Source organism: Syzygium oleosum, unplaced genomic scaffold (genome assembly GCF_021117445.2).
Source record: "Syzygium oleosum isolate NSW1041296 unplaced genomic scaffold, Sole_v2.1 Sole_v2.07, whole genome shotgun sequence".
NCBI classification, from domain to species: Eukaryota; Viridiplantae; Streptophyta; class Magnoliopsida; order Myrtales; family Myrtaceae; genus Syzygium; species Syzygium oleosum.
The window spans coordinates 3,135,237-3,205,090 of record NW_026607491.1 but is presented as its reverse complement, the minus strand read 5'-3'; the positions used below and the strand labels follow the sequence as shown (position 1 = coordinate 3,205,090).

The 69,854-nt window shown below is 39.1% G+C and overlaps 7 protein-coding genes across 9 annotated transcripts; 3 read left to right on the top strand and 4 right to left on the bottom strand.

The window, feature by feature from the left end:
- Positions 1-22,946: 22,946 nt before the first annotated feature.
- On the top strand, positions 22,947-25,404 carry LOC115690710 (uncharacterized). Its single transcript, XM_030617162.2, has 7 exons — positions 22,947-23,019; positions 23,128-23,491; positions 23,594-24,190; positions 24,310-24,366; positions 24,861-25,010; positions 25,101-25,234; positions 25,340-25,404. Exons 1-7 carry the CDS (start codon positions 22,947-22,949, stop codon positions 25,402-25,404), a joined length of 1,440 nt encoding a protein of 479 aa, XP_030473022.2.
- Positions 25,405-27,525: 2,121 nt separating this feature from the next.
- On the bottom strand, positions 27,526-28,969 carry LOC115690725 (chlorophyll a-b binding protein 6, chloroplastic). The gene is made up of 4 exons (XM_030617182.2): positions 28,685-28,969; positions 28,485-28,587; positions 27,944-28,232; positions 27,526-27,807 (listed from the first exon to the last, which is right to left on the bottom strand). The coding sequence occupies exons 1-4, from the start codon at positions 28,885-28,887 to the stop codon at positions 27,656-27,658; spliced, it is 747 nt and encodes a 248-aa protein (XP_030473042.1). The 5' UTR covers positions 28,888-28,969; the 3' UTR covers positions 27,526-27,655.
- A 7,816-nt stretch (positions 28,970-36,785) lies between these two features.
- On the top strand, positions 36,786-41,956 carry LOC115690724 (rhomboid-like protein 19). Its single transcript, XM_030617179.2, has 8 exons — positions 36,786-36,998; positions 37,169-37,299; positions 39,686-39,746; positions 39,853-40,019; positions 40,397-40,502; positions 40,601-40,803; positions 40,994-41,131; positions 41,621-41,956. Exons 1-8 carry the CDS (start codon positions 36,981-36,983, stop codon positions 41,721-41,723), a joined length of 927 nt encoding a protein of 308 aa, XP_030473039.2. The 5' UTR covers positions 36,786-36,980; the 3' UTR covers positions 41,724-41,956.
- A 377-nt stretch (positions 41,957-42,333) lies between these two features.
- On the bottom strand, positions 42,334-46,448 carry LOC115690726 (uncharacterized). Of its 3 annotated transcripts, none has more exons than XM_056312957.1 (7): positions 46,139-46,448; positions 45,996-46,023; positions 44,384-44,614; positions 43,505-43,568; positions 43,368-43,427; positions 43,054-43,117; positions 42,334-42,609 (listed from the first exon to the last, which is right to left on the bottom strand). In XM_056312957.1, the coding sequence occupies exons 1-6, from the start codon at positions 46,252-46,254 to the stop codon at positions 43,062-43,064; spliced, it is 555 nt and encodes a 184-aa protein (XP_056168932.1). In that variant the 5' UTR covers positions 46,255-46,448; the 3' UTR covers positions 42,334-42,609; positions 43,054-43,061. The 3 variants fall into 3 exon arrangements, with proteins under 3 accessions (XP_056168932.1, XP_056168930.1, XP_030473048.2); XM_056312955.1 differs by lacking the exon at positions 42,334-42,609 and adding an exon at positions 42,702-42,921; XM_030617188.2 differs by lacking the exon at positions 42,334-42,609 and having other exon boundaries at positions 42,702-43,117; positions 46,139-46,447.
- Positions 46,449-47,858: 1,410 nt separating this feature from the next.
- Positions 47,859-52,622, bottom strand: LOC115690723 (MLO-like protein 2). The gene is made up of 15 exons (XM_030617176.2): positions 52,325-52,622; positions 52,085-52,142; positions 51,735-51,964; positions 51,402-51,518; positions 51,246-51,306; positions 50,729-50,817; positions 50,272-50,346; positions 50,071-50,165; positions 49,936-49,985; positions 49,658-49,698; positions 49,363-49,536; positions 49,204-49,239; positions 49,002-49,069; positions 48,714-48,774; positions 47,859-48,450 (listed from the first exon to the last, which is right to left on the bottom strand). The coding sequence occupies exons 1-15, from the start codon at positions 52,448-52,450 to the stop codon at positions 48,082-48,084; spliced, it is 1,650 nt and encodes a 549-aa protein (XP_030473036.1). The 5' UTR covers positions 52,451-52,622; the 3' UTR covers positions 47,859-48,081.
- A 9,059-nt stretch (positions 52,623-61,681) lies between these two features.
- LOC115690719 (AP-1 complex subunit sigma-1-like) lies at positions 61,682-63,168 on the top strand. The gene is made up of 6 exons (XM_056313094.1): positions 61,682-61,741; positions 62,369-62,460; positions 62,540-62,648; positions 62,744-62,779; positions 62,869-62,955; positions 63,112-63,168. Exons 1-6 carry the CDS (start codon positions 61,682-61,684, stop codon positions 63,166-63,168), a joined length of 441 nt encoding a protein of 146 aa, XP_056169069.1.
- An 838-nt stretch (positions 63,169-64,006) lies between these two features.
- LOC115690718 (tetraspanin-6) lies at positions 64,007-66,581 on the bottom strand. Its single transcript, XM_030617170.2, has 3 exons — positions 65,961-66,581; positions 64,823-65,139; positions 64,007-64,298 (listed from the first exon to the last, which is right to left on the bottom strand). Exons 1-3 carry the CDS (start codon positions 66,450-66,452, stop codon positions 64,259-64,261), a joined length of 849 nt encoding a protein of 282 aa, XP_030473030.1. The 5' UTR covers positions 66,453-66,581; the 3' UTR covers positions 64,007-64,258.
- Positions 66,582-69,854: the final 3,273 nt, after the last annotated feature.

The window sequence follows — 69,854 nt, the reverse complement described above, 5'->3', positions numbered from 1 at the left end:
AATTGCAAGAATTTTATGCTTGAGCTTCACGCTTTGGCATGTAACAGCAAAACAGGCAAACGTTCGTCGATCCGCATGCATTCTGAAGAATCTTATTTTCCTGTTTCGTTTCTAAAGTAAGTTAAACTCTCTCTCTCTCTCTCTCTCTCTCTCTCTAATGATATATCACATGCACGCCCCTCTAAGAGAAAACCTTAAATTCCACTTGATTTACAAGATGGTACAGCAACCAAAGTTAGGGGGTGTAATGATGCCAAGTTGAGTTAATATGTGAAGATGACTGGTGAGCTCAACTTGAATTAGAAACTCCATGCTCACCATGTGAATCTGGCTTGGTGGTTAAAAAGCATAATATGCATGATTAGATTAGTCTAGACACATGTTCAGATATATTTTTCGAACTATTAAATGTATGTAATGCTATGTTTAGGTCCGTCATCTGGGGTTTGACTTGCATCTTCTATGAGATAAGTAAAGTATGTCGTGTATTTGGATTTCTTTACCCAGGTGGATTTCCTCATTAAAAAAGAAAAAACCAGAAGATGCTCGAAACATTGACATAAACTCAAACGAAGACAGACGAAAGTAAACTCCACTAGTCACCCACGTTGAAGTTGCAGTAAGAAATTTGACAAAATGGATGCCGCTCTTTCTCCAATTCAAATAGTAACATTGGAAACTAGATATCGATTTAATTGAACAAGACTCAAGGAAAATGGGAGAACTTCATCCAAAAGAGATAACATACGCACCAACTTTCAGACCATCGTGTTAAGAGGATTCTGCAGATCAAAAACTAGATCATGATTAACTTCGATTCACTAATAAGCTGTACCCTTTCCCAATTTCATCCATGAACATCCTTTTTTCCTCATAATCGAGTGCTCCAGTTCACACTATTAGTGCAACATAATCTCTTTAATGACATGTTACTTACTTCCTCAAAACCTCTCGACCCACGGCATTGCATATGAAGTAGAAAAGCATATGATATTCCATTCTAAGAAAGGACTATATAAAAGACCAATGTTAAAGCACTCTAAAAAGGTTTGCAAGTCACTCGTTTCTAACTCTATTGGGCTGAGTTCTACTTGAATAGCTTCTTGATCTACTCAAACTGCACTTCGTCCAGTGTTCCAAGGGAGTGAATAAAGAATTGGATGTCAAGTAGATTTTATGAGGACTTACTTGTTCACATCCTCAAAGACGTTCCCTCATATCCCCATAAAGGGCCGCAGTTCGAACTTCTCTCTTCAACAGAACTGGAGTGGATCGATCACTGTGGTTTGTTGACCGTATCACAATTACAAAATTGGGAGACGAAATGTATTTTGCAAACAAAGAAATATGTTTTGCAAAATAGATATGACTCAAAAATTACCTCTGTTTTTGTTTTCTCCGGCACGAAACCCTCATGTGGCCAGCCTTTTATTAAAAACCGTCGCCATTCTTAACTGCTTACACTTTTGTAAAAAATAGTTACGTGTACTTGTCATAAAGATTTTATTAGTATCTTAAATCATGAGCACAATTCTTCACAGAGTATTGATGTTGAAAAACTAGTCAGAACACTTACAAATGACATAAACATAATCTTTCCAAACTTCAAAAGGTTGTTTCCATTGTGCTTTAGTCGGAATGTGGTCCGCTCACTTAGTTGGGCTCTGAATCCTTTTCCTTCTTCGGATTCTCCTTTCACTCGTCCATGAGTTTTTCTTGTTTTATAATTATGATTATGAAATCATATATATTTTCTCACCCGCAACTTTCAATGCAAGTTCCCATAAGTCGAGCTCCGATTATCCTATTAGACTTTCATCTAACCCATGCAATATTCATTAATTTTCTCTGATATAGATAATCCTAAATTTAGAAAAAAACTGACTAATTATATAGATCAATAGTGATCGGTGCGGATCTTGAAAATTGCTTACATGGACTTAAAATAAATCCTTAAAAAGAACACGGGAAAGAGTACAGTACATATATAGGTACAACCTCAAAAACGAGAGAACATGGGGAGGACAACACTAGGACCCCGCCCCGCTCATGCCCCTACATCTTTACCTTTTTCACCTACAAGCTACCACCAAACCCTAATCAACCACGATGAGAATGTTCCCCGCGGACAATAATAGCTGGTGAAATTGAAGACAACAGAAAGTCCAAATTCATATCATCATTAGGTCTCCAATGTATGGTCCCTCCTTTTCATTTTGGCTGACCACGTGTCCTTTTTTGACCACCTTTGACCGGCTACATGTTCGTTTCTTTTTTCTTATTTTATTTCTGATAGTATAGATATTATAATAGGGGAAGATAAATGGGTGGTCCTTTCTTTCAGATTCAACTGTAGATATAGTAATGATAACCCTCCATATGCTTCCCAGCATTGCTTTCTTCAGAATTCGATACCCTAATGCCTTCATTTTTCTCTCTCATACCTCACCAGATATTGCATCTCTTGGAAACTATGCTTAACTTATCTAACCTATATACATATATATACATGCATATATGCAGTTCATTAATTACTCGAGCAATGCTAGATTTATTAATATTGGTTTCCAAAAATTAGTTTACTTAGCAACATGTCACAATGAGTGATAAACAACTGGATAATATCTAAGACCTAATAATAGCCTGACAAATCACTTAGTACACCAATTTTATAAACTAATCTAAGTATGTCTAGCATTTTTCTAATTACTTTTGTAGAGTAGATCTAGGAGTATGCGTTTCCAAATGATTATTTAGAAAATTTTGCCATTGAAGTGCATCGGTGACTACACATTTAATCTAAGACAAAAATGAGTTTCTCTCTCTGTATGTCTTTTGTGCGCATGCTATAACACAAGACTGTGGATGTGCTTTAGGTTCATTTGCTGTATCAGTGTTCAAAACCTTGGGGGCGCATCAGTTGCAGATATGCACTAAGGCTAAAATCATCTCTTTGTGGCTCCAACGCAAAAATTCAAGCTTTTGGATGAAATGGGGTTGTTCCGCTTTTGGTTCAGCCTACTTAAACAAAAGGTTAGCGGATAAAATGGGGTTGTTCTGCTTTCGGTTCAGCCATATAATCGGCTTAAATGGAGGCTTGCGTGTTCTCTTTTAGCATAGTAGAAAAGACACGCACTAAGTTTCCGTCATAGAGTTGTTTTACTGATGTTAATTGCTGATATAGCAAGTGATACTGCCTAGCTATGATGTCAGAAGAGCTTGCTTCAGCTTACTTAGCCCCAAAAACAAAAGACTTGTTCACTTTATGCCCAAATATCCTGACTAGAGAGTTTTAACCCACGAGATAAATCATGTGGCCGTACTATGATTCCATGAGACAGGCGTAAAACTAGGGGTGTTTCCTTGTAGGACGTTAAACACGTGAACAGCATGAAAGTTGTAATTTCTTGGTCGTCCGGATTTTAAGCGTTCTATTTTCTCGAAAGATTAGGTATGAACTTGAACCTATCTTTTTTTGTCGGACTTCCTGGATATTCCCTGGTTAACAGGATAATACTAGAAAGAAACAATTAATAATCTGTGAAACTATTGTTATTACATAGTAGAGTATGTGGCAAACATTTCTTGGGATCTTCAGTATAATCCACTTGTTTAAATATCCAGAAGAGTAGAGTATAATGCGTCTAGTTAATTTGTAAACTAACTCTGTAAACAGGCAGTTCCACCATTACATTATTTACATAAGAAATGGGTGTTAGTAACAAGAAGGGTTATTTTATGTCACTAGGATTGACTGGTTTCGCGGGAAATGAATAAGAGAAGACCAAACTTTCAATGTTAATCAAAACGTAAGTTAGCACCCTAAAAAAGAGAACTTTGTAATAGTTACAATCATGGTGCTCTGGTAGTAGGAAAACATAAGTTTTGAGTGTCAATTATTCTCGGCTCTCAGTTACTTAAGTGTTCAATTCTGCAAAGCTCAAAGGAGTGGTTATGGACAACTTGTTTTGTGATTGTGCTTCAGAAAGATGAAACTCTTATTAGAAGTCGACAAGCACAAAACTACAAATAGAGATCAGGAAGTACACCTATATACACCACATACCTTCAGAAATGGATGGAAATTAAGTGCTTATCTCAGAAATTTTTGCGGGCATGCCTCTGTCGAACTGTCTCGGACCATCACTAATGAAGCTAAAATTGAGCAAAGGAAAGCGTGTGGTGAGCTCAAAGAGACCTGAAAAAGCAGGGGAAACACCATAAAAGAACATGGGGGATATGCATGGCTCCTCATACGCCATACACACAGGCCATCGATTCTCCGGTGGGCTACGCAAATGGCATACAGGGAGCCAGGCACATACTTTATGCATATGCATGATATTATGTTCACTGTAAGAATCATCTCTTTTGGGATTCATTTGAATGCAAAATTGCTCGAAGCGCATGCATGTGCGTCTGAATTATATGGCAACAACATGACCATCTAACCAGGAAAAATGAAGACGAGATCCAAAGAAAGTGAAGGATTAAGCTGGAGCTTGAAGCTTGAATTAGGGGTTTAAAGAGACCAAAAAGGCAGATTGAGACTGAGAGTTTGTGTGAAGGCTCAAACACAGTCCCAAGCACAAGCACAGAATAGCGTTTCACACAGCAAGCACTCTCTTGAATTTGGCAGGAGAGGGAAGAGGAGGAGGAAGACGTGGGGTTGAATGAAACCCCAGCTTGACGCTAAATATAGGCACCCACATACACATCCCTAGAGAGAGAGAGAGAGAGAGAGAGTAGGGTAGAGTTTTGTTTGTATGTTTGGATCACTAACCACGCAATTTCCTAAGTGAGGAGTGAGGGGGCGTTATGGAGTTTGAAATCTCCTTTTCTGAGTCGCAAAAGCAGAGCTTGCTTTTCTCCGTCTGAAGCTTTTGCTTTGTCCTGGAGTGCTTGGATATACTTGGATTCCCCTCATCTCGTCTCCTCTCTCTCCCACCATTCTTCTTCAACTAAACTACATATGAATTCGTATAAAAAAACATAAAATGGGTAAAGGAAAAGAAAGAAAGAAAGAAAGAGGATTTTTATTATGTTTATACCAGTAGCAGGATTCTTGATTTCCACAAGCAATGTTCACATTGCAACAGATTGTATGTAACTGAAATTAATATTCGTGGAGACAATGCTCTCTTTCCCTAGATTTTATAAAGTGGTTATAAGAGTGCTTCGTATATAGAATAAAAATGCTAAAAAAAAACCCCTCATTGTTAGCGTTGGTGGTTGGGACGTTTATGGATTTTTAGCTCAAGAACTAGACCTTATTCAAATATCAATAACTGTTTGCAAGCTACTCTTGACTAGAGGCACCTGCACATAAGTCGAAGGCCTGAACTTAACCAGTTATTGAAATTTGCATGGTGTTCTATGGACCTTTAGATGATCCTGCCTCTCGTACCTAGGGATTGCAACAACAAAAAAACTGCACAGCAAAAGAATTGTGTTAATGTTATGTCCACACATTATACAATACATGAATTACACGAAACTAAGTGGATGGTTTAACAAATATGTACGCTTTAGCTTTGACAACTATTTCGCATACACGTCTCAAAAGATCTACCGACTTGTGTAATATAACTCTTTATAAACATTGTATGTCACATAAATGCTCAAAAGAAATACCATATTTTTATGAATTTGTTTAAGGTACATTGTTTGTGTAAAGTAATTTATACACAAGTAGTCATGAAATGAAAACTCTTACACAAAATAATAATAATTGTCAAGATTAGAACTGTATCCATGTCAGCGCCTAAACCCCGTTTGTGTAGTGGTTTTTTTACACCGCCAAAGTACCTTGTTGTGTCCTTGTCTTCTTTCCATAAATTTCCTCTGCTTATCTTGTCTTTTTGCCTTCTATATATTCCCCATCACTGAATTTTCTATTTTATCCTCAGCATAAAATATTACTGTTGATTTGGCGCTAATTATTACTATTCACTTACTTCACTCATAATAATATGCTCTCTATCAATCGTTCAACCTCTAGTGTCCTCTAATAATACCAAATAAAAAAAAAATTGGCTGGATGTAGATGTGAACTAAAACCCTAGCTGATAGGCTTACGTTTTTAGATCAAAAGGACCCAAACCTAACTAAAACCATCAAATCAGTGTCATAATTAGCAAAAGCTAAAGCTCAGTTTACTTGCAATTTAAGTGTTTGGATGAGCTCAAATAACATTCCTTTGCATAATTTTTCAAGTTTTCGGGTTACTTATATGGACTTAAACTCGCATGTTACTTGGACCCTAGGATTAGTTAAATATCTACCTAGGTGTGCTTCGTCCTCGTAAAAAAAAAGAAAAAAGAAAAAATGTATGTGAAATATTCAAGAAAATAAGAAGCAAACACAAAAAAATGGACTATGATAACAATTCGATTCAAGATGTAGAGAAATGTAGGGTTGGGCACTAGCTTCGGTTCAACCTAGGAAACGTACTTAACCGGCTTGAACCAATCGGCTTAAGGGAGAACCGATTCGACTCCCACTTCCGCAAACCTGAAACCAACCTAGGACAAGTTCTGCTCTTAGTTCAACCAGTCTGATTTTCGAGTTGAATAGGTTCTAAACAAGTTTTAAAGCCTTTTTTAGAAAAAAAAAAACGATTTACCTTTGCGCCCCAAAAATTGAATCATGGCCTTCAACATGGAAAAAACAACAACATAATCACTTAACCAGTGAAAATTGTTGTAGTGAAATTGTGCAACTTTTATATTTTATTATAAGAATTTGATTTTTCCACCCAAAACATAAAATGGGCCAGTTCTCAAGTATAACCGGGAACCGACAATTGCAAATTGGTTCGGTTCACAATTCCAATCTTTTGGGAAAAAAAGGGGTCGTAGGACTATTAAGAACCATAATCACTACTAAATCTGTTTGAAAGGTGCAATGCTCGATTAGTTGAACAGAGTCTTGTTAAGTTCTAATGAACATGCCTTTAACTTAATCTATATCGCCAAGAACAAGACTATCAATGAAAGTACGATTAGCTCATCGTCTGCACAATATCATTTCAGTGATGAACATTCGTATTTACAAACTACACTAATCATCTAAAATAACCTAACGCTATGTGAAGGTAAGATATAGACAAAACATAACCTTAGATAACCAAACATATATACCTTTCTAACAGCTCCAATGGAAAGATAAGATATAGACAATCTATGCATCGGCATAGGTAAGTTCATTGTGTTTTTATTGACCTGATAGAAACAATCAATCTCGTAATTTTTCATTACCTTGGTACGAATTTAAACAAAAAGAAAAGGATTAGAATTAAAAAAATATGATGAACCGTGTGGGATTAGCCTAGTGGTTGACGAACAAACAATTATATATTGATTAAGCGCATTACACAGGTTCAAATCTCTCACCAACAAGTGCAAAGAGTTTCATGCTTGGATCACTTAATTATGGTTACCATGTTACTTGATTTACGAGGTAAATGGGGTATGTAGCCTCAAGAATTGTCTACTTAAGATAGGTTTCCTCAAAATTTGAAAAAAAAAAAAAGAATAATGCTAAGGGGATGTGGTGGATTTTTATGTAGCTAGTTGATGAAGGCACTACTCGGCATATATGTACTCTAGCCTCTAATACTAGTCTTTATTCGGAAAATTTTTCACCTAAAAAATTTGAGCTTAATGTCAACAGCTTTGTAGAACTCTCAAGAAGGAGAATCGTCTTTCCCATCTACAAGATTAGGGGTGTAAGTGAGTCAAGTTACTCATGAGTAACTCGAGGTTCGTCTAGTGAATTACTTAAACTCAGCTCTATCCTTTGTCAAGGTTGTGTCGACTTCAAGTAGTTTGAGTACTTATTAATTAAGTTGAGCTAAAATTTAGGGAAAATTTCAATTTGGGGTCCAAAGTGGGGCCATTTTCCCAAAATAGGGTCCCAAGTGGACTTAGTGCCAAATTGGTACCCAAAGTCCCCAAAAAGTATCAAATAAGGGTCTGGATCGCCGGCCGGCCAAAATACCCGTCGGCCGGCGATCCCGCGACTGTTCCGGCGAACGGAACAGTGTTTTTATATTTTTTTTTTCCTTTTTTCTGTTTTTTTCTTTTCCTTTTCCTCTTTTTTTTTCTCCTTTCCCTCCGCCGGCCATTGCCGGGGCCGGCGGAGGTCGCTGGCCTCAGGGGAAGGTTGCCCTGGCCGGCGAGGGCGACCCTCGCCCGACCCTGGGTCGCCCTTGCCGGCGTCGGGTGAGGGCCGCCCTCACCTGGGCTGAGCAGGCGACGGCGACCGTCGCCAAATCCGGCAAGAGCATCCCTCGCCGGATCTAGCGAGGGTCGCCCACGCCCGCCCGGCCCAAGCGAGGCGGCCCTCGCCCGACACAGCGAGGGCGACCCGTGGTCGGGTGAGGGTCACCCCGCCGGGCTGAGGAGCTGGGCCGGGCGGGCTGGGCGACCCTCGCCGCATCCGACGAGGGATGCTCTCGCCGGATCTAGCGAGGGTCGCCTCGCCCGCCCACCCCAGTGCGAGGCGCGCCTTGCCCTCGCCGGCGAGGGCGACCTCGCCCGACCCCCGGGTCGCCCTCGCCGGCCGGCGGCGAGGCCGCCCTCGCCCGGGCCGGGTGGACAAGGGCGACCCTCGCGCATCCGGCGAAGGACTCGCCGGATCCGGCGAGGGTCGCCTCACCCGCCCACCCAGCGAGGCGGCCCGACGCCGGCGAGGGCGACCCTCGCCCGCCCTCGGGTCGCCCTCGCCGGCCAGGGCCGCCTCCGCCTGAGGCCAGCGACCTCCGCCGGCCCCGACAATGGCCGGCGGAGGGAAAGGAGAAAAAAAAAAAGAGGAAAAGGAAAAGAAAAAAACAGAAAAAAGGAAAAAAAAAATATAAAAATACTGTTCCGTTCGCCGGAACAGTCGCGGGATCGCTGGCCGGCGGATATTTTCTTACCTACGGCCGACCTGCACTTATTTGATACTTTTTGGGACTTTCAGCACAATTTCAAGACTGTTCACTTCGACCCATTTTGGGAAAATGGCCCCACTTTGGACCCCAAATTGGAATTTTCCCTATTTATTCGAGTTTATCTTGAGCTTGAAAATTCAAACTAAATCGAACTCAAGTCCAGTTTCAAGCCTTGAATATTGGAGCTCCGTTCACGCTCTAAGTATTGAACTCTGTCGACTGGACCCAACTCTATTACACCCCTATATAGGATTTTCACTTGTTTTAGCTTATGATTAGTCAAACGATATATTTGATTTTTTCCAATTCAAAGGAAAATATCATTTTATTAAGAAAATCAAAAAAGCTCTACAAAACTTAAGAAGTTCAAATTAGTTTAAACATGAATATATCAACATGACATTTTTTAAAATATTTAAAGTCAAGTTAATCAGACCTCAATTGTTAAAAGTAAAAAGAGGGTCAAGAGGTCGCAAACGAAAAAGTTCACAAAGCTCTTTTTTTCTAAGCGATATAAAATATTGAAATTAGAAAAATCGTTTCTTAATTTGTGATTTTATGTGAAACAAACGCATCAATTCATTCGTACAGAAATGTACCGTTGGGATCATTTCGGATGCATCGGCAAATCCCATCACGATATGTTTCTGGGAGGACACGACAATGATTTCGATCATCATATAGCACATTTCGGTGTAAAGGGCTCTCAAAAATTTGCACATGACCAGCTATATAGCCCCAATATACTACAATCATTCCCTCTAACGTTACATGATTTCCCACGAATAGTCAATGTCTCGGCGCGAATCTTTTAGCTGTCTGAAATGATAAAAGGCCACCGGTCGTTTTTTTTTTGAGTCAACATTAAAACAAACTCGTGTCAGATCAGATTCGTCTTGTATTTGTCTACCTCTCTCTCTCTCTCTCTCTCTCTCTCTCTCTCTCTCTCTCTCTCTCTCTCTTCTTTTTTCTCTTTGCTCTGCATATGAACATTGCCAAATTGATTTCGAACATCTCCAGTTGTGATCATCAGAGTAATTGCGAGGTCCTTTTTGCTGCAAACATGTACATGACAAGCTGAACATTCAACATGTGCAAGTGAATGTATATATGCGCTGGATTGTTATATGGTGATTTCACTTTTTGAGTTTTATATATCGCAGTTTATTATTTTAATGTAGTACAATGATCCACGACTGACTTTTTTCTCACCCCAAACTTGACATCCAAATATTCCTCTTCCAAATTGAGTGTATATGGGTGCCATGTGAGTTGAACGCGTATAGAAGTTGAATGCGCAACCATTTTTATTAAAGTTAAAATCGTGAAAGAACGACGGAAATTGTACTGCGGATTTTAACATGAGATTCAATTTTATAACGAGAAGAGGAGCTTCTATCTTTTAGGAATTTTATCCGTATAATTTTCATCTTTTCTCATTAGATACTAGTATCTTAAACAAGTAATATGTGAGTATTTTGCAACTTAAATGTCATGAAAAATTCATACATCTTATGGAATACAGATGAGAGAACCTGATGATTATGCCTCAGTATATATAATTCAAACTTGGTTTGGAACATCAAGCTACAAAATTGATACCACGTGTCTCTAATGACACAGTGTCACCGATCGATGAATCATGCATATCTACTTGGGTGACGTGATCTCGGTAATTAACTACCTCTAATTTGAATAGGCAAAGCATAATCATATGATATAAGCGGACATGTGTTACCCTAGTTACATGGCATATATGGCACGTTGGTTTTCTTAAACTTTTCACAATCAATAAATCTAAAAATAAATAAATAAATAAATCTTCGTGAGAATCTTGTGCCCTATGTCTAGCAAGAAATAATGATGATCTCTAGGATAAATTTTGAAAAGAAATTATGGATGCCATTCGTCCATACATATGCAAGAAATAATGATCGCTGCAACAACGAGGTGCCTATACATATATTGTCACAATCATATGAAGTTGACGTTTCGCAGATGCAGGAAGTGCAGTTTTCACATTTGGGGCATTCGTCATTTGAAGAACGGTCGAGAATACTACTGTTCAGTTAGCAATTCGATTCACCCTTTATGCCAACATTTAACATTGAGACGTGTATTTGTGTGAAAAACGTTACGGGCATGAAAACTATAACTTCTCTTCTTTTGCTTCCATTCAAAGGGGAAACTTTGGTCCATATTCAATACCTTTGACAAATAAAAACATATTCCTAATATTGTAGCTAGCAACAATCTTCAGATATGTTGAGACTGGATTAGGATTCTCTGCATTTACGGAACTAAAATTGCCTGGTGAATTTATCTCTTGGACCAAAATACCCTCGCCTTTTAAGAGACTTACATAAACATGCCACGCAAAAATACTCTAATATACCCCTCCTCTATCCCCTCTCTCTCTCTCCCACTTCTAGCCGAGCCATGTCAGTGACCGATACCGAGCACCCGCCACATCTCCGTCACTGCCGCAGCTTGATTGAGCGTCGTTCTGTTGCCATTGCTCTTCTTGCTAGGCCTCCTCGGCGTCCATCTCAAATCCATTGGATCGAATATCCAAGGGGAGGGTCGATGGTAGCAACCACACCAAGGGGCATTCCCGTGGTTGCTCACGCCCGGCATACACCATATCTCACATCGCCCAAGCCAAGAGGCTAGGTCTAGGCTCGGCAACCCTGAATATGGGGTTGTAGGCCTTGATTCATCCCACGATGGGCCAAATGGAGAGAAGCAGCGAGATCGAGAAAGGGATCGAGGCTAGGGGCTTGCAACTACCGACAACAAGCGCGTCTGGCAATGTCGACTTTTGGCGGCGGTCATGGGTCGAGTTGTGTAGCTCATTCTTCATCTTCAACGGTAGTAGAATAGGATTGTGGGGGGAGGGGCAAAATGGGAAGAGAGAAACTAGGGAAAAAAAAAGGAGGACGAAAAAGGAGAAAAAGGAAAATCAAATCCTAAAATTTGTTACAAAATCGCAATTGAGTCTTAAAACTTATAAAAATTGCAATCAAATTCTAAAACTTGTCAAATTGATGCAATTGAGTCCTTCCATTAATTTCGTCCAACTTGGTTAACGAAAAATACTGATTTAGCTTTTTTTATTATTTTCTCTCTCCTACGCAGCGATGACTTTGCTAAAACATTAAGCATAAGGTTGAAACCACATTGTTTTTGTCCAAATCTAATATTTTAAATCCAAATTTTATATAAATTAAATTAAAAAACAAGATAATTAAAAAAAAAAAATTGAGAAACCAAGCGAGGGCTTGCAGCACTAACCGCCACTGCCCCCACCATGGCTAGCCCTTCCCAAGCGATGGTTTGGTTTGTGGGGGGCGGGCGGGCTTGCAGCCTTCGCCTAATTTTTTCCTCTTTTTTTCTTTTTTTTTTTAAGTTAGCTTTTTTTTTAATATAGTTGTATGAAAAAATTATATTTGGACCAAATTAACGTGGTTTTAGCCATGTTATCACTATGTAGGATAGAGAAAATAAAAATAAAAAAGGTCACATCGGTATTTTCTGTTAACTAAGTTGGACGGAGTTAATAGAATGACTTAATTGCATTAATTTGACAAATTTTAAGATATAATTGCATTTTGAAAAGTTATACTTTTATGACAAGTTATAGAATTTATAGTGCACTCATCCCTAAAGAAAATTATCAATATAATATTATAGCACAAGTCATAAGTTTGAATTGTTAAGGGAAGAAAATACTCAAATATTTAGAGAATATTTGTTATTCTGTTACCTTTTGTATCTTATCTGTTTATGAAAGAAAATATTTAGGGAATATTTATTATTCTGTTACCTTGTGTATCTTATCTCTTAGAGTCCTTTATATACGTTATATTTGCAATACAATTATGTACAGAAAAAAAAAATTCTTCTCTAAAACCTAATTCTTCACTGAGCCTCACAACTTCCGTATGTATCTACTGTAATTGCAGTAGCTTTATTTACATATATTGAAGTTAATTCTTTTCAAGTTGAATCATGTTAGAAAGCATGAAAGGGAAAGGAGATTGGCAAGAACCGCACGCGAATCAAGGAATCAAATAGGACAAAAAATTGAGGATTTGGCTACGATACTTTGTTACACTGACCCCCGTTCGAGCCTAACAGGGATCATGCCACAAAATGAGTACTCAAGTAAATAACTTTGAGGGAGATTTTTTCTTACCGATGCATCACTTCAATACTACCAATAATTATTTGGAGCAATAAGTCAAAAGGTCTTCAATTATTGGGCATTTTGACGATGGGATTGCGCCCAATAATAACTTGGACGGAGTTTTTTCCACGCTTCTCAAGACGAGAGCATTAGCTATTAGTAGCTTGATGCAGCTTTAATTGGGCATTTTGACAATAGGAATATAGGATTGCATCCAAAAGTAAAAAAGCATGCGGAAAGACACGAATTGACGTGATGTGACGCTTATTATCACGAACGGAGATGGAGTTGCTTTTTTGTAAATTCCACATCTACACTAGTTTCTCTAGGCTTTTTCACTATGCAAAAGTCTTGGTACCACGAGAAATTGGGGTTATGGCGACGAAATTTCCTGGCGACATAGATGTTTGGATCCACATTACACCCTACCACGACGAAAACAGAGTTCCTCACTGATGTCGCCTCAAATTTTGCCCCCGTTTTCCTTAAACCGTCAAATTTGACCTAGGGTTGGTGAAGAACTGACCAAAGGTTGATCGATGAGAGACCTAAAATGGATTTTAAATATAAAAAATTGATTCTGCACGTCAAAATGAATCGATTAACACCCAGAATGCCACCTGAATCCAACAATCAGTTATTTACCCTTCGGAATTAGTAGCCAATTTTTTGCAGTACAGGGAAGTTCGCAATTTCCCAATTTTTATTGCACATCCGGAAATTATGGATCGCGAGCATCTCAACTTGACAAAAATTGGGGCAGATGGAAGTCTAGCAAGAGAGTAATCGCCAGCCAAACTCCGAACAAACCTTTCGATACCCAAATGAAAGGGTCTCAAAGCCCAAAACCATACCTAGAGGTCTCATTATAGAAAATAATTTCTACACCTCTAAGTCATGAAAAATAATGATTTTTGAAAATGATAAGTTGCCGAAACAACACCCCTTTGTAGATTTGAGTCGTAATACCTTATGTGCATTGAAATCTCGGACCCGTGATTTCGCAATTTCACTTAGCAATATTGGGCTATCGGATAGCTCTCCTCACAAGCTTTCCAATGATGCAAAATTCATGCAAGTCACAGGTTAGATGGAGGAGTTACAGCTCGAGAAAGAGCGAGCCTCGACTCGAAGCACGCACGCCTCTTCTCGAGGCCGGCACGCCTCTATCTAGGGCGCGCCGTGCCCTATTTATATACCACCTAATTTTGCATTTTGATGGAGGGGGGCTGAGTCTATTCTTGAGCTCTTGTATAAGATTTCTATCAAATCGAGCTAAGTTCTTTTGTTTTCTCTTGTTTTCGTGTGTCTGTGTAGGATCCATAATTCTCGCTCTCTCAATAGTACGTCTCAACTTCGTCGCTTTCAATTCATCTAGAAATGCATGCTATAATGTCTTAATGTCCGTTTAGACTCGTAGGATCTAGGATGCTCGCTAATTTAAACAGTCGAAAAACGCATGTTGCAAGGCCGTCGTAATGCTGAAATGAAAACTTGAAAAGAATAATTGAAAATGCATGCTCTTGGACTATCGTAATACCGACATCAGATCTAGAGCTACATGATACGTCATTATGCTGCCAAAATGTAACTAGAATATGCATTTTAGTAGGCTGTCATAATGACTATTCAGATCTAGAATTAGGCAATTTTGATGCTAGATGGGATAGACATATGGTAACATGCAAGCTGTTGTTGTTGCTGATAAAATACACACATTGTGCAGTCTTAAGAGGATATAAGGTAGTGGATATATTAAGGTATCACGTTAGAACACCGCTTTATTTGTGAGTTAACCCATAGGTCATGTGCCGAAAGGCTTGGGTTCAAGTGTAGAATGGGCTATGACAATATGATTAAAAGTCAAGAGTCAATAGCCATCACGATTCAAACCCATGAGCTGAGGTTCCGCACATGCGATTATCCACTCCCTGATTTTACCAAATAGTGATCTTGTTTTGACCAAGCTGAAAGGAAAAGAGTGCATTTCTACATAAACGTCACCATGTTCAAGTAAAGCCGCAAATTGTACAAATGACTCTCATGTGTGTAGTTTGCACGTCGCATCATTATTTCTTGCATTAGAATCGTCATGGCATATTACACGTGATTATTATCATATCATGTCATCTCATCCTTATGTTGTGCATATAATTTGCCATATCATACTACATGTGATTATTGACATATCATGCCAGTTCATCATTATGTTCACTTTGTACAGTAACTTTGTAAGCTAGTTATTATGTACTTCTACCATTACTTTACTAGAAATTTGCAAAGGTTTGAGGTAAATTAATTCTATTGACTTTTTGCTTTTTGTTGAACTTTTTTTCTCTATTTGGGGCTCGGGAGTTGGGGATCTGAGCTTGATTATCGGGATCCCGTGCTTGGTCTTTGTGGACTCGAGCCCAAGTGCCAGGTCATCAAGCATAGGCACCAAGGCTTCGGGCCCGGCCTCGATGGACTCGGCCACGAGCATTGGGGCCCCGAGTATGGGTATCGGTGTCCCGGGCTTGACGTCGATGGACCCAAGCGCAGGCACCAGAGATCCGGGCAGTAACACTAAGGTCACAGGCCCTAAGTGTCATGAGCCTAGCCTCGATGGACCTAGGCCCGGGCGCAGGAGACATGGTCCTAGAAACAGGTGACCCGAGAACTAGTGCCAGGGTTTCCGTGCTCAAGCATAGAGTTTCGAATCAAGTGCTGATAGCTAGTCATATTATGAAAAATGATTGCCGATTTTTTAAAGAAGAAATCATTTTCCTGAATTTAAGTATAGGTTTTCCGTTGACTAGAAAAAAAAATTTCGTTGATTCAGTTTCCTAAGTGAACCAACGCTAGAAAATGAGGAAAAATGTATTCCGGGAAACAAACGGAGCTAGAAGGCTCCACCAATGAATTGGAAAGCCATACTTTGAAGTTACTCTAAGCGGGAGATATAATTTGAATACGAGTCCTGCCGTATCAAAATCAAGAGATTAGTTAACTAACAACTATGTAATTATTAATAAAGCTTAAAGTCACCAAAACTAAATAACAAAATAATGTTCAAGTAAGTCAAGCACGTACATTCACAGGTAAACACATTCTTTCATAACCCAAAACCCTAGAGAACACACGGTTGATACTGGTAGTGGGAAGGGTGGTCATAAGATAGTTATTGGACTTTTCTGAACTCTATTTTAATGGGTCCTAAGTACAAACCATGCTTGCCCAGCTAGTCGGCCTCAACCCTCAGGAATTGTGCACGTCAGATGATAGCTGATGAACCGGATACTTCTTTTTGTACACAAAACCATCATCACTAAAGGTTAAACCCTAGGGGACAAAGGGTATGAGAACAAAACTAAATTGGAGACAGCAGAACAGAATTAATATAATAAGAAGATCATTGACTAAGAATTGGAACATATTGTGATTACATCGCTATTGATAAATAAAGACAATAACTATGTTTTTTCATTAGGTCCAATGTTAGTAAGGAAAAGAAAATTCGCGGGTACGTTCGGAGACTATATACACATACGAAGATTCTCAGGTCGATGAATTTACTAAAGTTCGTCAATTAAATTCTTCCTTAAGTAAGAAAACAAGAAACAGAGTCGACATATGATAAATCTGCAAGAACCCCATCCCACTTTTCTTTTTCCTAATACCCCATGTCCCATTTGGAATTGGACAAAGCAATTTCCAAATATCAAAGAAAGAAAAGTACTTTTGTTTGAAAGAGAGAGAAAAAAAGAGGGGACCGTTTTCTATGGTCACTCGAGGGATTAAAGTGTCGTACCACGCGATTACTAATGAAAAAATTTTCAATCAACAACTGAAATCTAGTTCTTGGGCCATCCAACGATGACAGAGATGAAGGTGGTGTTCTGATAGGAGAGTGATCGATATTCCCACCTGTAGAAGAAAAAGCTGCAGAGCTTCCCTTTTTCCTTGTATGTAGAAAATGGGGGAAGAGAAGAGAGGCCAAGGGCAAAAACCTCTCCACTTTAAAAAATGGGAAACGTTGTTTTGCTGTTTTCTTTCTTATCGTGCAGAGTGTTGGAAGGAACAAGGGTGGGAATCATGGTGTCAGATGTTTGGTTTTTGCTTCTCTGCAGTAAATCAGCGCCCCTCTCTGTGTTTGTTAGCGCCTCGCGGCTGGATTCTGCTGTCTCACGCCGACCGTGACGAACTCAGTGTCCCCATTTAGTCTTTCTTACCATCGTTTTCCTTTTCTCAAGGAGCTCATGATGTCCCTGATCTGCCCTAGTTGAGACTGATCTGAAAGCAGGAACTGGCCGCATGGCAGGATATTAGGGTTCTTTACCGTAATTGTTTTTCTGTTTTTTTTTTTACTGCAGCACCTATCGCAATCGTGCATTACACATGAAACAATGGCGAGGTTTGGACAGGACAATGACACCAACGGTTAGAATGAGTTCTGGACTACAGGAAAGGTATACTCTATTATTAGAGTATTCTAAGTTCTGCACTAGTTGCATTGCATTGCATGTCTGGAAACTTGTAAAAGTTGAGGTTGAGTTTGATTTGTGAAGCGGGAAATTGCCTAAACGTGTGAGTTCATGAGATATGGTGATTTATATAGCCACTCGGTTGTAAAACGAGATCTATATGGCGCCTCGAGATAATTTGTGCCATCAAGTCCTTGAATTTCGCAACTTATTCGATCAAGACTCTTGATCTTTAGTTCCGGCAAATTGAAACTAACGTGTCGGTCGATACGACTGATAGTATGATGTGGCAAAAATCATTACCACCTTAATGATGAATTCGTGCCGAATAAATCGCACTAAGCAAAATTTTCGGTACCTTTCTGGTTTTCCATCGTGGCAAAGACTAATTTCAATACTAGACATTTCGCTAGCTCCAGCCGAGTTAACTTCAATTTACCGGAATGGGCGGCAAAGGAACTCAATTGTATCGATTGTACAAGTCGAAGGATTCGATTGCACAAGATACAAATTCGGAGACCACTTGATAAGAGGATTCTGCATAGGAATTACATCCCTACACGGGGCTGTGAACCCCGCCATATATGGTGGGCCTCGGACTTCAAGTTAGTCAGGCTAAACATATGATTTCTGGGTCGGAGTCGTATGGCCAATTTGGGCCTTGTAGCACCAGGACCATGTAGCTATTTATTAATGGAAACCAAAGCCCACCGATACGCACCTGCCGCCGCATCGACTTTGTCGCTCTAGTCGTGCACACTGCACAGCTCTGCAAAGCCAACTTCGGCTAGTCCGGCACTGGGCAAGAGCTCGGCGAGCGCCCGCAACTCCGCTGGTCATCGCTCCGCCCTAAGGATAGCTCCGTCCCCCGTTTGGCAGTCTTGCCATCGTCCGAAGATCTGCCAAGACCAACGGCCTAATGACCTATCGATGATTGCTTCTCCATGACGAACAAATTATAACGATCAGTAACATCGTCCGTGCAGAAAACATCCTCTCATCTCGTGTTGGTCAGGATCCATTGCTGAGGGCTTAGGGCAACAATTGCTCAAGGCCTTAGGACGAGACTCAATATTTTGTTTCCTATTGATCGAAAATTACAGTGTTTTTTTTTTGGTTTGTTTTTCTTTTCAAAGAAGATCAATAATTACGACGTTAAATGGCATAATTCTATTTTTCCATGTAAAAAGATATTAATTTTTCTCTGTGCTGGTAAATTCCAATAAATGACATTTAGTGTCGAAAACTGTTGGTTAAAAAATGACCAATGACTTTCTTCCGGGGAACTTATTGGTTAATTACCAATACGCTTAAGAAGTTACCACTTTTTCATAGCTTGTAAATTAGCAGTTTTTATATTAATTAACTATCTTTTATTTGCATAACTTAGCAACGCTTTGAATTTACTTATATGAAAATTATCAACCTAAATGAAAATGATTTACCAAATTTTGTTCGATTAATTGCCAACTAGTTTTTCTATTACTAACGCCCATTTAAATTATTTACCAACATTTAATTATACTCTAAAATTTATCAACTTTTCAATTGAGTTGACACTTTTTATTTGTTTTGGTTAGCAACCGATTATATTTACTAAATGCTAGTCCGATAACCCAATTATGTGTTGAAAACTAAAAACTATGCACATATTGAGATTAAGCTTCTTTGATAATCTAAAACAGAATTGACTTAAACTATTCAACTAGATAAAAAATCCACGTAATCTATTAAATAAGGGAGTGGTCTTTTAATTCTACTAATAGAAAAATAATGGATGATAATTAGAATCTTGCAGATAAAACCTACCAACAATGGTTTTTTTTATATATATATATGGTAAGAGGTTAATATAATTTAGCTGTCAATTCTTTATCATTATCAAACAATTTTTTAATTTTACTTTTAGCACTTAAGATTGTTGACACTTAAAATTCAGTATTTAAATTTTCAGTTGTACGAAATAGGCGAACTCTTTTTAGATTTTTCCAACCTAATTAACTTGACTCACCAACTTTTCTCTCATTAAAGCTCTGTTCGTTTTGCGGAAAATATTGCGTTTCTAGAAAGTGGAACAATTTTTCGGTGTTCGGCTGAAATCTGAAAAAGTCTCGGAAAATATTTTCTGTTGTTCGGTATGGGAAAATTTTCCTCCTTGCACTACTTTTAATATATTTTTATTTTTATTTTTTGAAAATATTTTTAATATTCTTTTTTATTTTCTTTTTCTTCTTTTTTCCTTCTTCTTCTTCTCCGGCCGGCTGCCGGCGAGGTTCAAGCTTGCCAGATTCCAAGGACGTCGAGCCTCGCCGGCCTATGGCAAGGCTCCGTCTCGCCTAATTCGGCGAGGCCGAGCTCGAGCCTTGCCAGATCTGGCGAGCTGGGCAAGGCTTGAGCCTCGCCCGACGTCGCCAAAGGTCGGTGAGGCTCTGGCGACCTCGGGCGAGGCTCAAGCCTCAGCCAGCTCGCCCATGGCCGGTCGAGGGAGCTAGGGCAAGCTCGAGTCTCACCGAATCAAACAAGGCAGAGCCTCGCCACAGGCTGGCGAGGCTCGAGCTCGCCTGTTGTCGATTGCTGACTGCCGTCGTGGCCGGCAACCAGCCGGAGAAGAAGATAGAAAAAAGAAAGAAAAAGAGAAAAAATAAAAATAAAAATAAAAATAAAAAGATAATTAAAAAATTTTACAATTTAAAAAAAAAAGAAAATAAAAATAATTATAATGAATGATGAAAGAAGGATGGGGGAAAATTTTTTCCTCTTTTCAAAAAGAGGAAAATATTTCCTTCACTTTTGAAGGTGTTTTGTCTATTGAGGAAAAATGTTTTTCATAGCCAATTTATTTTCCGTGAAACGAACGCAGAAAACTCAAAAAATATTTTTCTGGAAGTTGTTTTTCGTGAAACGAACGGAGCCTAAATTACTACATACTCTTAAATTACCAAATCTCATATGGGTTACTTACGGATATTTATTTACTTTTTTTTTTTCTAATTCACAACTTTTCTTATCGTTTACAAACTTTTTATTTGCATTTCTTAGCGTCTTAAATTTACCAACTTTTTAAAAAATTACCAACCCTAAATCAGAGGGGAAGATTGCACAATCAGTCGTAAACTTATTGTGTAGAATTCAATAGAGTCTTAAACCTTCTAATTGAATCGATTTAGTCCTAAATCTTTAAGAGCAAGTGTATTGATGTCCTCTAGGCCAAGTCTTGCCCGACCTATTTGATGTGGCAATCCAGTCATCTCCAATTGTCGTGCTTGTAACGGCAACGGCATGGCATGGATTGACATTCAACAAAACTAGTTGTTTTTGCTTGGATAAAATGTATCGTTCTCGATCTTGTAACTAAAGCCTGAAATCAACCTCAAATCCCCAAATTCTCACCAATCAATCTCTCTTATTCAAAACCTAATTCCTCTTACAAACCCCAATCCAATTTTGGCGGCTAAAGTTGAAGCAAAGATGAAGATGACCTTGAGATTCTGCAGCAAAAACGATAATGAGTGGTCGTGTTAGGTTTACAGTCCACCATCTTCAATTTTTGACAAAACACGAGGAATAAGACGAAGAATCAGTCAAAATTATAACTTTGATTGTAGTCCCTTCAAGAGTGTGTTGTCTTTTTATAATCTATTTCGTTGTTTATGTTGGTCTCTTCGCATGTGATGCGTTGATAAATCACTCAAGTAAAGATTGGTTAATTTACATAGAACTCGGTAAATTTAAAAAATTGGTAAGAAAGACAAATAGAAGTTAGTTATAATTTAGGGACAAGTGCACCACAAGTCCTAAAATTTGTCACAAAAGTACATTTGAGTCCTAAAACTTGCAAAAAGTTCATTTGAGTCCTAAAACTTGTCAAAATAGTTCATTTGAGTCCTAAAGTTAACACCGTTAGATTTACTAACGGAAAACGCTGACGTGGTGCCGACATGTCATTTTTAATTTTTTTCTTGAGACACGTGGCGCCACGTCAGCAAAAATAAAAATAAAAATAGAAAAAGCTGTAAAAAAACCAAAAAAAAAAAAAAGGAAAAAAAAAACAGAACCGGCGGTGGCCAAGCCCGGCGGCCACCGCCGCCACAGCCACCGGGAAGGACCGGCGGAGGTCGCCCGGGCCTTCCCGAAGGCCCGGCGACCCTCGCCGGCCCCAGCAGTCCACGGCGAGGACTCGCCGACGGGCGAGGTCGCGCCTCCCGATCGAGGTGCCCTCGCAGGGACCGGCCCGGCGAGTCCCCGGCGAGGGCCGACTACCCTCGATCCGGGGGAGGGTCGGGAAGGCCCAGGCGACCTCCGTCGGCCCCGTGCGAGTCCCTCGGCGAGGGCCGGTGACCCTCCCGGATCCGAGCGAGGGTCGCGCTCACCCCAGTATCCGAGCTAGGGTCGCCCTCGCCGGGACTCGCACGGGACCGGTGGAGGTCGCCCGGGCCTTCCCGCCCGGCGACCCTCGCCGGCCCCCGGCGAGTCCCGGCGAGGGCCGGCGACCCTCGATCTGGGGGAGGGCGCGACCCTCGCCCCAGATCTGAGCGAGGGTCGCTGGGGACTCGCCCGGGGCCGGCGAGGGTCGCCGGGCTTCGGGAAGGCCCAGGCGACCTCCGCTGGTCCTTCCCGGTGGCTGTGACGGCGGCCGCCGGGCTTGGCCACCGCCGGTTCTATTTTTTTTCCTTTTTTTTTTTTTTTTTTTTTTTTACAGCTTTTTCTATTTTTATTTTTATTTTTGCTAACGTGGCGCCGCGTGTCTCAAGAAAAATAATTAAAAATGACACATCAGCACTACGTCAGCGTTTTCCGTTAGTAAATCTAACGGTGTTAACTTTAGGACTCAAATGAACTATTTTGACAAGTTTTAGGACTCAAATGAACTTTTTGCAAGTTTTAGGACTCAAATGCACTTTTGTGATAAGTTTTAGGACTTGTAGTGCACTTATCCCTATAATTTATAAAACTGTTGATAATGTTGTCAATAAATTTTGATAATGTTGTCAATAAATTACTAGGAAGTCAAGTTTTTTGGCACTTACAAGCTCTTTCAGAAATTCATCAGCACCGAAAAAAATCCTTTTTTTCAACTAAACAATAGAATTGTCCTGGTAAACAAGAAAGAAGGAAAAAGGAGAGGGAGCTATTGCTTCCAAAGCTAGTTTCCTCACCGGTACCAAGTAGAACAATGGCTAAAACACTAGAAGAAAGTCAACTCAAATTGCACATCTAGAGGCAGCCATTTCTTCCCTCTAAAGCAATCAATTTAACATCATAAAGAAACAAGTTCATCACTGGAAAAGGTTCAAGTTAAAATACTTGTCACACCACTCCACACTCCAATGCCCTTCACGATCAATCTCTGACCTCCGAGATGCAGATCTCATCTCTCTTCTCCATCTTCATCTTCTTCTCCTCCTCGCTCACCTACGCTTCAGTAATTCACGGTAAGTCTCACTACATTCCAAGTCGAACGCATACAAACAAGCTCAAAGCTTCTAGGATTTCCTACATGACTGGTTGCTTTTCTTTTTTATATATCTTTTTCTCTCCAGATTTCGCGCCAACTCCAGAGCCCTCTTCCTCTGCCGTGGCATTTCTGCCGCCGGAGCGGGAGCCGTTTCCAGACGATGGCTTCGGATTTGCCTCCACGGATTACTCCCCACCGGCACCATCGCGGTCATCCAAGCGTCCGTCGCCTCTGCCAGCTCCAGCGTTAGCACCAGCGGGAGGTCCATCTCCAGCCGCGGTGGGGGGAACAAGTGGAAGTGTGGATGAGGATTCTGGCGAGAGCAGCTCTCGGCCGCCACCGGTGGAGTCGGAGGAGACGGTGAGATGGTGCACGGTGAGGGGGGAAATGGAGGATTGCCGCTTACTTTTGAATCTGTTGAGCCAATCTAGTAATTACTCGTGGACATGGTAAGTTCAAGAGGAGAACAATACTCAGCTTCATGAGTTTTTAATCAAGTAAATGATGAAAGACCTTCATAAGTTTCTGCTACATTTTCCCTCTCTTACTAGTGTCATCAGAGACAGCACCAACGAGTGCCTTGACTCCATCAGAAAAGGCGAAGCGGACATCATAAACTTAGAAGCAGGCTCAGCATTCACCGCATTCCTCAACTATTCAATGAAAGCCATATCAAATGAAGTCTACTGCAACCGCGCCGAGTCCTACAACGCCGTCGCCGTCGTCCACCGAAAGTCCTGCGAGGCCAAACGAGACCTTAACCTAATGGACTACAAGGGCCACAGGTCTTGCCACGGAGGATACTCCTCCGCCTCCGGATGGACCTACCCCATCGATCACATCAAGAAGTTGGTCGGTTCCGATAAAATGGACGATGTTGACATTGTGGCAAATTTCTTCTCCAAGGTCTGCGCTCCATCCGATTCTGACCTCGGAGGACAAGCGATTTGCAGCGGATGTCGTGACAAGAATGAGAACGTCACTAACTGCCACCGGGACAGTTTGTACTATGGCGACACGGGCGCATTTCGGTGCCTCATGGAAGGTTTGGGTGATGTTGCATTTGTGAGAGGAGACACTGCTCTGCTTTACTCCATGGATGGGCCTTATAATCAGTCATGGTCTAAAAGATCAGTAAGAGACTTCATGTATGTATTTTGACTATTGTACATAGTTTGAGCTAAGTTAACATTACTTAAAATTCCTAGTTGACTGTTTAAGATTTGATCAGATCATCGATATAATCTGTTGTTTCCATGTAATGCAGGTACTTGTGTCCACAGGGAAGCTGCAGAGAAATAAATGGCTACCCCGGCGAGTGCTCGTAAGTCCTAATCCTGTTAACTTGCCCATAGCATAGGCTGAGATTGGACGGTCCATGGTTTAACCTATATGAATCTTCTTAAGCTTGCCCGTCAAGCTGAAACATAAGTCTAGGCCAGAAAAAAAAAATGAAAGTGAACGACGAGTCATTGTAGAGGCCCTTGTCTGCGATCAGGCCATGATCAGTTTTACTCACCATGTCTTTTGATCATTAAACATAGATATGCATTAGCATTAGAAAGTTCAATTGAGATCGAAGAGCATAAGCCTATTGCCCTGCATTAATCATTTCAAAAACTATTTAAAGGTGTGCAAGAATAGTAAAACCATGGTCTATGTGAAGCCAAGCAGATGTGAATTTGGTGTTGCGCTTACAGATAAACCGGAGGTGAAGAAGTTGACAATCTTGACAGTCTGGTCTCGGTCTTTTCAGTAGACTAAGTTGCTGTCTTTTACCCTTGCTCATACTGACCAAAAGTCTGCTGGACATGACAGATTCGGAACGGTTCCGGCAAACGTGATCATGGCGAGTAATTCGATCCGGAACAACAAGAGATTGCACATCCTGGAGAGATTGGCCAACTCATCCTGGATAGAAGCTGCCTACACGGAGAGAATTAGCTCCATCCACACGGTCAGTCCTAGGTACGGACAACTTTGTTCGAATTCGTAACCATATCAATCCATCTTGTTGCGATTATGTTATCGCGAACGCAAACTACTTCCTTTCTGCAGCACTCAGGAGTTCACATGGATCAAGACACTCACAAGGTCATACCTGGGGCAATCAGCTTCCATTTCTCAGAGCATACAACATCTGAAGACCCAGAAAGTTGAGGGCTCTGCCTCCAGTGCAAACTCATTCCCAGGTCAGAGCCTATTCTTATAAATAAAGGAAAAAACAAAACCTTGTTTTCACTGAAAAGAGAAGTTTTCAACTGAATCATCTGTCAATGTTTGTAATTGTTTGACAGATCAGGATTCCATGTTGTGGATGCTTCTGTCAGCTGCCCTAGTGTGCTGCTTCTACAATGTATGATGGAGAAAACGGGCCTCTTATATTTTCATTTCTAGACTTAGGCATATATTTAGTATTTCAATACTCGTGTTCATGGTTATGGAATGGAATGTCGTTATTCTGTCCGATGGATCTCTTCAAGTGAAAAAGGAAGCTGTCTTGTCGAGATAGTCTTGATTGACAAGTACAACATAAAAGCGAGAATTGATAAATTGGATTCCCATTATTTCCCAAGATTTCTATACTCATATTTTGGATATGAAGCATTAAAGTACTTCTGGAAAGATTATAATTTAGATTCACGAATTATCCAGATTCACATCTTGCCATGAAAGAAACTAATGTTCGCTAGCCTATAACAACCCCAACAATGCCTCCGCAAAAGAATTCCCGAGTCCATATCTTTGCAGAAATTCGAGAGGGAGAGATTGTTGAGTTGCTATTATTCTTCTTTTGATTAACAAATTGGAAGCGAAGATGGTAAAGTGCGTGGCCTTGGCGTTGGCGGTGGTGATGCTCGCCTCGGTGGCAGCCTCCGCGATGCCCGAGATAGTCGCGACCCCGATGCTGCCCAAGATAGGCGCGAGCCGCGTCGAGGTCGTCATCGACTGCAGCCAGCCAGATTGCACCAACAAGTGCACGGCGGCGTACGGGTACATAAGCTGAATACGTTTGTTTTGGTCCCAATTTGCTTTTTTTGCTCCAATGCTTCAATAAATAAAGAATTTCCTTTTTTTTCTTCGGTGATTGTAGACTGATTTTGAATTGATATACTGTTTTTTTTTTTTCAATGGTTGATATCTTGTGGAAAAATCGCACCCGAGTTCTTAATACTTACGTATCGGAACGCAGCCGAGCTCTGAATCGAATCCTAAGCATTCGGAAAGTGCAAATCAAATCCTAAATCTCTACCGTAAGGCGCATGTATGTATGTCGGGGAATTCAATTTGAGGTTACCAAGTAGGCTTTTTTATTGTTGCCCGAGTACTTTCGGGTGTTTTTTCACCAAAAAGACTGAAGTGCACTTTTTTAAAAAGTTTAAGATTCGATTATACTAATCGAAAAATTTAAGAATCGATTGCATTTCGAAACTAAGTTGTAACCCCAATAAAATAAAATAAAAAAGAGTAGAGAGTGGTGCTTGGCTGCTGCCCACATATCAACAGATTTGGGTCCTTTCTTTAAACCGGATTAGAGTTAATGTGTTATTGTAATGTTAAAGTTTAGGCGCTAGTAACAAGGTAAGTCTTTAATTATGAAGTATGAAATAAAAAAAAATGGAAAGTGAATATATACATGGGAAAATGACACAAACAATCCTTGAACTTTGACTCAATGTGCAATTTGATCCCTGAACTTTTAATTTGTTTAATATAATCCCTGAACTTTAACTGAATGTTCAATATGATCCTTGAATTTTTAATTTGTTCAATGTGGTCCCTGAACTTTTGACTTCACATCTACATATAGTCCGGGGACTAAATTGAACATGTACCAAAAGTCTAGAAACCACATTGAACATTCGGTTAAAGTTTAAGGACTACATTGAACAAATTAAAAGTTCAGGGACCAAATTACACATTGGGCCAAAGTTCAAGGACTATTTATATCATTTTCCCTATATACATTATGAAATTTCCAAATATATATTTGTTTACATTATGATGTGGAATAAGTTGTAAATAATTTCCCAAACCGGATCGATTGTCAAAGCTAGGATTGCGACTCGATTGAAGATATTCGCATTTGATACACTTCTTGATCATCATTCTTTAGACTTTGCCTGTTTCTCAAAAAATAAACGATTTGGAAATCATTTATTAAAAATTATTGCTTATATTGCTTACAAAAACAAATGAACGAAATATATTTTCATCGTTCATGAAAATATCAATTTAAACGTAAACTATTGTCAATAATGAAATCGTTTCCCATTGGCTAAAATTTTTCAAGCTATACGAGCGATCATTTTTAGGAAATTATTTTCTAAATCATTTATTTTCCGTAAAACGAACCAAATGAGTTTTCTTATTCAGGTAGAGAAGTTTTCAATTCATGGATTCATCTTTCTGTAGTTTACTAAATGTACACCCTGACATTCCCTGATAGGTTGAGCAGAACAGAGTAAAGAACCTTTTGCACTTCAGACAATTAGCATGATTCATAAGAGACTCGCAGCATAAGATCACGGTTTCGTTACAGATGATCACGAAGGGATTTTACAGGATGTGTCCAACTAATATAGAACTCTTCTATCTTTCTTGATGTTGTTTCAAGGCGAAATCGATCTGGGAATGATGATATCCCCGATGTTGTTGTGCCACGGATCGGCAAGGTGCGTCGCCAAATTCTCCAGAGGCCCGGTGCCGGGGTAAGCCGATTGCTGGACGCAGAATCCAACGAACGCCAAGATTGCCAGACGACCTTTATCCATCACATCCACGGACAAGTTAGGCAAATTTTTTCTACTTGATTGGAGAAATAACATAAAGTAAATGTTGGTATGAATTTTCGACAAAAGCTTTGGGAAAAGCGTTCCGAGGCCGCATCGGTTTCTTACCATTCTTGATCTCCTTCACTTTGAACTCCTCGAACTTGACGGGGTCCTTGGAGTAGCCAAGGGGGTCGAAGGCGCCACCGGGGTACTTCTTCTTCTCCGGGTCCTTCTCCATGCTGCGCTGGTGCTCGACAAAGGCAATGGAGAGGAACTCGATGGCAAGGATGGTGGGCAAATTTCCCCACGGGACCGGGTTGCCCAAGTAGGTGGCCTGGCCTCCGGGCTTGGCCGCCCACTCCTGCGCTTGCACCCAGTTTCCTAAGCCCAAGGCTTCCGGCACCAAGATCCCGGGCTGCGATGATCCCGTCGATGCAAAAGAGCAATAGCCAATTAAATACTAGACTCCGAGAAATCTTAAGAGAAGATTGAAGAAAGAAACAGATCATCTTCATGAGCCAATCAAGTGTAACAGCAGTAATTCATAAATCTCAATGACAGAAGTCTGTCATCTACGTTTTCTAAGCTGCATCACCATAAACTATCTCGTTACCGTGATACCAAGTCCATATATCAGCTACTAGGAAGTGCAGTGCAGACTACTTACGACAGCAAGCATAGCCCATCTGCAGTGGATGAGTTCCGACTCCTTGAATCTCTCCAGGTTCTCCGGAACTTCCCCGAGCCGAAGCGGGTCGAACCCGAAGTCGCTGCATCCACGAAAACACCCTTTAAAGACGGGGGCGCCAATCAAACACACTCTCGGAAGGGGTTGCTATTAGCATCGAGATTCTGATTAGTGATTACCCGGGAGCCGAGCCGTCGAGGTAGGGTGGCCGGGGCTGGCCGGGCATCCAGTCCGCCGACATGGAGAAGCGCGACGCGGCGTTCGCGGATGCGGGGGCGCTCGGGAGCGGGACCGCGGCGGCGAACTTCGACTTGGAAGAGGAGAGGACGGATGGGAAGGCGGTGGTGGAGACGCCGCAGCTCATCAACGAGTTGGCGGCCATCGGAGACGATTGAGAAGTCTTCCGAGAATGCGGCGAGAGAGAGAGGGAGAGATGAATGAATGAATGAATGGAGTGGAAGAGACAAGCTCGTGCTAGTTGTAGCAGACAGAGCTTGGAACAAGGAGATCTTAGCGAATCTGAACTTAGGTTGCCATTGGCTCATTATCTGCGGAGACGCAATGGGACTGTGCCACGTGTCTTTCGTCGATCCAATCTGGTGTCGACGTGCGATTTTTCTTCGCTGGATCTTGCGTACGGCTTTTCTGTGGTGGAGGATTTAAGCTGCATTGATTCAGGTTTTTCTTTTCCAGAAATACTTGGGGAAAATGAAAATAAATAAATGAAAACAAAACCATCGTCTCTCTTCATGGTACGTTCTTCACATTTAGGGATTTCCATTGATCCGTTTCAAGATTTTAAACGGGTTAATACCGCGAAAAATCCCAAACTGATACATCTGTGACAAATTTATCTTTTATTAGTTTCTTTTAAATTTTACCGTCAAATTGCTGAGTTGGATGATATGTAGAAGTTGACGGGTATACCAGTTTGGAGTTTTACCCTTCCGTTTGTCACGAGTTTATCAATTTGTGATTTTTTGTTATATTAATCCACTTTAACGGAGGGTAAATTTGTCACAAGTGTATCAATTTGAGGTTTTTTTTGTCAAAAAATTAGTTTTTATTAAATTTGTTACAGATGTACCAGTTTAGGATTTTTTATAGTCAAAAAATTAGTTTTGAGTAATTGTCACAAATGTAATAATTTGAGGTATTTCGTAGTATTAATCATTTTTAAAAATATTTCAATTTTTACCTCTAAAGACATGTAATTTAATACTTTCTGACTTTAAAATTCCTCATGGATTTAGATTAGATATGTTAAGAGCTGAAGTTTAAAGTCGGAAACTGTTAAATTACCCTAATATAGAGGGGTTTTACCTTTCCGTTTGTTACGAATTTACCAACTTTTTGAATTTTTTTCCTTTCTTTTCTTTTCTTTTTTCCTTTTTCTTTTCTCTTTCTTTTCTGGTTTTCTCTTTGTTCTTCACCGGTGGCCGGCAAAGCTCAAGAAGGGTTGGGCGAGGGTCATCTAGCCCGATCTAGCGAGGGTCGCCCTCGCGCAACCCTTCCCGGGTTTCACCAGTGGCCAAGAGAAAACCATAAAAAGGAAAAAAGAAAAGAAAAAAGAAAACAGAAATAAAAATAAAATATAAGTTAAAATTAAAATGATTTTTGGACAAAAATACCCTTAATTGGTCGGGATATTTTGCCGGTCGGCGACCAACGAGGTTAGGCCCTTATTTGAGACTCTCATGGCCACTTCAAGCTCTTATTTGAGACTGACATGTCACTCCAAACCCTTATTTAATATAAAATCTATTTTATGCCTTATTTAAGAAAATGAGAGCACTTCATGCCTTTTTTTCCAAAGAAATATTAGAAAATCGCCCATAAAAAATGGTGATGAATGAATATTGTTCTGATGGAAGCGAATCCCTTCTATTCGGCATAATAGATACTCAATTTATCCTCCTTAAAAATACTGAAAATCACCCATAAAAAATGAATGAGTGAGAATTTTTTTTTGCCGAAGAATTAGTGAGAAGTGAGTTGCTACAAATAATTTTAAGATTTTATTTTTGTCCTAATTCCAACCATTAATTAAGCAAAGGTTAAAGATATAGAGTTCCTGTTGTATATGTCTTAAAAATTCTTTATGGGTTTGGCCAACGTTAGGGCTTGGGAGTAATAAATAAATATGTATATATAAAGTTATTAAGTTAAGAAGTCGAAACAAAAAGAATCCTTTTGTTTTTGAGCCACCTCTTGTAATCCTCAAATTTCTATAGTGGATTTTACTTTTCCTCTTTCCGTGATTTTTCCGCAAAGGTTTTCCACGTAAATCTGTGTATATTTTATTCTTCTCGGTTTTAATTTTGTTATAGTTTCTGCAACAATCATAATAGTTCCATTTATCAATATTTTATTCTACAAATCTACTATAGATATAGAATGGGTATTATTATCTCGCTCATCGAACGGATTGCTTTCTATCCAACAAGATGTACCAATTATGACTTTTGTCATATGCCAATAAGTGCACAAATCAAAATTTAATCCATTAGATGAATTTGAATTCTCCGTTAATTTAATGATTAATTAAGAGGGGTTTATACCCTTTTAAAATGCACAACTTTCACAGCTAACGTGTAATTGCGTCATAATATGTGTATTTAGCAACACAAGATTTCAAGTTTCCAAATGAATCAGAGAACTGTGCCATGCATATATCGAGCACCCGTCGGCCATAACATTGTTGGATATAATCAGTCAATTTGATTCCTTTAGAATAAGTCAAAATTGTTTGGTTTGTTAGGATTTTATGTTACCATCCTAGATTTTAGGAATTGGTTTCTTTTATTGTTATCTCGTCGTTATTCAGTTGTTATCAGTGACCTATTTAAAGGTCTTTTATCAGATAAATAAAAAAGAAGAGAAGTAATTTCCTCTTAATATCTCTTTCTTTATCTACAATTGCGCCTCTTTTTGTAACAGTAGTATCAGAGCATGCGTTTGTAAAAAGCGTTGAGAGTTTAGAGTTGAGAGTTCAAACACGTAAAAAAAGAAGAGAGAGAGTATGTGAGAATACAGCAATAGCTCTATTCCGTTTTACTCTTGCGGTTGCAGTTGAAATCAATGGCCTCGGAAACATATGTGCAACTAGCTATCCCACGTTTTGATGGTCACTATGATCATTTGAACATGCTGATGGAAATTTTCCTCAGGTCCAAGGAGTATTGGCAAGTAGTTACCAGAGGAAGGAGCTGTTTTGTTGGCAACGCAAAGAGCAGATCTGGATGCATTAAAGCTAAAAGATCTCAAGGCCAAAAATTATATTTTCCAAGCTATTGATAGATCAATCTTGGAAGCAATTCTTTGCAAGGATACTTCCAAGCAAATTTGGGACTACATGAAGAAGAAATATCAAGGATCAACAAGAGCAAAGAGGCAGCAGCTTCAAACACTTCGTTCGTAGTTTGAAATGCTATGAATGAAATCGGGAGTCGGTCATAGACTATTTTTCCCCGACAATGGCAATTGTCAATAAGATGCGGATTCATGGCGACAAGACGGAGGACGTTACCATAATTGAGAAAATTCTTCAATCCTTGACACCAAAATTCAAGTTTGTTGTCTGTTCCATAGAGGAAGCCAAGGATATCAAAGAACTTTCAATTGATGAATTGCAGGGTTCTTTATTGGTTCATGAGCAAAAATTTCAACAGCAAGAGATGGAGGAGCAAGCGTTGAAGGCTTCAACTGAAAACCATTTTTCATCATCATCTAAAACAAATAAAGAAAGATGGTGTGGTGAGCGTGGAAGAGGCAAAGGCAGAGGAAAAAATGATCGCAGCAACTCAAATAAAAAATCTAATAATAATCAGTATTATGACCCTCAAGGGAAAGGAAGAGGCCGTGGAGGTCGGCATTCAACTGGTTACAGACCAAAGTCGGCAGACAAATCCAATATAGAGTGTTTCAGGTATGGCCATTACAAATCAGAATGTCGAACTAATTTGAATAGACAAAGTGAAGAAAGAACTAACTTTGCAGAAAAAGAAGAAGAAGCGCCGCTTTTGATGGTGTCACGTGAAGGAAGAAACTCAATCAAACATGTGGTACTTAGACACTGGCTGCAGTAACCACATGAGTGGAGATAAAAATGTGTTCTCTGATTTGGATGAATCTTTCCGCAACACTGTGAAGTTTGGAGATATTCCACCGTCTCTATTATGGGAAAAGGGAAGGTAACAATTCACACAAAGATTAATTCTATACAAACTATCTCAAATGTTTTTTATTTCCCTGAGTTAAAGACCAATTTGCTGAGTGCTGGCCAACTACAAGAGAAGGGATATGAGATCTCTATCAAAGGAGGCATTTCCAAAATACAAGATGAAAAATTGGGCTTAATTGCCCAAGTCAATATGATGGAGAAACGAATGTTTCCGCTTTATCTCCACAATACTACCCATTCATGCTTCTCCGTGAGATCAAAGAATAAGGCTTGGTTATGGCATTTTCGTTATAGAAATCTCAATTTTGTTGGGCTAAGAACACTACATCAAAAGATCATGGTGACTGGTCTTCCTCAAATTACAGCTCCTTCTCAAATTTGTGAAGAATGTGTTGTGAGTAAACAACAACGTAGTCAATTTCCACAAGGAAAATCATGGAGAGCAAGGAAGACTTTGGAGCTCATTCATTCAGACATTTGCGGGCCGATAAATCCATCTTCCAATGGAGGTAAAAGATACATAATTACCTTCATTGATAACTATAGCCGGAAAATTTGGATTTACTTTTTGCAGGAAAAATCTAAAGCTTTTGTAGCCTTTAAAAGCTATAAAGCACTTGTTGAAAAAGAGGTTGGCAACCCAATAAAAGTTCTTCGCACTAATCATGGTGGAGAATACAACTCACATTAATTTGCAATTTTTTGTGAGATGCATGGAATCAAGAGGCAACTCACAGCAGCCTATACGACACAGCAAAACGGTGTTTGCGAAAGGAAGAATCACACTATTTTGAATATAGTACGAAGCCTTTTGACAACAAGTGGCATTCCGAAAAAATTTTGGCCCCAAGTAGTCAATTGGAGCATTCATATTTTGAACAGAAGTCCCACTCTTGCTATTCAAAATATAACACCAGAGGAAGCATGGAACGGCTAAAGACCAACAGTAGACCATTTCAAATTTTTGGGTGTATTGCTTATGCCCACGTTCCAGACCAGAAGAGAAATAAGCTAGATGACAAGGGAGAAAAATGCATTTTTCTTGGCATTAGTGATCAATCAAGAGCTTATAAGCTTTATGATCCGATCACCAAGAAAATCATTATCAGTCGTGATGTAGTCTTTGATGAAGATCGAACCTGGTCGTGCAGCGAGAATAGGGCAGCGGAGGTCTCGCCTAGTGGCCGGTGACATGTATAAAAATAAGAAAAAAAATAATTCAGAAAATTTAAAAAAAAATTGCGAAAATTGTCTACATCAGCGCCGATCATGCCATGGAGGAGGGCCGGCATCTACGTTAGTGATTTCAGGCCAAGATTGGCTAGAATGACTAAATTGATAAATTCTCAAAAGATTGAGGACAAATTGACACAATCGAAAGGTTTAGGACTAAATCGACACAATTGAAAAAGTTTAGGAATGAATTGACTATCGTACAATAAGTTTAGGACTGAATTGACCGTCATAAAATAAGTTTAGGACTTTTTAAATAATTTTCACCCATAAACGAGGAACATCAGCGGTTGCTGCAAGCTCATTGCCATCCCTTTTCGTTCTTTTCATTTGATATGTTTTGTCTCATCTTTTGGTGCCAAGAACGCCTTGCACTCTGGAGTTTTAAGGTGAACAAGACGTGCATATCACTTCTTGGCGCCTCTTGTCCACGATACAATGACATGGATAATTTTTGCAATTACTGATGAAATTTTAAGCGTGATTTCCCACATTCCCGTCACATGTAAATTTTGCTCCGACTATTATTTAACGTATGATTTGCGTATGAATAAGCCTTTACAATTAATATTTATTACCAAAAAGAAAAAAAAATCAAGAGTTGAGATCGACACTTGATATGAATAAGCTCCACGCTACCCAAACTGATTTATAACCATTGGGATGAAAAATTCTTAATATGACTATCGTTGGAAGGACCGTTATAATCCATTCGTGATGTCTTGCCTATTATATAGTGAGCTAAAATTGTGGTTAGAGGATTTAAATGTCATCTACATTATTCAGGAAACAAGTCCTAGATTTTAATTTATACAGATTAGAGCTGAAAATGAGGAAGTCATTGTTACGTATAGCGAAATTAAATTTAATGGACTATCAGTCTGATTGGACATACTTGCAAACATAGAATTCATGAATTAATTGTCGGCCTTGATTCGAACATTTCATAATATTTCGGATGGAAATGTGATGAAAACAATTGAGTTTCCGCTAAAAAAAAATGATATGCGCATTCGTTTTATCACTAAAACAAAGTACAGGGACTAAAATTGATAGTTCCCAAAAATACGAGGACCAAAAGTGTAATTTGCTTTAATTAAGTTTTGTACACGTAAGGGGCACCTTAGCATTTCTAGCGAATTTTGAACACAAATTTGACACTATGACTTAAATTGTTGCCGGGGAGTAGTCTAAGGACTAGAATTGTAATCAAACAAAGTATAAGAATCGAAAGCGAATTCCATTTAATACTATAGTACCAAAAATGTAATTTCTGGAAAGTAAGAAAAAAAGAGAATTTCAATAGAAATAATTAATAAAAGACGGAGATAATTATTATTGTTTCAATGACTCCTCTCACTAATAAATCCCATCAACGAGAGAACTCGATTTTATCTGTTTATTATGGACACAAAAGTTTGTCATTACCAATGCGTTGTCTGTCTCGTATTATGTGTATCAATGCACTGAAAATTACAGACGATTTTTTAGTAAGTATGGTCAATAAGTTCTCGAAGCACTCAATAGCAAACCCCGTATGAAAAAATTTAAGGGAAATTACACAAAATTCCTTAAACTTTAACGGAGTGTATGCTTGCCCAGAACTTTTATTAGTTAGATAATATCTCCTGAGTTTTTATTCAACGGTTAACTCGCCGTTATTGCATGTGCAATGTGCACATGATTTTTATGGGGGTAAAAGTAAAAGATCTATATTACGAAAAATCTCAAACTGTAGTGACCAATATAATCCAACCTAATTTTTTAGTCATAAAAAACTCTAAATTAGTATACCCGTGGTTAATATATTCTCTGTTAGTATCTGTCAAATTTTACCGTGAAATTGCTAAGTTAAATGACACATGGCAATAACTCAGTTGATGTAAAGCTCTCTTTTTCTTTAATTAACCGTAATTTGAAAACATTTAGGAGTGTACTCGAATAAGTTCCGATGCCTAATCACGAAGACAACGATGAAGGAGAGTGCTCGACGAAGAGGATGAGTAAGAAGAATGTGAGAGAGAGAGAGAGAGAGAGAGAGAGAGAGAGAGAGAGAGAGAGAGAGAGAGAGCCCTAATGCCTAATCACGAAGACAACGATGAAGGAGAGTGCTCGACGAAGAGGATGAGTAAGAAGAATGAGGGTGCTCTGAGAGAGAGAGAGAGAGAGAGAGAGAGAGAGAGAGAGAGAGAGAGAGAGAGAGAGAGAGAGAGAGAGAGAGAGAGAGAGCCCTAATGCCTAATCACGAAGACAACGATGAAGGAGAGTGCTTGACGAAGAGGATGAGTAAGAAGAAAGAGAGAGAGAGCCCTAATTGTTTTTTTCAAATAAGAGCTAATTGAAAAAACAAAGAGATAGAGTTATGGATTTTCACATAAACTTGTCATGTCAATTTGTCATGTGTCATCTAATTCAATTATTTCACAGTAAAATTCGACGGAAACTAATTGAGGATAAATATGTTACGAGTGTACCGATTTGGAACTTTTCATGATATTAACCCAAAAAGTAAACGGTGAAAATTTAGTTATTACACGGTAAAATTTGACGGACACTAATTAAGGATAAATATGTCACGAGTGTATTGATTTGAAATTTTTCATGATATTAATCCAAAAAGTAAACGGTGAAAAGCGAAACAGTTGGCTCCTAAACGAGAACCGAAAGGGTGAACATTAAGCAATTCACAGCGTAAGGGATTAATAATAACGTTCCCATCGCCTTCACACTTTTGTTTTTTTGGGGTCAAAGATCACCTTCACAATTCACGACGCAATTAATAAAATTCAAAAAAAACAATTTTTTTAAAAATTTAAATTTTTTTAATTATTATTTCCATTTTTGCTCTTTCCCATGCGCCCATCTCCTTCTCCGATCTAGGGAGGGGCTCTCGAGCCAGAAAAGTCTCTGTGCAACTCATTTCTCACTCCAAACCCAACCGACACGGACGAAGACTCGCAAGTCGCACCGGACTCCGATCAATCCTCCTCCGCCGCCGCCGCCGCCGCCGCCGCCGCCGTCGACGACCGATCCTCGGCTCGATCCAATCTCCGACCGCCATGAGTTCTCTCTCCGGAGTACGCCTCCCATTCCCCCCCCACCCCCACCCCCCACAAGTTCCCGCGATTCAAGCGCGGCGCGGGGCGAAGCGATCGCTCTCCCCGCGCCGTTTTCCCCGCCTTTACGGTTTCCTTTAGCGGTTTCTTTGTTCGTGTGACGCGAATTCGGACTTGGAATGCCGTGGCAGGGAACGGGAACGGGCTCCCTCGCTGGGTTCACGAAGCTCTGCAAGGGCATGGCCGTGGTGCTCGTGGGGGCCCACATTGTGGTCCAGATCCTCCCGGCGGCCGTCAATTATCTTGCTCTGATCCCCGCGAGGTAATCGTTTGTGCGCCTTGTTTGTCGTGCTCGGGATGCTTCGTCTTGTTTAAGATTGGCGGCTCGAGTTTTGCTCGATCTCTGGGAGCGCGGAAGCCCGAGTGGTGGATTTTGGTTGGTCCGGCGCCGTGATTGTTGATGCAACGGCAGATTTCGGTCGCGATTGCTTGTTCCGTGTTTGCTCGATTTTGAATGAGTGGCTTGAACGGAAGGGTCATAGTAAGTAGGAGGCTTGAGGATAGATATTTGCACTAGTTGATCTGGGCTCCCGAGCAAGTACAGATCGGGCTTCTGTGACCCGAAAGTTTTTAACTAGCTGATTCGAGAGTGGGACTCGAAGCTGCTGACTGACTGGCCCTTTTGCGAGGTGTCTAGAGTGTGGAGGTTTCAGGTGGCTAGGGATGTAAGGGAGCAGTTCTCATGCTTTAATGCTAAGATTCGATGTTCGTCAGAGGTGATGTTCGAGATCAGAGGCATGTATTTGCTTCAAATTCTTGAGTTGGCTTCATATTCCTGAAGTATCGTGGACTCCTTACGGATCGAAAACTCGTTGCCCTCAACAGATGGTTCTTTATCTCGCCTTGAAAATTAAATTAGTTAAATTCCTATTAGATGAGAGGCAATTACGTGCTTACTGTACTGTACTGCAAGAAAACATTTGAATCATCTTTAGTTGGTCAATGAGAACTTAATAACAGTTAAATCTATACTTTCGTAGCTATTTGCATCTCTTCAGGTTAGTTATTGAGGTTTTCCGGAGTTTGCATTAGAGCATAATATGGCATGTCCGGAGAAAAAATTGGAGGGATTCTGAGTAAAAATAAACTTGTGCCAAGACGGAGAAAAAAAAGATCTGGAGGAAGGGGGAGGTGCTCCCTTTTGCCATGCACTCCTCCTAAACCTCTAAACAAGCTTTAACTTTTTGTTGACATAATTTTCCCGTCTGTGGAATTATTTCCGAACCTTCCGCTGGTACTTTTGAAATGTAAATGTGAACATGATGGCATGTCAACTCCAAGAGTGTGCTAGGCAGCTGCTCAACCTACCTATAGTGTTAATACTGCTGCAATATAACTAGTTTCAGTTTTTACGCCCTAGTTAAGTCCTTTGGTTGAGTTTACATACATGCAGCTCTATTTGTCTTGAACTGATGTGACCTCCTCAAGGCAATGGCCAATTGACGAGTTATAGGCCCTGAACTTACTTGCTGCTTAAGCTTGAGTTTGCTGCCACTGAGCATGTTGCAGATGAGATCATGAAGAAATTGCAAGTCTTTTATGTTGTGGTACATTACAGCCCCGGGATGGAGTCTATGTTATTAACAAAACTTAAGTTGGGATTCCAATACAGAAACTATGCAGCTATGTATGAGTGTAGATGTGATCATATTTCCTCAATGTATATATTTATTGAAAAACCTAACTTGATTGTTCCGGTAGTTCTTCATTGGAGCTTCTAGAGTTCACATGAAAATATGACTAGAGAAGATGGTGGAGACTAAGGGCCTGTCTGGATTGACTTTACTTGTATTGTTTTGGTTAATCTAAATCTTGTGGCTCACGCATCGACTTTTTTTTATTAAATCTGAAACTTCTAAACTTTCCCTACGTTCAACTGTTGACACGTAGGTTCACATATGATCTTTTCATAATATCCTGAAATTTGAATTTATCTTCTAAGGTTTTGCAGTTTTGCTTTTGTTTAAATGCAAACGAACATGCCCTAATCTCTGCATTGCCTTAATGTGCACAAACATTGTATGATGAGATTTTGAGGTATAATTGGGACCGTTATGATTTGCTGAGAGAATGGTAAGTTCAGAAAGTGATGCCAAATGATCTACATATTAAGAACTGTAGTTATGATTTAAATGAGTAGAGAATAACTGAACATACTATCTACCTTATTGCAAGCACATAGTCAGCGTTGCCAAATTCAAGGTTGAAGTACTATTTCATAGTAGAAAAATCATCTACATCCTTGCTCCATTTCAATAACATCTTTTCCTTGTCTCTCATTAAAAAATGGGGTTACCATGGACTTACTTCCCCTCATAATTTGTCACAGCGGTGGAGGATTTGTGCACTCATATCTAATTGGTTCTAATTATTTCAATGTAATAATTCTAATTACAGCAGATGACTGACATATGTCTCAGCACATATGTTTTGAAATGTCCTCTATGTTAGAGTTTCCAGCATGAGATCTAAACAGTGCCACAAATGAAAATACCGTACCATGGATTAGTTTTAACTTTTACCATTGACTGTGTTGGCCACCTACGGTTCTTGGTGCAGGCCTAATGAATTATTGTTGTCATTTGATTATCAGTACATGTTCTGGTATCGGTTCTGAGTCTCACTTGCGATTTGTTCTTTCTTTGTAGGACAATTCCTTTTGCTTGGAATCTGATAACGGCCGGTTATATTGAGCAAACTATATATGGGGTATAGACTGCACTAGTTGTTCTTTTTAGCTTCTCTAGTGCCTTGCTTCTTCTTCTTTTTTTATCTTTCTCATTTCGTGATTCTGGTAAGCTTGTCTCTGCTTCAGGTTGTTATCAGCACTATTGGTCTACTATTCATGGGAAAGATTCTCGAGCCCATATGGGGTGCTAAAGAATTCGTGAAGTTCATCTTCATTGTCAACTTTTTAACTTCTCTCTGTGTTTTCGTCACTGCCATTGCCTTGTATTACATAAGAAGGGAGGAAAGTTACCTGTAAGTGCAGTATTACCTATATTACATGAGTGCAAATTAACTTCTGACTGATGTTTTGAGAGGTTTTTCAATTTTCTGTAGGTTCTTAATTTTTGCCCTTCTCTGTTGTTTCCGTTTGCTCTGCTGGCAGGAGCAAACATGTTAGTGTAGAAGAGACCTCATAAATCTCGATTGCACATCTGGATTTTAAGGGTGGATTGGATATCTTAAGCATATGCTTATCGTTGCCGCTGCTTTATTTGAATTAGCACTATGCATGTATTAATTCTTCCGTATATCAAATTCTAGGATTTTAATTCCTGTATTATTTGCCCGTTGGGTATTTTACCGTCTCATTATTAACCTCCTCATTTGGTTTTATTGTAATACTTGTCTAGGTACATGCCACTATCTGGTTTCTATGGGGTCCTTTCAGGGTTCCTTGTTGGCATTAAGCAAATTATACCTGACCATGAGTTGCCTTTATTGAGGATTAAAGCGAAGGTATGTTGTAAAGGCATCAACCTTTGTTTCAGATATCTCTGGGGTAGATTTTATGGCTAGTTTCTAATGCACTGGTTGTCTTACTGGCCCCCGTGCAGTGGTTGCCATCTATCATTTTGCTACTGTCTGTCGCTGTAAGCTTCTTCATACCAGAGCCTGCAGCGTATCTGCCAATGTTAGTATTTGGCACATACACAAGCTGGATTTACCTTAGGTTCTTGCAAAGGAGGCCTGAAACTAAGTTCATGGGTGACCCAAGTGATGATTTTTCCTTTTCTTCCTTTTTCCCAGAACTATTAAGGTAATTTCGTGATTGTTTGTTTCTTTATGTCCGACTGATAAGATTGATGCCTTGTATGTTTGTTTAGGCATTTAACTCTTCTACTTTTTCCTTTAGTTCTTATCATTCACTTTAGTAGTGCTTCTTCAATCATCTCCTCCCCAGATTGACATCTCACGCCATGTGTTTCTCTTCTCTGTTTGACCTGCAGGCCCATAATTGATCCTTTTGCATCAATATTTGCTCGGTTGTGTTGTGGAAAACGTCAAACTTCATCTGAGGCCGAGGACTATGACATGGGTGATAACCCATTGCCTGGTTCTGATCCAATTGAAGCATCTAGGAGGAGGTAATATTCTCGTTTGAATTCTCACTTATCAGTTCGCAAATTGGATTTTCCATGTAGAAACAGTGATATATGTTATGTACTTTTCACTGATGCTCTTAAGTTAAGTTAAGAGAAGGGAAAAACAGAAACAAGAGAAATGATTCCAAGACAGGGAACAGAATCAATAGCCTGATCCTTCTCATTTAAATTTTCCATGATGAAATAGCAAGTGACTTCATCCCAATTTGGTTTTGATAAAATTGAAGTCCTCATGAAGGTAATGCCAGTCTATAAATTCTGGGGCTTTCAAGTACAAAGGGAAATCTGAAGACACTACTGCAATTTTAAATACTATGCAAAATCCATGAATAGACAAATTTTCAGCTAGTTTCATCAATAATGATATTCAAGGGGAGCACTGCTGCTGCAATAAAAATTGTGGTCTGCGGATTGTTATAGTTGTAAGCGGGATGCAAGTTACGGATAATTTGCAATTGACTTTTATTTCAGAGAACGAGGTGCCCGGGCTTTAGAAGAAAGACTTGCAGCTGAGAGTTTAGCAGCTGCACAGACTGCGCAAGAATCTGGGAAAGATGCCACCGAGAGTGTTTGATGACGAGGGACAACTACTAGTTTGGAGCAAGTACAGCAGAAAGTATCTTTCTCATGATGAAGTTGGAAAGTATGCATTTCTGGATGCGGCTATTGTGTGCCTATTTTGTGGATTATGTTACTCACAGTGCAGGAATTTTGTCTTCTTTGATGCATTTACGTTGCACTATTTTTACTTTTGCTGTTGCTAAATACACGTCGGATGACTATAGAAAGAAAATTGTTCGCAACTCATGAGAATGGCTTCTTTCCATCGCTGCTTAGCATTCATTTGTTCGGTTGACAAAGTTTCCCTCTCTCTGCAATCAATTCTCATGACAGTTCGATACATGTCATTCTAGTTCAAATCAAACTCAATCCATTTACAAATGACTTCACCAGTTCGACATGTTAAAGAAAGCGAACAGTGTTGTAGTGAATAGTATTGCACTATGGGAATTGGTTATCACCACAAGACTTTTGTGCAGACAATCTATCATGATACGTCGGTGAAAGTAGTGAAGATCCAATGTGGAAATGATCCTGCATTGTAAATGTAATGACCACCTTTCAAATTCATGCAGACCATCCATCAGTTGTCATTCCAAACAGAACATGAATGCAGCTAGATCTCCGATAGAGAATTGGGATGGGCACAAAGCATATAGACTAATAGACAAGTTTACAAGAACGTCCGAAAATGCAAATTTGTAGCCTAGGTCGATTCATGGAAAGAACGGGAGATGAAACTGTAGAAATCGTAAATAGAGTACAAAAATGATTCACCCAGGCTTCAAACCTAATTGATGTCGTCTCTGGTACTCATGCAATTTTTCTTGCTTCCTCCTGATGCGATCTGTAGCTAGAACTACTGGTTATCTTCAAGAGTAGTTGCGAATATAATGCCTCTGCCCAAGTGAAGATGGTGATTATACTGAGAAGGGTGGTGGGTTTATTAAGAATTCCATGCTAACAGCGCGGTTGTCTAATCCATCCACAGAGGAAGAAATGACGATCCCTTTTATTCGTACCAAGATCACTTACATTTTCCGCAAACAAATGTTACAGCAGAAGCAGTACAAATACAAATCCAAACAGACCGTGAATGACGTACAAAGTCCCCAGTTTTCTTTGGACAGAAGTTGAAAGTCATCTTGAACAGACAAATGTGCGCCAAGTCTTCACCCATTTTGGGGTCTATCATGCCTAACAAATCAATCTTACAGATACAATATTCAACTATTGTAAAAAAGAGACTATACAAATCTAGATCAGTGTCGAGCTCTTCTCTCGAAATCTAGAGAGAACCTGGCAATGCAATGTATCCCATGTGACAGTAGAAGTACAAGTACCTTACGGATCACTCTTCGAAAAGCTCTCCAGCGAAGCTTTGTCTATGGACCATCTTTCTGTAATCTGTGAATGCACAGCGACATAAACGTCTTAACAAATTGTACCAATATGTTACCAGTCATATCAACACAATCATCAAAGATAAAGCGACATGGTGACTCTGTACTTCTTGCCAGCATGTGCAAAGGTACAGACATGGTATTTACTCTTGTTGTTTATAGCACAACTAAAAGGAGAAGCACAGGCAATAGGACAAATGCATCAAATTTAGGGTTGAATTATCAGAACATTGCAAGAGAGATGAAATCCAAACCTTCTTTATTGTTCCACAAAGCCGCAGCACAGCTGTTGAGAGGACTGTCAAGATTGGGCTCTGCAAGAACGCAACATTTGAGTGGAAGAAAACTCAACCTAAAAACTGTGTAGATTGGTAGAAATAGTTATTCAGACCTCCCAGCAGACTTTGAATGGACAAAAGAATGGTTCTGCAGTCATATGCTGATGACCACTTATCCTGTTGCGACATTCCACAAGAGATGCCATCAATTGCATAAACATTAAGGCAATAAAAAAGTGACAGCACAGGAAAATTTACTAAAGAGTTTGAAATTTCATTTTTCTAAATCCGTTACTCTCAAATTAATTACCCAGGATACAGATTTCATCACAAAATTTTAATTTTCTTAATCAACAGAAGCTTCAGTTTGGCCCATCAAATTTTCAGCTTCAATCTAAAACACATTTACATGGAATTACCAATCACACTATGGTGAAACAAAGATGGAAATAGGAAAATCAATTAAAAAAGTTATAAATGCAACCCAAGTATGCATTTGAAAACTGAAGGGTAAACGATTTTGAGAAGGGTATATTTCGTCCATCCCTCCTCCAACTTAATTTTCTGATTGTTGGGTTCAAAACACAGACATCTCTCACATTTATCTGGCTTAAATTGCATGTGAGTGATCCCATATTTGGAACCCATTAATTAGAGGCTTCATCAGAGGAAGTTTCTGCAGGAATGGAGGAAACTATGGCCCTTTTGCAAAATGCCTATTTGAATTCTCATTCTAAACATATAGGTTCCAATAACCTAAAATCCATAAGAATTGATAGTAAAAATTGTCTCAAAACCAAGAAGTACTCTATCCTTGTAGGAAAAATATCAGGAATGGCCATGAGAAAGCGATAAGAGTACATGTCCAAATAATTTTTGCGAACGCCAGGTAAAACAAAAGTACAGGTTTAATGTCAACTCCCCAGAACGAAGAGCTTTCGTGCCATAAAGTGTCTTTAAAAAGGTTTATTACTTGCTGAGAAGCACGATACCTGAAGGATGTCAAGACATATATTGCCAAACTGATCGACATTCGGATGGAAACACAGAGTCTCAAACTTGACTTGCGGTGGCTTGAATGGATATTCCAATGGGAACCGCAACGAAAGCTTGTAAGAGAGACCCTCATACACCGTACCTTTTGCACCCTCAATCGTTCCTATCCATGCGAAAATGCTTTCACCTTCAGGAAATGCCGATACTCCAAGATCTCCTCCACTCATCTGCACAGGAAAGCATTCTCTGGTATTTAGATGAAATGGCCAGACAAAAACATAGAAGAAAAGGAGAGGTGAATGCATAAAGAGTTGAGGCAAGAGACAGAAGAGCACAAAAAAAATTCAGAAACTTAAAGTTGGAAGCTTGAAAAAGTATCATATTTATTAATGACCTTTAAATTTCACCCAATCACTGATTGCAATACTGGCCGAAAAAAAAATGATGACTTATTGCAATGTAGCATATGACTTTCTGTATAAAGCACAATGATCTTGAAGTTATTGCAAACCGTTTAGAGTCATTAATTATTTTCCCCCAAAGTCTCCTAACCAATCTCGACCTACTTAACAATTTACATTGGCCACAGTATTAGTGCCTTCATTCTATCTTTCAGAATACTGGCAAATTACAATGCTCCTTCATATGGGAGATGTAAATGTAGTAACTTGATACTCACACAAATAGGAATTGGAAACTGTTAATTAGGTCAGCACCTAAGCGATAGTAGAGATTCCAGGAAAAGATGCAAGTTCAAGGAGAAGCTTCACTTACAATGTGCATATTCTCCTGCCCAAAGCAAACTAGGGCCGGCGATTTTTCTTCTTATGGCATAATAATCATGTCGTATCAAATTAAGATGATTACATATACCTATCTAGCCTAGATGTAAATGTTTATTTTGTATGTGACGTTAAAACCTGAAAATTTAAGAATTGATTTGGGTACATATACCTGCCTAGTCAGAGATATAAACGCGTATAATGGTGTTTAAATGTGTATATATGCATTGGGTTAACACAAATAACAAGCTCACTTATTTGATTAGAGAAGTCTAAAATTGTTTAAACGGTTGAAGATGACTATCTTGCCCACACGACACCTTTAATCTCCACTTTAAACAAACAGACCTATCTATGCCACGAACATGATTGAGCTCTACATGCCCGGCACATCATCGATGGGCTATGCAACTGTCCCGGAAGATGTCGATGTGATCATTCAGGGACAACTAACTAGTTCTTTGTCATGATCTAAACGTAGTTTCCTTCCTCATTTTCCATCAGGAGAACCGAACCTCTTCTAATCCGCACACTAGGCCGTTCCATGACCACGAACCCATGATGGCCATGGGGTTTGCTTGTAACTTCACTAGCAACCTCCAACGTATTTGGCAGTGAACTTCAGAGAAACTATGACAACTCCACCGAGTAATGGCAGAAAATGACCATGGTCCAGACAATTCAAGGCAAAAGAGAAAGAAAAGGAACGTTCTTTGGCTGGCACAGGCAGCAAATGTTGATGAGAAGCGGGCAGAACTGGGCACAAAATTTGTCAAGAGAAACACAATGCGGAGACACCCAAATGAACAAGGAACACCACACATACCATCAGAGCCATCAGTTCCTTCTGGAGCCTGTCAAAACAAAACAAGACGCAACCCAGCCACGATCAAACCCCCGAAACTCCTCAACGCCAAGAACCCAACAAAAAGCCACCGAAAGAAAAAGCAAAAAGGAAGAAAACCCCACCTCTGAGTGACGGAGGTCGAATCGACGGGAACAGGGGAGGGCTTGGCCTGCTTCGGCGCCTGCCGGCGACCGGAGACCGACGAGTTGTCCGCCGCCGGGTTCTGCCGGACCTCCATTTTCGACGGGGACCCGAGATCAGATTCCCAGAGAAAAACCCTTTATTCACTTGAATTCCTTGAACATTTACGTGCTTTTGCTCGCGCAATTTATGCACGGAATCGTTCGCCGGAGAGGGACGGTTGGTGGCTGGCGGCGAGGAAGAAAGAAGGCCGTGGGAATGAGGAAAAGGAAAGGCTGTGGGAATGGTGATTGCCTTTTTTTTTCGACCAAAAAAAAAAAAAAACAAACCGCAACCAACCAAAATAATGTAATAATAATTATCTTATCTCATCTATCATTATCATTATTATATTATTATTATTGTACTAAACGGCAAATAATTGAGGTGCAATTAATTAGGGCCCTTTTGATTTTTATTTTTTGATTTTATTCTTTTGAAGATGGACATGAAAAGTGCATAGGTTAATAAAGTGAGGTTTGGTTTGGTTTTTGTCTTTTTCTCTTTCTCGGGTTGCAAAAAAAAAGAAAAATGAGGATCTTAGTTTTAATTAGGTTCGTTGTCAATGAATTTTTGGACTTAGAAAGCAAAAATTAGTTTATGGATACTAAAAGCAGGATCGGCTTTATATTGGTGGCAATATTTTCAAGTTACTTTTATTCCACTGTAATTGATATATTTTTTGCAAATCCCATGTGTTTTTGTGGGATTCGAAGTGACTATTTGTCTTATTGTCCCATGAGAAGGTGGGTAAGTTTTGTGGTGGTTCGAACACGGGATTGCTTATGATTAAACTTGTCATCACATCCTTCGTAAAAACATTTGAAATTTTGACCTTAATCATACTATCCGGCGCTTGATGGTACTTCTCTTTTTGGAAGGATAAAAAGTTGTTAGTTCTCTATAGTTTTACACATGCCATTTTATACAAGACATAACTAAAATTAGGAACGACAGTTCTTCGCATAATATGAGAACGTGACTCGAACACAATACAAATCTATTTTAAGAAATCTTAACTTACAACCCGACTTAACTTAAAACTGATTTATAACCATTTTTTTTAAATCGATGCATTTTAACTTTTTTCTTTGTTTTTTCATGAAAAGCACTTTCACAGACACATCTAAACCACCTTATAAACGGCATAAAAGAATCATTCAAATGACCCACAAAAATACGTGGACGCCACACGAATTGCCAGCCTTAACTAAAATGTTGTGCTTCTCCCGCCATCTTTTCCTTTCATCTTGCTCTCGCCTTTATATATAAAACCAATTCCGAATTCAAAGAAACTTGATGCATAATTTGTACCAAATAATATATGCATTCCATGCTAAAAAGATCCTGACAAGGAAATATTGGATTCGCGTTATGTTCGAGTCATGTTCTCGTGTGAAAGGACTTTGACCTTTTGATCCCTCATTATTGTCTTTTCAGCTAATTATTTTGCCAACAGCTCCAATCATTATTACACCAAATTTCTTGGTAGATGTACCGTATATGATCATTAGTCTATTCCATGCTGGCATGCTCCAGCTGGTCTTGCAAGGAGGCGATGAGTTTTCCAACTATTTTGGACAATTACATGCTAGCTCTAGCTCCCCTCCGACGCTTTGGATAATCCAAGGAGTCGATGATGCTGTAAACGGCGCAGACGAAAAGTAAAATTTTATCCGGACACCCTTTTGAATATAAAGAAAGTTAAGGGATGATGAACAAGAATTCTTTCAAAGATTTACAATTCAGAAACTCAGGAACTATCACAAACTCTAGAAACAATGTACTTCTGCAACTCCGCCGACTCTTTCGAGCTCCAATGCTCCGTAATCGCCATTAAAACAGCCTTTATTGTTGGTGGATTTATTTACCAACTAAACTGATGTCAACTGCGGTTCGGGGCGGTCACCTGAGGCGGCGCCGATGGCCGGTTTGCTGAGTCCCGCTGCTCTTCCTCCACGACATCAGAATGCCTAGCAATCTCGGAGTCGTGGGCTGATTGGTGGTCATGAGAAGACTCATTGGTCAACTCTAACTCGTGCCAATGCTCGCTTTCGACCTCGTGAAGGCTCTCCTCGCTTCTGTGGTTGTACTTTTGCAGGAGATGAGCCGGCGTTGTCGGCCGGCTGGAGATCGACGGGTCGGCATTGGAGTGGTGGCTTTGTTTGGTGTGTTTCTTCGCCGTGGTATGCCAGTGCTTGATCGCTGTTGCTACGTGGTCATTGAAGATGGTGGGCTTCATGGTCGATCCCATCTGCAAATAGCCGAAACGAAACAAAGTTCTTATACCGGTGAATCGCAAGTTTTCTGTTCCATTTCCTTTCCAGTCTGAAATCCAAACATTCTCGACACCGATTTTTGGGAAATGTTTATGTGAAATTCGACGGAAGGGGATTGGTTTTGTTAGTATTAGTGTGCTATCACCACAGTCAAGTGTGACATTTTCCTTGAAGGACATTAGGATATTCGCGGATAATCCATTGCGAAAATGGATAATTACATAAGAATTTCACCAACCTGTGTCACCAAAGCATAGAGAGGCAAGGTCACATAGCTGCAGAGGACCTGGATGAATACCCTGTTCAAATGAAGAAATCAAATGTGGCATTAGCTTCAAGCATAGTCTGCCAATGTGCACAGATAGTTCAGTGTCCTGTGCATGCTACGTATGTAAGCTATACTCTCATGTTATCTTTTTTTTCTATTTTGCTAAAGAGTATCGGCGATAAATCTGCCATCCTTTCCATGTATCCCTATTTTTCTCGAGTGATGTATGGTAAGTGATCTGAATTAGGTAATACTGACCCCATTGAAACTCTGAAGATGTTATCCGCAGTGCGTTCATTGAAGCAATTCTTGAAGCCAAATGAATACTGAAAACGTGATGGCAATCATCGTTAGAACATACGGAAGTTGCAATTGATTAAGGTTGGGAGTATCACAATAAACACTTCAATGGCCACACGTGCATAATTTGATAAAGCGATGGATCAGATAAAATGCTTACCGTGCCCCAAGCGAAAAAGGCCAGTTGAAAAGCATTCTGCAATCGAGAAGAGTGGACATAGAACAAAAATTTTAAGATCAAGATACAAAATATGAACGAGGTCTTATAAAAAAAATGAATTATACGAGGATGTTATTTGACAGAAGAAGTTCTTAGTACCTGAAAAAGAATGAAATGAATCAAGAAAAGGAGGAGACGTGGGCGTCCGAACCAGAAAAGCTCATCGCCGGGTTGAACTACAGGAACGCCCTTGACCACATTTCCCCTCTCTTGAATCCGCAGTCCCATTTTCGTGATTATAACTTGTAGCTTTGTCCCCACCAAGAGTACTATCTGCAAGATCCACCCTTTGATTAACATATCAATCATCAACATTTCACACCCAATATCCTCAGAAGAGATGTTTTCGAGAGGACAAGAAAAAATATAGATTGCTTTAAGCTTTTGTGCTTACAATCAGAGTAATAAACGGCAACCATATATAAGAACGCCATCCTGCGGAATAGAACAAAAAAGAAAGCAGTGTCTCAGCAACAGAGAAAAAACACAGAGCAGCCACAGAGATTTAAATAGGAAACTATATAAAAACCAGTTGTATGATTTTGAATGAGAGCTTAATGAAACAGAGAGAAGGAAATGGCATGAGCATCAGAATGCAGAGTTTTTGAAGACTCTAATCAAAATTATTTGCTTTCTTTGCAAGTGAAGGCGGCAATAATCATCCGAGCTTACCATGCGTATTGGTCAGAAGGAAAAGCACCGCAGAGAACCAGATAACCGGACTGCATGTCAAAAAATCACGAATTGTGAGACTTATACATGTAGTCAGACAAAATGAACTGCACATTAACATTAGGCAGTTCCTACCTTATTCCGACAACTACTTTAAAATCGTCCTCGAGTGATCTCCGGATGTAATCCTGGAAGTCGAATGTCATCTCACTTCCGGCTGGCAAATGTGCCTGCGATTGCAATTTAAGTAAACCTTTAATTGACCTTCTTTGTAACAATGATCGTACTTGGCGATGTGAATGTGACTACTTCACATGTCGACAAGCGTGTGCTTACCTTGATAAATCCATGTCGTAGTGTCAAATAATCAACCTTTGTGACTGATCCAAAGAACTGTCTGAAAAAGCACACCTGACAGAAGGGGAAGAAACCTTAGGTCAACTCTTGGGAGGATCTTGGTTTTTTTTCTTCCATCAGAAAAAGTAACTTTGTTTATATTTCTCAGAGAAAGATAAAAACATTTATCACCCCTGCAAACAAAGCTAAAATTGTGCCAAAGTTGGAATACTGTCACTAACATATAAATTAACAAAAGGGCTGACTGTGAATCTTCACATCTGCATCGTGTGCTAAGTGAACTCAATTTTAGACTCACAAGCATGTCGATCCCAAATTGCTCGTGAATAAATTTCTTTATCCAGTTTGAGAAATTAATATGATCTGCTGACAGATATTCTAAACCAATTTGAACTCTAGTACACAAGTTGTATGTTATCTGGGAATATGTACTTACTATCCAGACAGTAATTTTCCATCGGCTCCAAAAGCTCAAATGCCTTCGACCGAATGATGTGTCTCTTGTATATCTAAACGTCTCTGGATCTGCAACAGAGATTTGGCTCTGGCTTTAGCCATAATTGGACAAGGAGATGATAACAATTCAATGTCATTCATGTTTGACTAAAACTGGAAGCACCCGCCCATGACCAACAGATCATATATAAGTACCGCAATTTCAGTGGACAGAGAATATTAGATACAACTTCGAACGCAGAAATTTAAACAATTCACTTATGTGCGCACCTAATTTTTCCTCATGAATATCTAAGGGGGTTAACCACATGGTAATGGTTGATGGGCATTCTTAGTAAGGAATTCATGGATGCTGACAGCACACCAGATTCACTAATTAGGCAAAGTGTGTGACCAAATATCCGTAATTTTCAGGGCATATTTTCCTAGTCAAATACTAATCGAGGAAGCTAATCAAATTAAGTCATGGTCTTTTATGTTAGGAGTTTAGAGATTACCATTGAAGTGCTTGTATTCATGTGTCTTTGTCTCTTTTTCCCATTGTTTCCATCGTCTCATCTGCAGCAACAACCAAACAAGGCCACTCAGAGAGAGAGAGAGAGAGAGAGAGAGAGAGAGAGAGAGGTTCTTCAGTTTGTAACTTTCTATTGTACCTTAATGCTGCCCAGAGCCAAGGTTGAGAGGCAGTACAGAACATGGAAGATGGCTAACACAAAGATGAATATATGGAGCTGATGTATACCGTACGCCGTGACAAAGGCATACTTGCCCTGCACAAATTGTTCAGTACAAGTTAATACTATATGCAGCGACAGAGATTTTTACATTGATCCAAACATTCAGAGAGACATAAATGAAGGGATGCACACTTTCTCTCGATCGCACAGTATAGTTTCTTGAACTAAGGGTATGTTTATGTGATATGACCAAAACTTGCAAAGACGATGAAGTGATTTGACAGAGATATTTGAAAAGCTTAGTATTACCTTTCCTGTGCATTTATCGTACCCTTTCGTGGCCAGACTCCGGCGGATGACCCCATCGAAGTCCGAGAACTCGAGGAGTCTACGGCCGTACTTTTCGGAGTCCGACTCGGCCTTGGCCCCCTTGCTACAAGGACGCCAGGAGTTCGCGATTTTCCTGGAGACGCATATGTTCGATATTGGAGTTTGCAGCACTGTCAGAAGCAGTGAAATGAACCCCAGCAGCATAAGCTCTGCCCAAGCGAAAAAAAAAAAAAACAGAGAACTGATCAATAAAGCGCAAAGAAATCATTAAGAGAGTCTGCGTTTCTGTTAATGAAAGTTGGCGAGAGCAAGTCGAGTGTTAAAATCACCTGCTTTAACCTTCTCTAATGCTTCAACAAGAGCTACCCTCCTCTTTTTCTTTAAGAACTGCAAATGGCAAGAACAGAGCAATCAGCGACATTCATCAGACAACGGGAAAAGACATCGTAGCTAACACAACAGTCAGTGATCAATCCAGTCAGCCACGATCAAGCTCTTCAAGAACTTTTCCGTTTTAGCTTGCCAACCACGCGAAAGCAATAAAGAGAATGCGATCAAAGCTCGCCCACCTTTTCAAAGAGGTGAATGGCATGTTCCAACAAGATGGAGAGGGCAAGTATCACGAAACAAACGATGGCGACCGCCCACGTCGCGGTCTCCTCCAGAGTGCGCTCCTTCTCGTAGTCGTCCGCCATCACTGTGCCGCGAAGATCCTCGGCACCTAGCCGGAAGTCACGTCGCCGGAGGAGTAGTCCCCGCGTCGATGAGAGCAAGAGGACGCTCCGGTCCAACGAAGGAAACAAGAAAGCAAGGTAATTCAACGGAGGCGGAGAACGAGATGGTATGGAGCATGTGAAGCAGCTATGCAAATGATGAATGGGATTATATATCAGCGTGGTTGAAACTTCGAAGACTTTGACTTTTCAACGGGTTTTGCGTGGAAGGAGGGCGAGGCGCCTAGAAGGTGATGCATATGACTTTCGACCGCACATTGGGGCCCCATCTGACTTTATCTTCCGACCCATCTCAGAGAACAATTGCAACTTTATTCGATAACAAAAGCTTATACTAAAAAAAATATTTCATTAAAAACGTCAAACCTGGAGAATTTACTATACTTTTTTTTTATTGAATGTAGCCATGAAATCGGGACGTCTACGCGGTCAATTGTTGATTCCACTTCTAGAAGTACCAGAATCTTTCATGACACGTTTATGAATGTCACGAGAAGCTCTTGAACGATTCCTCCCTTTTTGCGCAATAGAGCTGCACCGTTAAAAAGATTCAACACGGTCGGAAAAAGATGAATATTTTATATATTCAATAGTGAATTCCGTGTTAAATAGTGACCGAGGATGAGCCAAATGTGTTTTCTAACCCCCACCTCACTCAAAATAATGGCATTCCCAAATATATCCAAATCGTTCGTATTTCTCGAAATAATGTGTCGCCGTGTCCCTATATTTGTTAAGAAAAAAGTGTGTACCTGGTCTTTGAATGTGCACCGTTTTTTTCAATATGATCATTGAGCTTACAAATTGTACAACCAAGTTTTATAACTTTATATGATTCTCTAGTCAAATCCCTCCGATTCTAATAAATTGATGATTGCCGGCTGGTACTGGCCAGTGGTAAGACGGCGAAATAATCGAAGGCTCTGTTGAATCGAAAGCTATTGGAATTGTCTAATGGGGTGTTAAGATTATCATTCCTATAATTTGGTCCATGCAATTTGATCGTCTGTAATTTGTCGAAAAACAAAGATTGAGAGACTTAGGATGCGTTTGTTTCGCGAAAAATGAATGATCTAGAAAAATATTGTCCTGAAAATAATTGCTTGTATTGCTTATAAAAATAAATGAACGAAAAAAAAAATTTGTCGTTCATAAAAATGTTTTGACATAAATTGTTGTCGATAATAAAACATTATTCATTAACTGATTATTTCAAGCAATACGAGCAATAATTTTTAGAAAAATGATTTTCAAGTTATTTATTTTTCGCGAAACAAACAGAGCTTTAATTGGAAAAATTCTACAAATTCAGGTACTTGATTGTACACACGTACTAATTCGAGGACTAGAGCGAAAAAAGGAAAAAAAAAAAAAAAAAAAAAAGGCTGTGCAGAATGTGCGCTTTATGCCTTCCATATTTTTACATATTCCTAAGATCTTTGAGGCGACGCCAAAGGTACGACCTGGTCATAGGAGGACCATTTCCTTTTCATTTTTAAATTATTTAATTCCTTAGCAGCCATTGGGGACCGCCGCCTACCATGTTTATTTTACTTAGTTTTATTAATTTTTGGATGTATTGTATATATCTGTCAATGTCTGCTGTTCGTATGGTCATTTGTCCTGTTTTTTAATTGTCCTTTATCTGTATCTTTCTTCGCTCCTTCCTCTTCGCACATGATTTTAAAAACTTTATATTTTTCCACGCAATTTGGACCTTACGTACGCGGATTAGTACAGAAAAGTGATTATCGAATACTATTTTATTTTTAGATTAATATCACGAAAAATCATAAATTGATACACATGTGATAAATTTATCTCTTGTTAGTTTCCGTTAAATTTTACCGTCGAATTGCTGGGTTGGGTGATACGTAACAGTTGATGGTTGTGCCAGTTCGAGGTTCACGTATGTATCAGTTTGTGATTTTTCATGGTGTTAATTCAATTTAACAGAAACTAACGGAGGATGAATTTATTACAAATGTATCAATTTAGGATTTTTTTTATGGTAAAAAAATTAATTTTAAATAAATTTATTATATGTGTACCAGTTTAGAGTTTTTGGGGACTTTCTGTAATATTAACCCTTTATTTTTTCAGTAACATGCCTTTCATCTACGTATATGAAAATTGGATAAAGGCTGAGCCATGATTGTTATTATTTTTATACCTATGGAAAATTTAGGTTTCGAGATTAATGAATTCAAACTTCAAATAGTGGGAAAAGACGTGGGTCAACAGTCTTCAAATCTTGGGCTGCTGCCACGTTCATCCACATCCACATTGATCAAGACCCGAGCAAGACTTTTGCTTCATTGACCTTGCATAGATCATCGACTTAAAATGGACAGATGATATATATATATATATAAGGAAAAATATATTGTCTTGGCTACGTTTATTTAGCAAAAAATCAATTGTTTGAAAAAAAATTTCCTAAAAATAATTGCTCGTAAAAATGAATGAACGAAAAATATTTTCATCATCCATGAAAATATTTAAACATAAATTATTATCAATAATAATAACCTTTTCAATGGACTAATTATTCTAAGCAATACAAGCAATCGGTTTTTAGTATTTTTTATGAAACAAACCGAGCCTATCGATTTATAAACTACAAGCTAGAGGGCAATTTCCAGCTGTTACGTGCTTAATTAGTAACTTACTCTGATTAATTGTCAATTCTCGAAACACCCATCAAAGGAGTAGTTCCCCGTGTAGGAGCTACTTTACCACATTTTGAATTTGGGATAAACAAATGGTATCTGAACTTTGATCCAGCGTGTAATGCGGTTCCTTAACTTTTAATTTATTCAATATGGTCCCTGAACTTTAGTCCAACGTGTAATGTGGTCTTTTAACTTTTAATTTGTTCAATATAGCCCATGAACTTTTAATAAACGTTCAATTTACTCCATGAATTACGATATTTCTGGATTCAATCTAGTCCCTGAATTATCTAATCCATGGACTAAATAAATATGTACCAAAAGTTTAGAGATTATATTGAATAAATTAAAAGTTCAAGGACTACATTTTACATTAGGCTAAAATTCAGGGACCACATTAAAATTAAAATTTTAGGGATCATATTACATATTAGATTAAACTTCAAAAATTATTTATATCATTTTCCCTTTAAATTTAGTGGTTTCAATAAATTCTCAACAATAGCTCGTCTTGGTCAAGCTTTGGAACTATCCTCGGCAAAATTCGCCGCCGTAAATATTATTTTATATTCATTGAGATCTGCATGCCAAAAGAGATCATACGATCTAAACACGTGAAAAAAAAAAAGGTTTTAAAATCTTTTATCGCATGTGCCGAGGTGAGATTGGTTAGAAACTGAAACACTTTGATTTTCAAGGTGTCCCTCACATGGGATGTTTAAATTACTTTTTTGGGTTTTAGTGGAATTGTTTAATAGATCCATGGACAAATCCAAGACAATTGTCGAAGTGACGAGTATCATTGGATTCTTGCATTATCTAGCAGCTCTTTTTCATTTTTCTTAATTAGCAATTCTTAATTTTTCAAAGAGTTAATATTACAAAAAAAACTCTAAACTGGTACACCTGTGATAAATTTACTCTCCGTTAGTTTCCGTTAAATTTTACTATCATGGTAACCATTCTGTGCCCAGGAACAGATTCTACTCAGAAATGATTCTTTTTTATTCTGTGCCCGGAAACAATTTCTAAGCACTTGAAGGCGTTTGGTAACTGCCCCAAATTTCTATTCTTACAATAGAAAAAGAACAGAAATGTGTTTGGTAACTACACAAAATTTCACCTGCGCCGGCAACCGGCCATGGCCAAGAAAGGGAAGGGAAAGAAAGAAAAACAAAATCTGGGCGAGGTCGAGCCTCGCCCAGCCAAGGCGAGGCCGACCTCGTCATCACCACCCAGGCGACGGACCTAGGTGGCGACAGACCTGGGTGGCGATGGCAAGGTCGGCCTCGCCTTGGCTGGCCGAGGCCTCGCCATCGCGGCCGCGAGCCGCCCTCGCCCAGGCGGCGAGGGCCACGATGCCCTCTCTGGCGGCTGGCGGGCGGCAGGCCGAAGAACATCAACAAACCAAAAAAAAGAAGAAAATCAAGAAAAATCAGAAATGGAAAAGTTGTTCCAGAATCAAAAAGCTACTTTTTTTTTCTTCTTGATTCTATTCCAAAACTAATTCTGGAAATAATTTTTTGCAAAATTGTGCCCGGGCACAAAAACTTTAACAAACGGATTTCTGTTCCCAAACTAATTAGGGAACAAAAGAACAGAAATTTTTACTATTTGGCAGGTTGTCAAACGGGCCCTAAATTGCTAAGTTGGATGACATGTGGCAGTTAACAGATATACCATTTTAGGTTTTAGCACATATTAGTTTACCCGTTTGTGATTTTTCGTGGTATTAATCTAATTTAATGGAGGGTAAATTTGTCACAAGTGTGCTAATTTGGAGTTTTTTCTGATCAAAAAATTAGTTTGGGGTAAATTTGTCATAGGTGTACCGGTTTGGGGTTTTTCATGGTATTAACTCTTTTTCAAATTACATATAGAGGGGGAAAAGTGTAAAAAAAAAACCTAAATGCCAATTTAGTCATAAACCTTTTGACATGGTACCAATTCAGTATTTCGGACTAATTTTGATCGGATATTGCTGATGTGGACGTTGAACGGCTTACGTGGCACCGCTGGAACTAACGTGGATAATTTTTATAGTATTTTTTTGATTTTTTCCCAAATAAATTTAAAAAATTGTAAAAATTATCTACGTCAACACCAAACTTATCACGTAGGACGACCGGTGTCTACGTCATCGATTTTCACCTAAAATTGACCGGAAGGACTTCATTAGCATGTCGTTCAAAGGTATATGACTAAATTGACTAAATTAAAAGATTTAGTATTAAATTAGCCACTGTACAATAGGTTTAGGATTTTCTTGGTAATTTTCCCAAAAGACCCCATAATACATATGATTTGCATATAAATACCTCTCAATCCAAAACAGGTATAACAACCAAAAGATTGGATCTCAATAGTGCATGTCCCGGACTAAATAGTCCCTTAATGAAGATGTCTGCTAGCTAATCCAATAGAAGCATATAGCGAATACGTAAATCGCAGGAAGCAACCCATTCTCAACCAAAGTGAAAATGCTACACGTAGGTTTGGTGCGAGCATGAAACATTTTGTTGGAGCATGAAAATGCTAAAGTAAGAAGCGTGTCAGGACACCTTTTCAATTTGACATGCAGATCCGACCAAAAAAAAAATTATTGACATGCAGATAGATAGGTTTAGGAGCACCTAAATTATCAAAAATCATCAAACACATCTGGGAATTTTCAAGAAGTAAAATATAATCAGAATTGACATAAATCATTTTATTAGGGAAACATTAAAAATTCGACCATAGAATTTACAAACTTGATTTCTCCATATTCCGATACAATTTTTTGACAATGATGAGGAGAGTTTTTCTTTCTCATTTGGGGTCAGTTTCGACCAAAAACTAAATTTGGGGTCAATAACAGCGTCTCAAACCGGCGATGAGAAGGTGAAACAATTTCCAGCAACAACAACCAAAGTGAATAAGATGAAGAAGATGTTATGATATGACTTGCTAGATGAAAGAAACAATTTGCACCTCCCCATTTGATTCCTTCATAAAATAAAATAATTACTTAGGCTTCATTTATTTTGCAGAAAATAAATGATTTGGAATTTTTTTTAAAATGATCGTTTGTATTGATTAATATAATCAGTAAATAAAAAATATTTTCATTACCGACAACAATTTATATTTAAATATTTTCATGGACGATGAAAATATTTTTCGTTTACTCATTTTTATAAGCGATATAAGCGATAATTTTTGGAAAAATATTTTTCAAATCTTTCAATTTTCAGGAAACAAACGGAGCCTAATGCTTTAAAAATTAGGCTGAGCCAGATAGGCTCGAATCAACTTATTCAATCATATACTCATCGGATCACTAGCCTGGTCCTGCCTTTATTTTGTTGGAGTCCAAGAACCAATCAATAACTTAATCTAAGTCGGTTCGATTGTTTACTTGTGAATCAAGAGCTCACAATTTTATTTTTTTTTGTCTGTCTTATCTCTAACTCTCTTCACTCTTTGACTTTTGCTTTGCCTCTTTCATAACGCGGGAGTCAAAACCTGTACCAATGATACTAGCATCTCCACCTCCCTCCATTCCCTTTACCAGCAAGGTCGTGGGAAACTCGACTACTTAGATTCTATTTAGTACAACTTTCCTGCATCAATTTTAGTTGTGAAAAGAAATATTCCAGCTTTGAAAGAGGAAAATTTGTCCTAAAAATTCTAAACATATTGTACTTCCGTTAATTCAATCATAAAAGTCTCTAATTTAGCCAATGTAATCTAAATTTTTGACGATTTTTCAATATAGTTCATTCGGTCAATTTTGACCGGAAATTGCTCAGGTATAGATCCAATCAGTGCCAGCTGTCCTATGTGGCATAGTCGGTGATATGACACGGACAGTTTTAGCCAAAACAAGGTCCTTTTGCCTAAAATTCATAGATTTCTTTTATGTTCTTTTTCTTCCTTCCTTTTTTTTCTTATCTTCGGTCATTGTTCATCATCTTCTTCATCTCCGAACAATTTGCTATTCTCTGGTTCTACTTTTAAGTGCTTGGTCAGGAGAATGGAGATGGCACTCTGGTCCTTCGTCGCAAGCTTGTCCATCGAACCCTCGGTGCCAAGTTGAACCAGATACGATCTTGACCTCCATGCTGCGACGGAGTTCGAGCTACCAGGTCTGGGGCTCGAGCTCAATGCCACTGCGGAGCCTGAGGTTGTCAAACTTGGTTGACACTGCGGTAGAGCTCGATGCCTTAGTAATATTCTTAACTTTCATGGTGATGGACCTATTTTGAGATGATGGCCGATCCCATTTTTCTTCGATTGCACGAATCTGACCTTCGGACGAGCTTTTTCTAGAAATTTGACAGCATTAACAAATGATTCATCCTCTCATTGAAAGGATGAAGTAGAGATGAATGAGCAAAAGTAAGGAGATTGATCGTAGCTCTCGAATGGATTTTCTAGTCAGAGGAAGGCATGAACTTTTTCAGATCACAGCCCTATGTTTAGTTACAATTTGTGCTGAGAAACCAAAGCGTAAAAAGTGTTTTGTGTTTGAGGAAAATTAGATGGAGGATGATAGTTGTTCTTCTTCAAAGGTTGGAGAGTTCAGTTTGAGTTTTGAGGTTCTTTTCTGATTACTCTCGCTGGGAAAGGCCATGCTTTAGAGGAAGAAGATAAAAGAGTAAAGGAAAGAGAAGGAAAAGAAATAAAAATTAAAAAAAAGAAAGATAAGAAAAGAATAAAACAATTATAACATATTTAAATACAACGTTATTTTGAGTGAAGTCGGACACATTAGATCACCGGGCGCCGTGCCACGTAGGACAGTCAGCAATCATACGACGATTGGCAATCGACAGGGACTAGATGCCGCGTCCGTGATTTCCGGCAAAAATTGATCAGATGGATTACATTAGAAAATCGTCAAAATATTTAGGACTACAATAGCCAAAATTGAAAATAATTTAGGACTAGATTAGCAGCGGTATATAGATTTATGATCACTTTGGACAATTTTCTCCTTTGAAAAGTGTTTGGCAAATTCCTTAGCAGCTGTGCACCGTTAAAGTTATAGCCGTTTTTTACCCAACTTTGAGAGATACTGCGATTTCAAAATATAATTGCTAAACATAAAACTTACAGCATGTTTACAGCACAACACGGTTACAACGGTTACAATTCAGCCACAATTATACCAAACAAGCTCTTGCTCTTACTCTATTTATCCAATCTCTAGGGTCTTAATCGTATGAGCAACAACATTGCTTTAACAAATTGGCCGAATGTCAAACTTATTTGAGTGATTTTTCTTTTTGTCTTTAAAAATTCAGGGCAATTAAATTCTAAACCTTTTTCATCGGGTGCATTTTCCGGCGAGCTCATGGCCAAATTTGCAACATATGCGCCAATATACAATCAAGTGTTAAAAGGGTTGGAATTTGCGCAATTAAACTCTAATAGGTTTTTATAGGGTGCAATTTAGCTCTTCCGCAATGGCCGAATTTGCTGACATGGCGCGCCGAAATTCGGCGTGGCTGCTTTTTAATATTTTTTTAATCATACATGGGCTGGCGTGGAGCTATTTTAGAAAAAAGTCATTTGATGGCTTAAATAATTGGATCCGATGTTGTTGGTTCCCACCTTGTTCTTTTGAATATGTATGGATTATAAATTATTTCAAATGGCTTATTAGTTTTTTTTTAAATTTCAAATGACCAAATATCGAGAAAATATAACATATCTTTTTTATATTTCATTTTTTTATTTTTAAGGATTTTTTAAATCACAGCGTAATGTGTTACATGGTCTTGATTATGTACAATTAGTTTAGTTTGTTTCGTAAAAAATGAATGTATTAAAAAATAATTTCTTAAAAATAATCGCTTGTATTATTGGAAATAATTAGTCGATATAAAATATTTTCTTTATCGATAACAATTTACATATAAATATTTTCATAATTGATGAAAATATTTTTCATATATTCATTTTTATAAGCGAGACAAATAATCGTTTTTAGAAAAAAAAAATATTTTTTTAATTATTAATTTTTCACGAAACAAACAAGAGTTTTGGTCGGTTTACCGGATTGAAGGGACGAAACCGCGTACTGATAACTGCTTTGGTCTGTGTAATGGTACTGAAAACGTTACCAGAACAGTCAAAGAGAGAGAGATGGCAATTCGGAAGAGAAAACCGGCGATGCTTTGCCAACTCGGGCGGAAAAACAGCTCTCTCGCTATTAGAATAGCACTTGGCGTACGAGTAATCTCATATTCACATTTGCTTCCTAAGGTTACACATTCCCCACAGGCATTGCCGATCGCCGATGGTGCAGAGTCGCCTGCAAATTTGAAGGACTTGAGTTCGATCTCCGACCCGAATCATGGTAAAGTAGGAACAAGAAAAGAAGAAAAAGAAACCCCTCGTTGTCATTTATCATCTACGTAGAGCTCATGATGAACTGGAAGATCTTTGTGTGCGACTTACACAATGACTTTTATGTACTTTCCATGAGAATTTCTCGCAACAATGACTTGCACATTGCAAAAACTGCATGGGGGGAATGCTTGAGGCAACATTTAGCTTTCTAAAGCTGTGCATTAGAGACTTGTTGGTGCAGCAACTGTTCATCGGAATGAACTTATCTGACCGAAGATAGATATCTCATTAGTACTGGGCGCCCTAAATTGCAAGCATGGTTTTCCTCTGCTGTTATTATCTTATCGTCTGTTAATTTTGTATGCTTTTCTTTGTAGATTTCTTTACAAAAAGATGGGAAATAAGCTGGATTTTTGTGTTTGTATCAAACTATATTGGCACTTTATAAATGAAAGCAAAGGCCACCATTGCATACAAATAAAGCCGCACATTTTGATCTCTTTCTATAAGTTCTGTTTGAGTTTTATTTCCTTATATTGGTGGCATGTTGTGGATTCATTTTATTATTCTAATTAATCGTCAAAGGAAGGTCAGGTTGACAAAATGGTACTCGCCATATTCGCAGAAGGAACGGACTAAGGTATTATCCTCATTCTGAGACATGGTTTCTTTCAACCTCATCAGGAACTCTCATTGGATTGATAAGATTTTTGAGCGCCATAGTAAATTGATTGGTTGCTGAAAATTGAAACTGTTCGAGTTCTTGTTTGTTAATGCTCTGTTGAGATATCAGTCATCTGCACCTGGTTTTAATAATATGGAGACTGACGTCTCTCTGTGAATGGGAATGTAATCTGAGAAGGTCATCCGAGAAATCAGTGGGTTAATCCTTCATAGAGACGATAAGCTGTGCAATCTCTTGGAGTGGAGAGGTTTAAAGGTTGTCTACAGAAGGTATCGTGAGAAAGTTAATTGGCTCATTCCGTGGCGCTTTGTCGTCTTTGATCAAGTTCATTGCAATCATGTTGTGCAGATACGAGGGTCTCTTTTTTTGCATGTGCATTGATCCTGACGATAATGAACTGGAGACTCTTGAAGTAATTCATCAATATGTGGAGATTTTGGACCTGTGCTTTGGCAACGTGAGGGAACAGCCGTACCTTTTTAAGCCAGTAGATACTAATTTGTCCATATGAAATGTCCTTGATTTTACCTTAATTTCCCTCACTACTTGCAGGTTTGTGAGGTGGACATCATATATAACTTTTATGAGGTACTTATGCTTTTCCAGTTGCAGAGATTTTGTAGCTGTCTGCGATGGTAAACAATATTGAGAAATGCTTATTGCTGTGGACATTTCAGGCCTACTATATCTTGGATGAGCTTGTGATCGCTGGTGAAGTTCAAGAGTCCAACAGGATGACAAATTTATGGCGGGTATTAGCGCAGGTCTCTCTCTCTCTCTCTCTCTCTCTCTCTCTCTCTCTCTCTCTCTCTCTCTCTCTATGCACAGTGTTTTTGATGCGTTAAGTGCTGAACATCTTTTGCTTGTTATCTTTGCTAATGTGAGACTTTGCTATCTGATTATGGGATTCTCTTGTGGAGGCTGCAAAAGAAGAGGCAAGTTCAATAAGCAACATAATCTCCCAAGCCACAAAATGATAGCCATCAGATAACTGGCAAATTCTATCTTTCCTCCAGTTTTGCTCCCGAGCCACCAAGTTGGATACGATATGCTTGTTGCTGTGTTTTGTATCCCTTTCTTTGCGTCATCGTGTTTCCTATTCATTGAATTTGAAGTATTCTTTATGTAACACTAAAGTTTGTGACTTTCAGCAATTTAAGTTCAGTTTTGGCTTTGGATGTGCTGTATTTGTGGTAATAGTTCAGTCGCATTCCGTCACACCTTAAATATCTTCACGTATGCCTACTGAGGGTTTTTTTCCCTGCAAGACATATCGCAACGAAATACAGTTTGTCTGGGAATGATGTTTCTTAAACTTAAGTTGTTCCTTAGAGATTATTGAGGATGTTTTCTCTTAATCCTTTTACCAGGATGGGCTAACCTAATAAAATCACGGCTTGCACGCCATATTGCCAGATGCAGGTCCCAGGTGAGTTTATGTCATGTTAGTTAAATTCGAAACGCCCGATAACTTGTTTCCCGAAAGAACGCCCTTTCTCTTGTGTGAACCTGTGGTGTTTAAACAGGCGACTGGAATCTTGCTTGTTCTGATAGCTTTACACAGTGACGTGATAGACGCGGTCGGTATTGTATGCCCATGCATCATGTTCTCATCTTAGCTGGAGTTTCTCTTTTCTTTTCTTTCATTTTTTTTATTGGTTTGCCTCTTTGTTTGTCTAATTTTTAGACCAGTTTATAGACTAATTCCTTAATCAGTTTTTGTGAATCTAACATTATTCGAATAGGAAGAGAGTACATAAAGCAGAGTAAAATTTGAAAAACTGCAAGAAAGCAGAAACAGCGTGAGCCATGTACTGGGAGACAAAAGCAAAACCCATCTTTGTACAAGAAAAGGAAGCATTCACGAAGTCACTTTGGACAATGAGAGACCTCTATGACCATTACCCATCTCCTCAAAAGGAGCAATGGACTTGTCCCCTCTCTTTTGCTGTAGCAAGAATACAAACTGAGAATATGAACACGACTTCCTTAGAGAAAGAGAAAAGAAAGTGAAGGTGGTGGGAAAAAGAAAGGTTATAGATTAATGAGAAGATGGGATCCTGTGTGCTAATAAAGCCGCTCTTTACAGTCATACCACCATCTCCACCTGTCACCAAAGAGGACCAACAATGTATATTCTTCAGACCATGCCCAAGAAAAAGCAAGCAAGGACATAGAGATAGAATGAGAAGTACTTCTACCATATTATATTCAAATTTATATGTTTTCAGTGATGCACTCACTATATTGTACGCACCCAAACGAATTCAATGATGTTATCTCACTGAAAGTCTAACCAGCTTTTGTCAAAAAGGAACAAAAGCTAAAAAAACAGAGAGACTTTCTTTTGGGGGTAACTGGGTTCAAAACACCTTCCTTTATCATGTGAGGATAATTAATTGGTCTGACAAAGATATTGTCAAAATATCATGTAGCTCCACAGAAGTCTGTCACTCTCTAATTATGCTTTGGTTTCTCAAGCCTACTAACTTGCTTTTTTAGTTAAGCAAGTAATTATCTAATTCTAGAGACCTAATAATATATAACATGCTTATAAAATCGATTAAGCAGCATTGTCTATAATAAAGAAAAGGGGGGCAATAATCAAGATAGTGGGCTTAATTTACTAACCAATAGTAGTCCCACCGGGGCCGGACTTTGCTCATCCGGTTCTCGCCATATGGGTGGTCGGTCTGTGCCCTTTTCGTGTTCCGGAAGGCACAGCAGCCAATGGAATAGATGCAGATGAGAAGCACCAGCATGACGATGCTGAGGACAGCAAGCTTGTGCCAGGTCTGCCTCATTTCCTCAAGAACCCCGGCTTTGCACGAGTCGCAGTCATAGCACAGGATGGTTGCGGCGTTGTTCCACCGATAGCAATCCGGGTCCTGAGCCACCATTGTGGCCATATTGTAGTTGCATGATGTTGGTGGCTTGCAGCAACCAGACTATATATGTAATAAGTTAGTCATTTGTGATGTAAGTAGGTATAATCAAAGAAGGTCATAAAATGTTTTGGTCATTCTTTCCTATAAACTCAGAGCTTAAGCGAAATGAGATATCTTGCTAGTAAATTTTGTATGTATGTATGTATGTATGGCCATTATCATGATTTTGAGCTAAAAAAAGTAGAGGAATGTGTGAAATTAATGATGCCTCTTGATCAGCTTCAACTAGGAGAAAAATTTCATCCTGGGACACAACTTTTCCTGTTCCTCTGTTTTCCTAGAAAGTTATTTTCCTACCATATCCTGGATTTATCAGAACATCCTTCTATTTTTTGGCAATTTAGAGAAAGAAAATCCCATACTCCTGCCAAAACGAGGCACCAAAGCATGAACTCATAAATTAGATACTAAGTGAATGTGGCAAAACAAAGAAAATACTGGAAAGAACATTAAGGAAGAAAAATGAAAACAAGTTTAATGAAAACCTTGTATGCTCCATAGACATGCAAGAAGTTTTTGATTGAGCTTTTTAATTTCCAACATTTTTGTCTTAATAATTTTTGTTTCTCTTCCAGGATTGAACTGACTAATTGTTCAATGGCTTTGTTGTTTGATTGAACTATCGACATGGAAAGTTGGCCACTGAAAATTTAAACTTAGGGATAACAATTCCATTGATACTATTGAACTTGTAAGTCCCATCCCATGGCTCTTTGAAAACTTCCATGGCCATGCCAAACATCTTGCATCATTGATTTTCTAGGAAAAATTAGTCAAAGCCTGGAAAAGAAACTCCAGAAGAAGAGAACAACATCATTTACCTGGACAGGGCTCATGTCCTTCTGCAGATAATCAAGAGGAGTCCAATTCTGAATCTTGGCACAAGTCTTGGACCCCAAGATACACTTCTTGATATCATTCCAACTATTTGGGTCCTTGACCCTATTCCTCAGCCACTCCGAGTAGTCCCCTAGCCGGTACTCATGGTAGTTCCTCCCCGGGACCTCCACGTTGCTGCCGCGGCCGGTGACGGCGAAGCCGAAGATGGTGAAGGCGGTGAGGGCCGCGATGAGGAGCAGCATGACGAAGAGGTAGAGCCAGAGCGCCCACGCAACACGAAAGCAGGCCCCGATGAAGCCAGCAAGGGAGACCACGAGGACGATGAAGCCGAGGACAAGCAGTGGCGTCTGGAGGAAGTTCTCACAGGTCGTGGTGTTCCTGGCCATCCACAGGCCAGCCCCGATGATAGGGATGGAGGCCAGGAGAGTTATGAGGTTGAGGAAGCCTATCACTGTGTTGCTGAACCTGTACATCTCTCTCTCTCTCTCTCTCTCTCTCCGATGGAAGAGATCAAGAGAGGCTGTGTTTCTTCAGCTTTAGCTTTAAATGAACGACAACATATTCGAGGTACATTTAATAATAAACAGAACATATCTTAGTCCAGCAATCTTTTTCTGATTTATCTCTGTATCATGTATTTTTGAAATGGAATAAGTACCACATGGTATTAAGATAAGAGTAAATTAAGACCATGCAATTAGCTAGAGTGTGTACCTTGTCAAACTGCTTTTAGATTTTTTATTCACTCGCTTTCTGTTGCTGCATCCTCTTTGTTTCTGATCAAAAGCCTTTAAAGATATGTCCATCTGCCTTTCGTCCGTTTGCTTTTTTGCCTTGGCTTAGGGTTATTCAGTGCACTTTCTGGCGTAAAGTGTGTGATGACTCGATCGCACTACTTGGGCACTAAGCATCTCCGTCTGATGGAGGCTTAGCCCAGTGATCAAACCTAAATCAATGAAAGTTGGTGTTCATTTTCGGATTAAATGACTATGATTTGTCTTGAACCAGCTCAACGAAGTTAAGAACTCTAAGTCGCCCCGAACCCTTATCGGGTTAGTTCACGATGATGACCCAAGTACATAACCCGTGAGATAGCTTCATTTATTATGACCATATATATTATCTACGTCTTTTTACCTTCGAAAGATCAAATCAAGCTCCCGAAAACTATGGTCTAGATATGTCCAATTAGAGTAAGCCAATCACATACATTGGATCTAAAAGAGACCCTGCCAAAAGCCTAAACGTAACCGGTTCATGAACTTGCCGAGTGTTTCGTAAACCTTCTTCAGGTAGCCGGATTTCCCCGCTCGTACTCCATCATCTCTAGGACTCAAGTACCCTTTTGGCTGCTTTGTCTTGGGTTGGGTTCAAGTCATAACGTTAATCGCTCAACTTTATTAGGGAACTATTAGTACACACCATCAATCCTGTGGGCTCTCTCTGGATTGGGAGGGAAGGCATTGGTGGTGCTAAATGCATTTGACCAAGGCAAGCAAAGCATAAAACATGCAATTTGGGGAATTTTGGCGATCGGAGTTGCTTTTGTCTCTGTGAAGGGCCGACTTCTTTTGCTTCTTTCCTAGGCAATATGGGAACAAGAATCGAGTTCATTTTTCTAGTGGGGATAGAATTACTTGTATTCTCTTCTCGATTGGCTCCCAAAATATTCTTTGTTTTCACCTAGAGCGTTGTTGTCTTTTTCTAGACCCTCATTGTCATTGGGTTGTGGGCGCATACCCTTTTGTTGCTTTTTATTTTATATTTATTATTTGTATATTATCCCCGTGACGTCTTCTTGTTCATTAGGGCTAATTAAGGGCGCAAGATTTGGAAAATTGGGCTTGGTTAAGAGTTGGGATAATTACCAAAAAATTTATAAATCTATTACAACATTATTAATTCATTCTCAAACCTTTTAATTATGTCAATTGAGTCCATTTGACCAATTTTGATCGGAAATTTCGCTGACGTGAACGCCAACCATCCTACGCCGCACGATCAGCACTAACGTGAACAATTTTTTAAAATTTTTCCTTTTTTTTTCCTTTTCTTATCTTTTTCCTTTTTTACCTTTTTTTTTAGGGTTAATACCACGAAAAACCCTAAACTGGTACACTTGTGACATATTTACCCCAAACTATTTTTTGACCATAAAACCCAACTGGTACATATGTGACAATTTTACTCGAACTATTTTTTGACCATTAAAAACCCCAACTGGTACACTGTGATAATTTTACCGAACATCTGCACACAAACCCAACAGTGCACTGTGACAATTTTACTCGAACTAATTTTTAATATTATTTTTAATATTTTTTCGAATTTTTATTTATTTTTTATTCTTTTCTTTTTTTCTTTTTCATTTTCAAACTCGGCGCGGTCGCCGTCCGCGATCGGGCCAGGCAGGCGGAGCCGCGAGGCCGCCTGGTGAATGGCCGAGTTTGAAAATGAAAAAAAAGAAAAGAAAAGAATAAAAATAAATAAAAATTGGAAAAAAATAAAAATATATTAAAAATTAGTTGAGTAAAGTCACATGTGTACATCTTTGAGGTTTTTGTTCAGATGTCGCAAGTAAATGCATCGCAGTCATGTTGAGTTTTATGGTCAAAAAATAGTTTGAAATGGCTAAAGTGTACGGGAGTGTCTGGGTTTAACCCTTTTGTATAACTTTTTAACTTTGGTCGATGAGGGTCGCTTGACCCTCGCCCGCCGCCAAGCAGCCAGCGAGGGCCCTACGACCCTCACTGGCCATAGTAAAAACAAAAAGAGAAGATAGAAAAGAGAAGAAAAGAAAAAATGAAAAAGAAAAAAAGGGGATAAAAACAATAAAATTCGAAAAATATTAAAAAATTATCCACGTCAACGCTCACTGTACCACGTACGATAGCCGGGGTCTATGTCAGCGATTTTTGGCTAAAATTGGCCGGATTGAGTCAATTGGCAAAATATAAAAAGATTTAAGACTGAATTGGCACAAATGCAAAAGGTTTAAGACTGAATTGGCAAAATCGAAAAGTTGAGGACTAAAGTGATAAAAATGCAATAGGTTTAGGACTTTGTGGATGATTTTTCAAATAAAATTTACTCCTAAAAGAGTTGGATGTCATATCGTTTTGGTTCTTTTGGGGGTGGGGTGGGATAATTAATAATTTAATTGGAAAAAGTGAGTTTTGGTCTCTTATAATTGATTTGGATGTAACAAGGGAATTTGAAAAGAAAGAAAGAGGTATTCTGATTAATTTCACGTTGGATTTATCGAAGGATTTGCAAGGAACCCGAATTGTAATTGGACATCTTTTTTTTTTTTACCAAAAACAAATGGACAAGATTTGATTGACGCATCGAAAAGAGAAAAGAAATAAGTTATTTCAAATATAAAAAACCGGCATAATCTATTAACTTGAAAGTTATAAATTTTTATTTTTCAAATCGAAAATATAACAGAGATTCTCCTATTTTTAAGGATATAACAAATATTTATAGAATTTTCTCACTCACCAAAAGTAAATAAATAAATAGAATAAAAGCACTAGGAATGATTTTGTCATTTTGTTGAAAGGTTACATGAAATAAACTGACTTCTCCACCGAAAACTTCTACGCAGAAAAATATTTATAGTCTCTTGTCCACGTCATCATTAACAGAATAAATAACTCAAAATATATTGGATCACTTGGTAAAAAGTGTAGGAACAAAGGTAAATATAATGTTTATTCACTTTAATGTTAAAACGTAAATAACATTTCTCATTAGATAAAATAAGAAGTACAATTTTATAAATGTAGAGCATTGCTATTAGCGAAGAGAGGATAATTTTCCTTTAAAAACATATAATTTATTTCATTTTTCATAAAAAAATTATAGTTTAG

Bases quoted from the DNA above. Each gene is read 5' to 3' on its own strand.
- LOC115690710 (XM_030617162.2), top strand. From the start codon at position 22,947: ATGCAGATCTCATCTCTCTTCTCCATCTTCATCTTCTTCTCCTCCTCG. The intron at 25,011-25,100 runs GTACGGACAACT...TCCTTTCTGCAG, and splicing joins ATCCACACGGTCAGTCCTAG to CACTCAGGAGTTCACATGGA. The intron at 25,235-25,339 runs GTCAGAGCCTAT...ATTGTTTGACAG, and splicing joins CAGTGCAAACTCATTCCCAG to ATCAGGATTCCATGTTGTGG.
- LOC115690725 (XM_030617182.2), bottom strand. From the start codon at position 28,887: ATGGCCGCCAACTCGTTGATGAGCTGCGGCGTCTCCACCACCGCCTTC. The intron at 28,588-28,684 runs GTAATCACTAAT...TCGTGGATGCAG, and splicing joins CTCGACGGCTCGGCTCCCGG to CGACTTCGGGTTCGACCCGC. The intron at 28,233-28,484 runs GTAAGTAGTCTG...GGATCATCGCAG, and splicing joins GATGGGCTATGCTTGCTGTC to CCCGGGATCTTGGTGCCGGA.
- LOC115690724 (XM_030617179.2), top strand. The intron at 37,300-39,685 runs GTAATCGTTTGT...CTTTCTTTGTAG, and splicing joins CTTGCTCTGATCCCCGCGAG to GACAATTCCTTTTGCTTGGA. The intron at 40,804-40,993 runs GTAATTTCGTGA...TTTGACCTGCAG, and splicing joins TTTTTCCCAGAACTATTAAG to GCCCATAATTGATCCTTTTG.
- LOC115690726 (XM_056312957.1), bottom strand. From the start codon at position 46,254: ATGGAGGTCCGGCAGAACCCGGCGGCGGACAACTCGTCGGTCTCCGGT. The intron at 46,024-46,138 runs GTGGGGTTTTCT...TTGTTTTGACAG, and splicing joins TCGACCTCCGTCACTCAGAG to GCTCCAGAAGGAACTGATGG. The intron at 43,118-43,367 runs GTTTGGATTTCA...GTGCATTCACAG, and splicing joins TTTGTGGAACAATAAAGAAG to ATTACAGAAAGATGGTCCAT.
- LOC115690723 (XM_030617176.2), bottom strand. From the start codon at position 52,450: ATGGCGGACGACTACGAGAAGGAGCGCACTCTGGAGGAGACCGCGACG. The intron at 51,519-51,734 runs GTAATACTAAGC...CAATTTGTGCAG, and splicing joins ACGATAAATGCACAGGAAAG to GGCAAGTATGCCTTTGTCAC. The intron at 49,537-49,657 runs GTAAGCACAAAA...TGGATCTTGCAG, and splicing joins TGCCGTTTATTACTCTGATT to ATAGTACTCTTGGTGGGGAC.
- LOC115690719 (XM_056313094.1), top strand. From the start codon at position 61,682: ATGGGGGGAATGCTTGAGGCAACATTTAGCTTTCTAAAGCTGTGCATT. The intron at 62,649-62,743 runs GTGAGGGAACAG...CACTACTTGCAG, and splicing joins TGGACCTGTGCTTTGGCAAC to GTTTGTGAGGTGGACATCAT. The intron at 62,780-62,868 runs GTACTTATGCTT...TGGACATTTCAG, and splicing joins TCATATATAACTTTTATGAG to GCCTACTATATCTTGGATGA.
- LOC115690718 (XM_030617170.2), bottom strand. From the start codon at position 66,452: ATGTACAGGTTCAGCAACACAGTGATAGGCTTCCTCAACCTCATAACT. The intron at 65,140-65,960 runs GTAAATGATGTT...TTACATATATAG, and splicing joins AGGACATGAGCCCTGTCCAG to TCTGGTTGCTGCAAGCCACC. The intron at 64,299-64,822 runs GTTAGTAAATTA...CTTTGGTGACAG, and splicing joins CCCCGGTGGGACTACTATTG to GTGGAGATGGTGGTATGACT.